The following is a 72,089-nucleotide window of genomic DNA, read 5'->3' as shown; positions in this document are numbered from 1 at the left end:
ACTTAAAATGTTAATGGAAAATGTGTTAAGACATTTAATGAAAATAAAATTTTTCCAAGCTGACCTGGCAGCTTAACCCCAGCCAGGGGCTCTGCCCTTTGGACCCCGCTAGGGGCTGCCGCCCCTAGAACCCCGCTGCCAGGGTGCTGCCCCCGGACCCCCCGTTCGTTGCGGGTTATATAAAGATAGAAATACGATATGAGTAGTAATAGTTAAATTGATACATGTAAATATTATACAGTTAGCCGTGCACAGCTCAAGAAAGGGATTACGATTAACGGTGAACGTAACCGCATTCTGGTGAGTTTCTAGCCCCATTCCTTGTTATGTTTTCGGGGTTGTGTACATACTCGATGTGATTAGTTAATACACTTATCCTAAGTGATAAGTGTATGCCATATATGTATTATGTGAAGTGTATGAATGTTTTCTTGTCGGTACATGAACGACCTTCGGATATTGCATGTACTGATGGGTAATCGTTTGATGATATAAGTATGATTGTATGACAACGAATGATTGATATATGTATGTATGTATGAAACTTACGGTTATGTATGTAGAAAAGTATGTTATAAAGGTATGGAAGAAAGGGTGACCGGACCCTAATAATATCTCGAGGATGAAGGGTGACCGGACCCTAATAATATCCGAGGATGAAGGGAGACCGGACCCTAATAATATCTAAGGATGGAGGGTACCGGACCCTAATAATATCCGAGGTATGTAGGGCGAATGCTCTTTAGAACGTAAGGTTAGTTATGATTGTGTATGATGAATGATGGACAAGTTAAGTATGTAATGCGTACCTCCGGGCACGTATATGTGTATTTAAAGTAAGTGATGTGATTAACTAGAACTCACTCAGCGTAGCTGACTTTTAGTATGCACGCGGGCAAATAGGTTGAGGCAGCTCGCGTGATTGAAGACACATGGCATGGAATCGAAGATACTGGCATCTCGAAGAAGTTTTGTGATGTTTTAAAGACTATGTTTTATTTAATTGACTATGAATGTTTTATAAGACAAGATTTGAAGGTTATGTAACATATTATGGTTAAAGTTTAATGTTCCGCGAATGTTTTAATTAACTCTGATAATAAGAACTGTGTTTATGAGTAAATCCAACACCAAAGTAGGGCTACCGGTAACGGGGCCTTACAAAAATAATGCAAAAGCACTCAATTTTTAAAAAGTAGTCCTAAAGTTTAAACATTTGAATGTTAATTGTTGGGTTAAAAGTAATTTTGAAAAAAATATGGGCCACAAATTCAAAATATCTCGGACATAAAACCGGTTTGCCGGTAAAAACCGGTATGTTAGACAAAAACCGCCGGTACGATGTTCTAGCAAACCTGCAAAAAATACCGGACTCAAAATACCGGCTTGCTGTAAGAAATCCGGTTTAACCGGTTCAACCGGCCGGTTTGAACCGGTTTTTAAAACACTGTGTAAAAGTGACACAAGAATTTTAGCATGGAAAACTTCTCAAAAACTGAGCGTATAAACCACGTGACTACTATAGTCGCTTCAAATCACTATCACTAATAATTGAGCAATAGAGGTATACACAAATCATCATAAACTTGGAACACAATTACTTCAAGTATATGGAACCAAAGACAAACAAGTAAATGAGAATGAAGTATCATCAACAAGAGAATATATCGATATCCGAAACGTCTCTTGTCTTTTATCGGCAGCAGAAGAACACTAAAACACAATTCTTTCGTATGTGTGTGTTTCGGTAGAATGTGAGAGCACCAACCAAACCGAATCAATTTAGACCAATTATACCTTACAATACTCCTAAACCGGTTTCTAAACCGAACCGGTTTGTGTCAAACTAGTTTTGACCATGGTTTGACCAAATTGGTTAGGTTTAAAAATTGGTTTCTAACGTAATGTAGTATAGTGATGTGGTCTAAATTATACATATTATTATATAAATATTTTCAACACTTTTATGTACTTTTGAACTAGATTCTTAATGAATATTATTCTTTTTTGGTTCATATTTAGATTTTAACAATTTCAAGAGACAACATGCTAAAACGAGTAATCGATCTATTTTATGTAATTATAGTATACATCTGATAGATGATTGTTAATCCTTATGGAATTTGAATGGTAAAAGGTTGTGATAATACATCAGAGAACAAAAAAAGGTTTAAAAAATTTCATTAAGTTTCATCACCAAAAAAAAATGAATTTGTGAAACAACTCAACGTTATTATGGAGATAGTAACTAGTTGGATTATAAATTATTATATTTAAAGTTTCATGGCTGATTTATTATATTTAGTGAATTGTTTTAGGCCACAAGATTAAATGGTTTCGGTGACAAGGAAGGCCCACAGTTAATTTGTTTCAAGCAACCCAAATGTGAAGTATTTGTATTTAGTAGTCGGTGGAGAGCACTATAAAAAGAATAAGATTGATTATTATTAGGGGGAGCAGCCAAAGGGGAGACGAAGTAAAAGGTAGGGGGCGCCCCTGCTGTTTTGGTGATTGGATTCAAGCTCCCTAGGAGGTCAAACTAATTCCACGGCCAAGAATTCAACAAGCAGCCTAGCACGTCAAGCAAGCAAGCAAGCACGTCTACATAAGTCACGACAATTAAACAATTAAAAAGAGAATTATTAAGCAGGCAGGCAGGTGAATTAATTTAAGCTACCAGACACACAGCTTAATTAATTTAACCAGGCTAGTAGCTCAATCATATTTATTTCTTTTACGATGAACTGCAATATATATTTTATCTTTGTTTCATTCGTAATTATGATTGGCTAAACTATTAGGCTGCCTGGGTTTGGATGATTACTTTTTAGACTCGTTTTATTTTCGGTTTTGGATTATTTATTGATTGGTTCATGTTTTGGTAAAGTTTTTATTTGTGTCAGGTCCCTCGATTTCAGCTGGATCTTACTTAATTATGTCATAACTCACACAGATTGATGTGTTGACAAGGGAGTTAATGACGGGTTGTTATATTTAGAATGATATCCATTTGTTAAAGGCAGAATCAATAACAAACATACGGTTGCTTAATAAGTATTCAATGATAGATAACACAAACAAGATTCACTCAAAAGATTTCCATTTATATAATATCAATCATACATAGTGGATAATCGATTTAGGGTTTCTTGAAGGTTTATCCGTACTAAGACAGCCGTCACACACAATATTCTCTCTTAATAAATTCCTTTTTCCGTGTGGTGTGTGTGTCTGTTCTTAGGCCTCTCTTCATCCGTAGGCGGCGTGCCCTAAAACATTCTATTTATAGGCCTGCCACCCTAGGACAACTGTCATTCCTTCTAGAAACCCCAAACATACATACATATTCAAATTACATAATCAGAAAATATTCTAAGTGTAAAACAAGTCTTCCGGGTAGGCTCTGGATAAGTAAACTTCTCCGAGTAGACTATGTGCTCTGCCTGCCTTAGACTTGGTAACATAGAAGTGTGCTCGGGATCAGTTTCCGGGTAGACTTTACTTGAAGAGTATTTTACCAAGTAAAATACTCACCGGGTAGACTTCAGTCTTCTTAACTTTGCCCGACAAACCCTTACGAGCAACCTTGTTCTTCGATGGTCCATTCAACTCCTTGCTATACAATAACTTATTAGCAAAGTGTACTCGGCAGTACTGTTCCTTGCTTGATTTGAACCTTGCCCGATGTTACTTAGAGATATTCCATTTATACATCAAGCTTGCTCGGACCATAATTATTAAAGAATACCTTTCCCGGTCTTCCAATCACTTGGCCTTATGGACTTGGTTAGCCAAAAGCTTACTCGGAAGAGAACCTTACTTGACTATGAAGAACAGACTTGCTTGATAAAGTGAACCTTGCTCGGATTTACATAAACTAGTGAACCTTGCCCGACAATGCACTAATTTGCAAACCTTGCTCGGATATCCACTAAAGAAGACTACTTGAAGTAAACCTTGCCCGATAGACAAAATATCGTACCCGGCAAAGAAAAAGCTTGCTCGGAAGTCTAAGGTGTACCCGGATCCATACTTAGCGAATTCTGAGGAGGTTGAGAAGATTCCAATCTTCCATGTACTTCATTTTGGTCAAATCCTTAACTCATCAATCTCCCCCTTAGGTCAGTTTCTTGACCCAACAATCTCCCCCTAGATTGGAACACCTCAGCTGGCCCAAAACATTTATATAGTTACTTACACTTAGTCAAAATACACATCAAATCAAAAGTCAAATTACATATTCAAATAACAAATTACATATTCAAAAACTGTCCGAAGACATTACATAAGAAAGCCTATTCTAGGAGTTTTGTCTTTTCCATTCATTGTAGGCAGCTTGTCTTCTCATTGCTATTACAGATGTAGCTATTTCCCTAAAGATATTGAGAATTTGGTAGTGAATGTGCCCTTCTGGAATCACCAAATCTCTTATATCCATCAAGTCTTCATTATGCAAGTAGGTCAAATCTGCATCTTTCTTGATTATGGCCAGAACTTTTCCATCAGAATTTTTCAATACATAGTGACCGACATTTTCTTTGTATTCTAGTTCAGCAATGATACCATTCCTTTGCACTGTGTAGTTGGGCCATGTCATTCTTCTTTCAAGACTAATGCATGTGTTAATATTTGATAGGGGATTCCTATCTTTGACATTCATCACAAAGTCTCTTTCAGCAATGTCCATTCTCTTCAATTTTTCTGTCCTCTTTGACTTGTGAAGCTGAATCATTCTCCAGCTTCTCTTTTCTTTTAAGAATGGGAACCCTTTGTCAGCTTCTTCATACAAGAATTTTGACAGATCATTCATCTGTCTACCTGCCAATTTGTTTCTGTTCCGATAATCATACAATCTAAGAGTCACCATCCTTTTCAGTTGTCTTCATTGTATTCACGGAAGTCACTCCTAACAACAATCTCTCTCAATTGTCTGCTTTCCATAATCACCTTCAATGACTCAGTAACAGAATCAAAGTACAGTTCTCTTGGTAGATCCACATCAGATTGTGGTCTGGTTCTTTGTTGTGCAGAACTGCTTGATTCACCTCTTCCTCCTTGACCTCTTCCACCTTGTGGAAATCTTCTTGAAATTGGAGGCCTGAAAGGAATAGACTTCCTTAAGTTGAAAAACTTTATGTAGATGGCCTCTACCATTTCAGTTGGAAGATTGGTAAGTTCAACAACATCTACTCCATGTTCTTTAAGTTCTAGTAAAATTTTTGTCATTCCAGGAGTTTTTGCCAACCCAGCAGGGACAAATCTTCCATCTGCATAGTATCTTGGGTTCTCAGCTTCTCTTAAAGCTTTTTCCCATTCAGTCTTTTGAAGATAGAAAAGGTTTTTCAGATCCTCCTTTTCCAAGACATTAAAGTCTGCTTCACTCATTCCTCTTTGATTGATCATTATGTTCCTCAGAATGTTGATCATCTCTTTATTCTCCCAAGGAACAAATGGTTCATCTTCAGGTTCAGGCTTTACTTCTTGAGGAGTAGGGGTTTCAACTGATCTAACTTGTTCTTTTGTCTTCTCCCTCAAGGTTTGAATTCTTCTTTTCTTAGCATGAGGTTCATCAGTTTCTTCAGCCTGTTTGGTAGACCTTTCAGTTTGAGTTCTTTTCAGCTTTTCTTTTCTCTTCAATTTATTATACTGGTCTACCATTGATTCTCTTGACAGATGCTCAACAATTTCAGGCTTCATACTTCTCTCCAGCAGGTATCCACACATTCCTCCAAACTTTTTCTTCAAAGCTTCTGTCTTTTTAAGTTTCTCATTCTCTTTTATACATTTTTCAATGACATTTTCTCTCTCACTGTTGTATAAATCTTGAAGTTGGTCAAAGTTAAAATGAGAGATCTTTTCAGAATAGTTGTGCCTTCTGAGATAATCCCTGAATTTTTGACTCTCTCTGTTTTTCTCTTCCATCTTTTTCTTCAAGGCATCTCTTTCTTTATTAAGTCTTTTCTGCAATTGATCATCATCAAGATCAGCCAATGAGTCAAAACTTATTCCATATTTTCTCAATTTTACAACCAAAGGATGACTCTTCTTAGCCTCTCTCATACTCAACTCAATGTTTGCCCTCTGTTCATCAGTTATCACAACTTGTGGGGACATAACATTAGCAGCTTTGACAGTTTTTCCTTGATTATTCTCAGGGTCATCATCATATCATCTGAATCCTTCAGTTAAATCATTCACTGCATCAATCTTTGGTTCATCAGAAGGTGGATGATCTGGTTCACTTCTGTTTGGCACATTAGGGACACCTTGAACTCTTTCACCTGGTTGCAAGGTTTGTAGTGGGACAACCCTTATAGGACTAGCTTCATCTTCTGGTGTTTCAACAAAATACTTGTTCTTATCATCCCACTTGCCCTCTTAGCAGCTTTTTCATGCTCAGGCTGCTCATATTTCCTCTTTCTCCTCATGTAGGTCTTGGCAAACCTATTGACTTTTTCAGCAAATTCTTCATGAAGTTTAGAAAGTCTTTCTCTTTTCTGGTTAAGTGTTTCATGAAGCTCAGGAACATTCACCCTTTCTGACCAGCTGTCAGTAGGATTCTTCTTCAGATCTTCATTTACTTGCTCAGTCCATTTCTTGGCAGCCATTGAAGCAATGGACTCACCAATTTCTTCTTCAATAATCAGACCAGTATTCAGATTGGTTGGTTCAGCAGTTTCTGATTGTTGACTTTCAGATTGAAACTTGCTAACCACCATAGCCAATGATTTTTCAGCCTCCTCTTGCTTTCTCAGGTTAATCAAGGCTTCAATTACTTCTTGATCAGCCACATCATCAGAAATTTCTTTTGCAAGTTTGGCTTGTTTGATCAAGATCTCCTGTTCTGCAATTTCTTCAGTAGTCATGGACTGGGCTAGAATTTCCCTATCCCTTCTTTCTCTTAAGATGTTCTCTTGTTCTCTCAGAGCATTAGCATCAGCAGTATCATCATCTGTAAACAACACATCTTTTTCTGAATATGCCTCAACAAGCTCTTCTACACTGATTTTTTCCTTACCTTTCTCAATCCTCCTCCTTACATCCTCTTCATCCTCTGACTGTACATGGTCATCAATCTCCTTTTCTAATGCTTCTAGCTCAGGATCATACTCTGCCCTCTTGGAGCTTTCTGGTTGTTCAGTTTGAGTGATGGGCTCCTCAACAACAGTATCTCCTTCATTTAACACTTCAGTTGTCTCAACTCCAATCATGTCAGTTAAAATATCAGTAGCCATATCAGTTGCAGCTACATTCTCTACACTCTTCTCAACATTCTCCTTATCAATTCCTTCTTCATTGTAATTATAATCTTGTTCACCAACATCTGATATGTCACCATCATATTCATCATCATCAATCCTCCTCTCTTTACTACTTTCCTCTCCATCATCATAATCAATCATAATCAACTTCAAACTATCAGCAGTCTCCACAACTGTTGCAGTATCTTTAATATTCACACCTGAGACAGTTGGCATAGATTCATTCTCCCCCTGTTTTGGGGCAGCTGAGGTCTTCTCAACCTCCTGCACCAGGGCTTGAATTCTCATATTAGCTTGTACCAATTTCTCTATCAGCATAACATTTTCATTAGTCACGTCTTCATTTCTTCTTCTCAACTCAGCATTTTCTTTCAACAACGTTAGAAGGTCAGTGTCAGTGGGTGGTGTTGAAGGTGGTGATGTGGTGAAATGTTGAAACTCAGTTTGTTCTGTGATGTGAGTTTAGAAAATGGATGGTGGTGGTGATTGTATATGAGGTGGGCTTGAAATGAATGGATCAGAATGACTTGGGCTAAATGTTGGTGATGTTTGTGGTGTTGGTGGTATAATTGGTTGGTCAAGGTGTGGTGGTGTTGGAATAGGCTGATCTATTTGCTCAAGTTGCTCCCCCTGATCAGGTGCAACAATGTCCATAGCTACCCCAGCTCCTCCATCATCTCCATTCACATCATCATCTTCATCATCAGAGTCTCCATCATCACTCTCATCATCATCAACTCCTTCCTCCTCTGAGCTTAACTCAGGCACTGGCATTATCTCCAAGTCATGGTTTAACAATCATGGCAGAATCTCAAAAGGAACTCCTGAGTCAAATCTATTGGCTACACCTGGATTTCTGATCCTTTTGTAAGTGTCAGGGTTCTGGAGTAGGTGGGTTATGCCAATAGTGGGTAGATCATGCAATTATTGATTAAAAATTATCTGTAGAAACCTTGGATACTGCAAAAATCTATCTACCTCGGCCTTCTTTAAATTTCCCACCATGCCTTCAAATATCATCTTTGAAAATTTAAAAGGCAGATTATATACAATACCAATAGTGGCATTAACTAGATCACGACTCATTAGAGTCCATGACCCCTTCCGTGGAGCAAACCCTTGTATCACATGGTGTATCAAAAATCTGTACAACATAGGGAACATTCCCTTTTGAAATTGCCCCTCATGTACTGTCCCCTGATATCCCATCGTCTGTTCAAAAATTCTCATCAGGTGATCAGTATTAAAGTTTATATGGTCATGATCATCATCGCGCAACTGCAAGCAACGTCTAATCATTATTTCAGTGACTTGTATCTCTTGTCTTGCAACTGTTGCTTCAATTCTCCGACCATTAACATCACCAACTAGTCTTGCAGATCTCCAGAAATCCAATGAATGATTTCTGTAGATAGCAGGACTTTCAGTGAAAGCAAAGCTGACATTTGATCGAGCCATCCATGTTATCATTGGTGCCACTGGCTCGTTGTCAGGTGTGACTTGTAAAAGTGCACACATATTGTGTTTCTTCTCAAAAGCATACTTAGGTTGAATTTCTTCTTCTTCTACCATATCTGAACAATACAATCAAACATATTCAAAATGAAATTAGTCATAAAGTTCAGTACTTTAGATAATTTCAATGTATAAAAATGAAGAAGAAAGTGAGAAATTTCATCAAGAACCTGTTCTTCGACAAATTTATAACCTAAACACATAACAGAGTATTAGTAATCAAATACATAATCAAAGCCCATAATAGTCTAATCGTGTTCGGAAAACACATTAATGTTGCTTACCGAGTCGGAATTAGAGGGCTGATACAAGTTAGGGTTTGGATTGAAGCAAAATGCGATAAGTCGGTTAGGTTTCTTTGCGATTAAGCAGTTTGCAGTGGAAGGAGAGAGAGGGAAAAGTAATGTTGAAAATTTTGCCTAACTCCCTCTTATATACCTTTTGAAAGTGGGTTTTAAATGCTCTTTGTCTTTTTGTGAATTATTAGCTGTCATACAGTAACATTATCCACTTGATATATTAAAAACAATATTTATCTTTTGAGGTAGTAAAACCTTACTCGGAATTATTCTTTTCAAAGTCTACTCGGTATACATCCACTTACAAAGCTTACCCGGTCAAACTTTGCTTGGAAAATTTTCATTTTTGAATATACAAAGTTTGCCCGAATCCTTCTATTTATAAACCTTGCTCGAAAAAGCTAATTAATTTAAAGTTAAGACATAATGAAGAAAGCTTACCCGAAATACTAGATTTCTTTAGAACTTAATCACAAGATAAATAATCAAGTATAAACATCAAATAAACATCCTTACTAGGAATCAATCAAGACACCCATATAGATTTCTCAATTTCAAATTAAAACTTATCTAGCATAAACCCTAATAAGAATCATAATCAATTTTATCATACTAAATAACATATTCAATCAAGCATACTTGAAAACATAGTGTGCCCGAGCAACCATTCAAGAGAATAGTGTGCCCGAACACCTTTCTAATGCATAGTATGCCCGAATAACCTTCATATAGTACAAAGTGTGTCTGGAAAAGGATTTCTAGCAGACAATGTACTCGGAAAGTTAAGTTTTGAAATTACCAAGTATATTGAGGGAACAAAAGTGTACCCGAAATATAAAGTGTGCCCGGAAAACAAAGTTTGCCTGAAAACACTTGTAATTTCAAAGAAATCATAAACACACATATCACAGAGCATGCTCGGAATGAAATTAAAACACATAAACATTTAAGTGTTCTATAGTCTAAAATTTCAAAGAGCTTGCCCGAAAATCCTATGTTAGCACTAAGCTTGCTAGGATAAACACATTCAATCATCAGGTATGCCCTTACTCGAGGGAATTTCAACATGTCAAACCATACCCGAAAATGACAAACTTAAATAATAATATCTAAGTGTGCCTGGAAAGATTAACAAACATTTCCTAACAGCATATTAACATAAATCACAAAGCTTACTCAGTGTACTAACTTAAGTTCACAAAGTTTGCTTGAACTCACAATCAGCATATAAAATGCAAAGCTTGCCCGAAACAAGAATATCTTGTTAAAAACTAGATATACCACATAATCATCTCAAGACTTCAAGCTTGCTCGGGAAATGAGTACAACAGTGTACTCTACCCGGAAAGTGTAAACACTTCAAAGCATGCCCGAAAATCATAAACTTAGTCAAAAATGACTAAGCTTTCCCGGAAAGGTCATAAATTATCAAACCTTACCCGAAGTAACATATTCAAACATATTCATCTGTTTTGTGTCCGGAAAGGTTATAAAACATCAAACCTTACCCGAACTTACATATTCAGCCAATTAAAGGCAAAATGCAACACTTTTTGACTTAAACCACTTGTCAAAATATATTTTTCATTAAAGATCATAGTTTAAGAGCAAATGGTGCATTTAGAGATCAAATTTCAGTTATATTTCTCTTCAAAACAGTTTCTTCCATACTTCATTCTCAGCATTATTATGACAACATAGATAGGTTAACAGCAGGTATAAACTTAGCATGAATTTCATTTCTTTGGTGATATTATTAAGGTTCAATTTAAGCATAATGCATTAATGGTCAACACTGTGCTATGATGCCTCATAGCTCTTCTCAAAGCTTATTTGGCTTTCCCCATATCACCCCAATTTGAATCCAACCTCCTGTATTTGGTCAAAAATTGTTTTTGTATGACAGAAATTATTGGATCTTTTTGTATTTTTTTTTTTGATTTTGAGATTCAAACATATATATAGGTTGAACGTTGGACTTACTGTTAATAACATACCTTTCATTCAAGATGAGACTGATTTTGTCAACATCTTTGTAGTTCTTAGTTGTAACCCTCTTGTTTGATAAAATATTTAAAACACTTATCAACTTTTGGTTGATTTATTCATACTTCCCCTTGTTTTTGATATTTTCTCAAATTTTCTTAAACTTTGTTCTTTGTCATATTTAAAGATGCTTCATTTTTGGTTGACCAAATAACAACAGGCTCGTGTATGACTGGGTAATCACTTTTCTGCCTATCATTCGGAGAGATTTATCTTGAGACATGCAAAGACAACTATGTATCTCCACATAAAGATTAGCATATTCATTATGTTTATATCACCTTAGATTTTACATCATCATGGGAAAGCAACCATACATGTTAATGACTATACTATGGTCCTTTTAGCCTATTAAATCCATATGATTGGCTAAGCAGTCAATGTACTATCATTTCCCATATAAAACAATTTAATATTCAATCACCCCAATATCTCTTTATTGTCAGGTTAATGGCTATCCTGTTTGACCAACAGTGGACAACAGGACCAAACATACATGTGAATATGTGACAATCGTCAATTTCAGGTTAACTCCGTTAACTCAACTCCGTCAATTCAAACTTAAGATCACTGAATCTATAACGCACACTTCATAACATTTAAACTAGGGTTTAAATGACGCTTAACACTCACTACATGTGTAGTCTTTCGGGATTTGCACCGAAACGCAAACGAGTTGACGCAAACGATTGATGAATAAACGAAAAACGTCAAAACAGTAATTATGTGATAACTATGTGTTAGACTTATGTGTTATGTGATAACATGGTTATAAACGTAAACTCAAGATGTAAACAAGTTAGTTTAAGCTAGGAAAAGTAATACTTAGAAGTGGAGGGGCCAAAGTGTAACATAGTATTCTATAAATAATAACAATAAACAAACCCTAACACACTTTTTTCTTTTCTTTTCCTCCTACCCCGATCGGAAACCCACCCTCCATCACCCTTGGCTGCCGTCACCTATACACACACATACAACTAGGATTTCAAGCTTTTGATTGAAGAATTAGGTGCTAGGAAGGTATAATCGATTATCCTATGCATCCTTTATACTTGATTTTGATGTTTGTTGGGTTAATTACAAACCCTAGGTGCCGATTTTGATATGGTGTTGTGTTAATATGATTGTTGATTGATTTGTTGATGATATGATAACTAGAATGAATATTGTTACATGTTAATTGTTGTGTCTTTGATTTGAGTTCAAAACAAAAACCCTAATCATGTATGTAATGTGTAATTGATGTGCATGGATGGTGTTTATGGAGTCTAGAGTGTTATATGAATGCATGATGGTTCATAGATAGTTAATATGTTGAGTTTGGATGCAAACAGTTTCTGGACAGAATGTGTTAGTGATGTTAAATTTACTGTAACGAGGTGTAAAGGTGAAAATTGGTTGAGATTATTGGTACTACAGTAAACTAGGTTGAGTTTAGTTTCTATAGAGTATAAACTTGTAATTTTTGGACAAGTAGAAGTTAACTTTTATGAGTTTACAAAAACGTTGTGCAAAGCTGAGCTGTTAGACCTGCTGTTAGGTTGTTTTGTAAATGTTATATCTCATGAACTACGAGACCAATTGGGTTGGTTCCACTTTTGGAAGTTGACTTATTGAGTTAGGAACCTAACCCAAGTGGTCTTGCATTTATTGGATTTTTCGTTTAACGGGAATTTCAAATAAAATTCTGTTGCGCATGAATTTGACTGTTATGAGTTTGCTGTAATGATTTGATGATTGTGAGAAAACTATGTGGAATAAAAATATAATAAAATATGTTCTGGAAACCTAAGACATATATGCTTCTGTGAAGATTTTTGGTAAATTAATTGAGATGCTATGATCGGTGGAATAGTACAATCTTTCAAGTAGAATTTCTGTCTCGGTGAAACTAGCTGCTGAGTTTTGTGAAAACGCATGAAACATGATACTTGCTATATGATTGTCATAATTTGACCAAATTGCCCTTATGGGGAATAATGGCTAGTTAATTGTCATGATTTGACCAAAATGCCCTTACGGGGAGTAATAGCTAGTGATGTACTTTATGAATACATGACACGTATATGATTGCTTACACATGTAATGTGTCACAAATACACTTGTTAAAGTCACACACGATTCACAAATGAAACACGAAACATGTTATGTGCATAGGTATTATGTGCCGGGTCTAGAGACTCGATAATATTCCGACACTTAGAAAAATCTCTTTGTTGTTTTAGAACGCTAGAGAGAGTTTTTCTGTGACGCGCATCTTGGTGATTTAATTTGGGAATTTCTTCGCAAACAGTGAGTTTCACTTTCCCCTTTTAAACTTTTTTAAACGCTGTTCTCTTGGGGGAGATAACATACTCCAAACGCATTTAAGATTTTGTTAATATAGATTATATATCACTTGTAAAGACTAAGTGGCAAACGCGTAAACTAAAGTCCTTCATAACATCGAACCGGTTAATATTTGGATAATAGCGAGTCACTGTTGAGTAGTACTACTGGGTTTGACAAACCCCACCCAACGCTAAACTCGAATGGATGTCGAGCGGGTGTAATCTTGGCTAAACACATACCATGGTCTGGACGACCTGGTGGCAAGGCAAATTGATAAACAGTCAGCTTCGGTGTCTAACACTTAGTGATACTTGTTTTATAGGCTAGCTACCTATAGATATATAATTGACATAACACTATCTGTAACGCAAAACGCCGTAACGCAAAACGCTGTAACGCAAAACGGTGTAACGCAAAACGTTGTAACGCAAAACGCTGAACGCAAACGCTAAACGCTTTATTTTATTTAAACTTGTGAACTCACCAACCTTGTGTTGACACTTTTAGTATGTTATTCTCAGGTAGCCAAGGCGGGCGCGCGGTTTAGGATCATGCATTGCTTGAAACACTTTTAACTATGCAAACTTATTTTTAAACTATTATCATTGGGTTTTAAGTCGTCCTGCGTGACGTAACATTGTCTGCTATGGTTTTACGCTTCCGCATTTGATTACTCGTAAACGTTTTCATGGTTTTGAAACTTTGTTTTACGGTTTGATTATAACTAATGATTCCGATCCTGTTAGTTCACACCCTCTGACGGTAAAACTCCGTTAGTGGATTTTGAGGGTGTGACAGAATATATGTCCTTTCAAAGTCAGAGCTATTGACATAGTTTTCAGTGAAGGAATAAGAAACAAGTCATAATTACCCCAAATGCATTCAGTTTTCAGGTCAATGGCTATCCTTTGAATCCGTAGAGATTTAAGGACCAAACATACACAAGTGCATGTCCTTCCAACTGGGCAAATGACATAATTTTCAGCAAAAACAACTTCTTGAGACTTCTCTTTAAAAATCCTTTTAAGCTTCTTTTAAAGCTTGAACTGAATAATCTTATCATATCTCTTCACCATTAACAACATGCTCATGTTTTGATCAAAATAGAGTATTTAGGTAAAATTCATTGGAAAATCTTCATTTCATCATTTAATTTTGACATAAAACACATTTTGACACAAACAGTTGTAACATATTCAAATCTTAATCAAACACGAAATCATCAAGACAAGTAGACAGTACTAACAATCAAATTCCAACTTATCTTAATAACATCAGAAGATCAGATAAAGCACATATTCAAGCAATTAAGCAATGATATCAGATAAGCTTACATCAACAAGTAATTCATAACAAGAACACTTATCCTGACATCACAAATTCACATTAACTGATAAACATGCAAACATATAAATCCATTCAATCATGTCAAATTTTTCACACATAATCAGTTAAAGCACATAACAGTTAACATATTTAGTAGCATACTCAAGTAACATAATTAAGCAACATAATCAAGCATATTCACTAAACATTCAATATGTGTAATCTCTAACAACATAATCAGTTAACACAGAGAGACACACAGCTAGGCACACATCCTTAATCAAATTTCATCAGAGTTGATCATTCCCAGGGCTTTCAGAAGAAAGTTAACCTGGTTCTATCAAGTGGTTTGGTGAATAGGTCAGCCAAATTGTCACTTGTATCAACTCTTTGCATTTCAATCAAACCTTTTTCACTGCAATATCTGATGAAGTGATGTCTGATTTCAATGTGCTTAGTTTTAGAATGTTGAACTGGATTCTTAACAGTAAAATATGCAGCAGTATTGTCAATAAGAATAGGGTGTTCAGAAAATTCAAACCATAGTCCAGCAACTGATTTTGAATCCATAGAACTTGTGCACAGCAGGCAGATGCAGCAACATATTCAGCTTCAGCAGTAGAGATTGAGACTGTAGTCTGCTTTTTGCATTGCCATGACACTAGCCTTTCACCCAAAAATTGACATCCTCCTGAGGTTGACTTTCTGCTCATGTTTCAGCCATCATAGTCACTGTCAGTGTAGGCAATTAGATCAAAAGATTGGTTCTTTGGATACCAAATCCCTAAGTCTGGTCTTCCTTTCAAATATCTGAATATTTTTTTAACAGCATTCATGTGGGAGACTTTTGGACTTGATTGGAATCTTGCACACACACACACACATCAAACATGATATCTGGTCTTGTTTCAGTCAGATACATCATAGATCCAATTTTGGCTCTATATTCATGTTCATCTACAGGCTCCCCCTTTTCATCTGCAATCATCTTTTCTTTGGTGTCCATTGGAGTTGAAGCAGTCTTGTACTCATGACAGTTGAACTTGTTCAAGATGTCCTGCACATATTTGTTTTGGTGAATGAAGATCCCTTCAGCTTTCTGTTGAACATGCAATCCAAGAAAGAAGTTCATTTCTCCCATAGAACTCATGCTGTATTTGGACTTCATTACCCCTTCAAACTCCATGCACATTTGTTCATTTGTAGATCCAAAGATGATGTCATCCACATACACTTGTAACAGAAGCAAGTCTGATCCCTTTCTTTTGTAGAAGGTGTCTTGTCAATGGCTCCTCTTTTGAAACCATTTTCAAGAAGATGATTTGACAGCTCATCATACCATGCTCTAGGGTCCTGATGCAATCCATAAAGGGCTTTGTTTAGCTTATACACCCTGTTTGGATACATTGGATCCTCAAAACCTGGAGGTTGAGCTACATACACCTCTTCATCAATCTTTCCATTAAAAAATGCAGACTTAACATCAAGCTGGAACACTCTAATGTTCTTTGAGACAGCATATGCAAGAAAAATCCTGATAGCTTCAAGTCTTGCAATAGGAGCAAAGACTTCCTCAAAGTCTATTCCTTCTTCTTGAAGACATCCCAGTGCTACAAGTCTAGCTTTGTTCTTAATCACCAAACCCCTTTCATCCCTTTTGTTTCTAAAAACCCATTTGGTTCCTATTGCATATCTGTCTATTGGCCTATCAACAAGATCCCACACATGTAGGTCTCTGAACTGTGCCTGTTCCTCTTGCATTGCTTCTACCCAACTATTGTCTTTTAGTGCTTGAGCAATGTTCTTTGGCTCTATTTGGGATAGAAAGTAGGAGTAAAGACAGATGTTTGCAATTTCAGAATGACTTCTTGTAACTCTTTCATACAAATCACCAATGATGTTTTCAGAAGGATGATTCTTTTCCACATAAGGAGTTTGTATAATCATATTTGTAGACAAATTTGTGTCAAGATTTGTTTCATTGAGCTCTGGTTCTTCAATGATCAAATCAGCTTCTGCATCATGAAATTCTGGTGCTTCATCATTATGTTGTCCTGAAGTAGATGCACCATTGTTTTCTAAGTTCAATCTTTGAAATAGATCTTGAAATCTTGTTGTAGATGCAGCTTCTTCTCCACTTGATTGGTTGCTTGTGTCACCCTCATTCTGAACTTGATCATTTTGTGCATCTTGATTGTCTTGATTGTTCTCAGTATGATCATGTTCAACATTGTGATTGTTTTCTTGATCAGGTTCACCAATATCACATGAGAAATTCTTCACAAAAGTATACTCCTTTTCTTTTCTAGCAACCTTTTTCTATAATTCTTCCAAGTCCAATGATTTCTTCTTTTTCTCTTCAATTTCACTGGTCTTGTAGAAAGATTAATCAAAGTATTCAGGATAAATCTTGAAAGACCTTATTAGCTTTTCATGATCAAACAGCCATGATGCACCATCAACTGTATTGAATTGATTCTCATTAAAGATAATATCAGATGATTCTATAACACTCAAGTGGTCTTTCACATAAACTCTGTAAGCCTTTTGTTGTATCCCGTATCATTAACAATCAACAGATCTTAGATTCGAATCTATACTATCAATACGTTTATAGATCTAGCTCATAATTAACCTTGATTTAATGTTATGTATGTGTAATAACGTTAATGTGAAGCTTGAGAGAGAGAGTAAATACTTTAAAACTTTTCTGAATAATGTTATATCTCTCCAAAAGCTCTCCTATACAAGTGAACAGTTGTTCACTATATATAGAAGGCGACCTGGTTCGCTAACATACCCTAGCGAACCAGCTTCCCCTTCGTTACATAATTTAACTTAACGAACCACCCCCTGATTCGTTAACATCCCCTAACGAATCAGGAGGGAATACATAATAATGTCTTAGTTCGCTAACATTCCTAGCGAACTAGACTTAACTTAACGAACTAGTCTTAGTTCGCTAACATCCCTAGCGAACTAGACTTAAACTTAACGAACTAGTTCAAAATAAACATTAAATATTACATTTATCATCAAATAAACATTAACGATAAATACAAAGACTCTAGACGCAAAACCGTGCACTAACAGACACCCCCTCGTCTTGAGCTCTTTGTCTTTAACTTATTTGAAGCGCTTGGACTGCCAGTCTCTACAACTATGAATTCCATGTTCGTGACACACACGAACAACTCGTTGGAATTGCATAGCCAGGTCGTAATCTTCTTGGCATTCAAACAAAATCTGTTTCCTGTGTAGCACGTCGTTGTCAGTCTCTGATAAATTAACCAACCACATCGGGTCAATTATCTTGATGAGTTCGGTCTGCAGTCCTCGACCACAAACAATAACGGCCTCGCCAGTAAGATTGTCATAGTACCAACGATTGAAAGACAGATAAATATCTTGAGGCATTGTCTTCAGAGGAACCTTTTTCATTGTCTTTGGCGGCTTCACTTTCAAGACAAGTTTCTTCCAGCCGGTCCTTGGATCAATCTCGTCAATGCGCTTACGTCTTGGGACCTGGGGCTTGAAGAATTTGAAGCCATGATTGACCTCGAACAGTAAGTGTTGATGAAACCACCCAGCCGTTCGGTGAGTCCCACGATTGATAAATGGACGTCTCACGAGGGTACGTACATCCCAACGCGGTAGAGTTAAAACATCCATTATCCTCTCGTAATACTGGACACCCTTTTCCCACTTGACTATACATACTTTAAGGTCTGAATCATAGAGCCAGGAGACAATATCACCATGTACCTTAGAAACAGTCTTGAAGGTAGTCACCTGATTCGCCTCAATCCAAGCAGCAGCGGTATCTTTTCTTTCTTGATCTACATACCGATAAGCACTGATAATCTTACCCACTTTCTGACGTTTGAACCATCTTTCTATGTCATCATCAGTAACTTCTTTGAGTGAATGAACTGTTCGCTGCACAACCTTTTCTAGTTCATCCTCAGTCTCTTTAATTACATCTTCATGAAATACCGGAGCACCTTGATCAACGTTTGCGTGTTGATACAAGTCCGGGTACTCTTTAGCTGTCACATCCTCCATCTCAATCTCCTCGTTCTCATAAATAAAATCCGTATCCATAAATAACGGATCAACTTCCATTTCATCCTCATTGATCACTTCGACATCGGGCTCAGTCTCTAAAGCAGTCAACTGATCGTCATTCAGCCCAAGCAGAATCGAAATCTGCTCCCGTGTCAAAGATCTAACCACAAACTCACCGACCTCTATCTCATCTCTGTTCACCACACTTCTAACCACTCTTGACCCATCAATAAATATCACCGTGATAGCCTCAATCATTTCAATTGGCTTGGCAGCTGTTGGATCTTGATAGATAATTATCTGCTTGTTCGAATCATCAGCGCCACTAACACCTGCACCAGAGGATGAACCATGCGCTTGTTTAGGCTCACCTCCTGCATCAGATTCGTCAGGATCATCATCGTCATTTTTGAGTTTCTTGAGGGCATCTTCTTTACAAGTTAATTGTAAAATTAACTCTTCTTGTTCCTTTAATTTCACCCCCTGAGACTCAACAATCGTACGTAACGACTTAGTCTCCTTCTGACAGAAAGAAATATAACTCATCATTTTTCGTTGATTCTCCATGAGTCGTTCTTGAATTTGTCGATCAGCTGCCATTTGATTTTCATATAAATGTAGCAGATTTAGTAGCATTTCAGTTTGACGACCTGGTGGCAAGTTGTATACGGATGGATGAACAGGTTGAACAGGTCCGTGAGGCCGAGTAATCCTCATAAAAGATACATCACTAGGCGGAGGTGGAGGAAGAGTAGTTGTTGGCAGAGGAGGAGGTCTCATTGATGTGGTGGAAGATACTGTAGAGAACCCAGCAGGAGGCCTCGGTATCTCGGTCAACGCCATTTGAGGAATAAGACCGAGCCTCTCATGTGACACCATCGTCGTCGTCAAGGTAAGCATCGGAGTGCTTACCAATCAAATAACGAAGGGATGATTCGTTACAGAGTGCGGAAGCGAATTAGGTTAGCGAACCAGAAGCTAGTTCGCTAGAGAATCACCTAGTTCGTTATCCATACATAACGAATTGTATTTTAGCGAATTAAACTCTTTTATTTAATTTTAAATTAAATAAGAAATTGAATAAATTAAATAAATTAAAGAATTAAATAAAGAATTAAATAAATAAATAAATTAAATTATCGAGAAATCCTTTTATCCCGACAACCAGATACGTTAAAAAATGTTTCAGATTTTCGAAACATAACTTAAAAAATTATTTAAGTATTTTGTATAAAGAAGACGAAAATAATTTTGGTATTTTGTAAAAATTTAAAGAATTAAAAATGTATTTACATAAGAATATCCAATCCTTTAAAATAGACCATCTTTTTGTGTCTTTCAATGATTTTATCAAAAGCAGTACATATTTTTGTATTTTTGTTGAGTTTGAGCAGAGAATCATATTGACCAAATTGCCCTTCCATCACAGTTTTATATTTTAGCGATATTATGACTGGCGATAAGTCGGTCATTGGTATTGTTGTCCACATAAATCTAATAACACACATTCAAATATTTTTGTGATATGATTAAAATTGTTCAATTAAAGCACAGAATATCAGAAACTATCAGCCTCTAATCTCGGTTCAAGCTTAATTTGATTTTTGCCAAATCACCCCAACTTGACTTAAACCATTATATTGTTGATCAAAATTTTGATACCAATTGTAGAAATTTTGAGCAATGCATCAAGTTTCCTTTACTGTGAGTGAGTATGCACGAGTCCATCTGTCGGCTTACATACATTGTATCCCCTGGGGTCCGTTTCTTAATGGTATTAAGACGCACGCAAGGGAGGAACAATTGTATGACTAACAGCGAATTTTGATCAAGTCAGTAATTTAAATTGTACGAAGTACAGCGGTGATCAAGTTTAATGACTTTGGGTTTGCTCTAGAAGGCGAGTGAAATGTTCATGCTTATGAATACCCAGATGGTTAAGCCGCATAAAGACTCACAGTGTCCAGAATCTTAACGCTTGTTATTTGCTTTATTTTGTTTTTGGGTGATCAACAAATATAAGGCTTGAGTATGACTGGTTATTACAATTCTGCCATCCTCACCAAGACTTTTGCTAGAGACTAACACCCCTTTCAATTTGGCGTTTCTTTATGTTTATATCACATACTTTACTCTACTGGGTTGTTTTAAGACCTACCAATGCACCAATGCAATTAAGCACACAGTCTTTTACGCTTACTTTTTGCTGAATTTGGGGTCAAGATAGTCAATTCATGTTCTCTTTTTGCTTCAAAAACTCAAAAATTTTGAGGAGCATAAAATAAAGAAGATAAATTTAATCGCCCCAGTTAACTTAAGTTTATAAATAAATGGCTAACCATCAATTCACAAGTGAATCATAGGACCAAGACATGCAAGCATGCTTCACAAACTTAAATAACCGACGTAATTTTCAGCGAGAAAATAATCTAAAAACGTCTGCAAAAATCTTTTTGGTGTTTCTCTGTACAAACTTTAAAAAACACAATATTTTTGTCTTTTTCAATTTTCTTATAAACAAAATAAACTTCACAATCTTTTTGGATTTTCGGATTTTTCTGTACAAAACATAAATCACATTCTTTTTGGTTTTTCAAAATTTTAAAATGTTTTTGGTTTTTCTAAATATTTAAAGGAAAAACATTAAAGAACAGAAATCACAATATTTTTGAATTTTGAAAATTATAATGCTTTTGGATTTTATCTATACAAACGAAAACACACTCTTTTTGTATTTTTCTAGATTTTCACCCCCTAAAACCAAAATAAATTTTAAAAGAAAGATATGACAGAAAATAAAGATAGTCATCCTTGTTTAAGGATATCAGCGAGGATCTTCAATCCGTTTAAATCAAGCAAAAATTTAAAACGCGTTTTGTCAAAAGCTTTAGTAAACAGATCGGCTTTCAGAAAATCAGTTTGTACTTTCTCAAGATCGATTAATTTCTTTTCATAGCAATCCCGTATAAAATGATATCGAATTTCGATATGTTTCGTTTTAGAATGTTGTACGGGATTCTTGGTGATACTAATAGCAGCAGAATTATCAATCAAGATAGGAGTAGTAAGAAACTTCAAACCGTAGTCGCGAAGATGTTGTTGTATCCACAAAACCTGGGAACAGCAACTCGAGGCTGCAACATACTCAGCTTCGGCGGTTGAAGTGGAGACCGTTGTCTGCTTCTTACACTGCCAGGAAACAAGCCGGTTTCCTAAAAATTGACATCCTGCAGTCGTTGATTTGAAATTGATCTTGCATCCTCCATAATCTGAGTCTGAGTAGGCAGTAAAAACGAAAGTATCATCCTTGGGGTACCACAATCCGATGTCTGGATTTCCCCTCAAATACTGAAGCATTCTCTTGACTGCAGCTAGGTGAGTCACTCGTGGACTTGCTTGATACCTAGCACAAAGACAAACAGCAAACATAATATCAGTGCGAGAAGCCGTTAAGTACATTAATGAACCAATCATGGCACGATAAAGGGTCGGATCAACGGAATACTCCAATTCATCCGGTGATAAATTGTGCCCTACTGGAAGAGGAGTAGAAGGGATTTTTCCGGCAGAAATCTTGAATCGGCTCAAGACGTCATTCACATACTTAGTCTGGTGAATAAAAATTCTAGGAGCAGACTGGTGAACCTGCAACCCTAAAAAGAAATTCATCTCTCCCATCGAGCTCATCTCGAACTTTGTTTGCATGGACTTCTCGAACTCCTTACACAATGTGTCGTTTGTAGACCCAAAAATAATATCGTCAACATAAATCTGGACTAGAAGAAGATCATCACCAACAATTTTATGAAATAAAGTGCAGTCAACAGTTCCTCGTTTGAAGCCATTATCAGTCAGATGGTCGGCGAGCGTGCCATACCAAGCTCTCGGGGCTTGATGTAGACCATACAGGGCCTTGTTTAATCGGTAAACACGGTCTGGATAATCAGGATCTTCAAAACAAGGTGGTTGTTGGACAAACACTTCCTCGTGTAATTCACCATTGAGAAAAGCACTTTTAACATCCATTTGATAGACCTTGATATTCATATAAGCTGCATAAGCCAGGAAGATTCGAATCGACTCTAATCTTGCAACTGGAGCATATACCTCTGTGTAATCAATACCCTCTTGCTGATGAAAACCTTGCACCACTAGACGTGCTTTGTTTATGACAATCACCCCTCAATCATCCTTCTTACACTTAAATACCCACTTAGTCGGAATAGCTTTCTTGACTCTAGCAGGTTTGTCTATTAAATCCCAAACACCCAAACGTGTAAACTGCTGTAATTCCTCTTGCATAGCTTCTACCCAAGAAGGATCTTCAAGTGCCTTACGAGCTGTCGTTGGATCAACTTGAGATAGAAAGCAATTGAATTTAGCAATATTCACAATTCCCAAAGAATGTAAGTTAGTGTAAGCACACAATATGTTATTATCACTTGACGAAGCAACTTGATGACGTGTACGAACGCCCACATCAAGTTCTCCAATGATATTTTCCTGTGGATGATATCCATGAATCCGAAGAGTGGGATTCTCAGGAACAATAACATTATCAAATAAGTTAGTGTAATGTTCACCCAACTCGGGAGATGAAACATTATCACTGTCAAGATCAATAACTTGAACTTCAGCTTGATCATCATCAGAAGAAGTAGAAACATTATCAATAGCAACTGGAGAGACAACTTGGGGTTCTTCAGTTGAATCATCTGGTTGAACTTCAACTGCATTAGAACTTGAAGATCTTGGAAAGTTCAAATGATCTTCAAAATAAGCTCGAACCAGATCTTCATCGATGTGTTCAGTCGAAGGAGTAAAAGAATTAAATAAACTATCGTAGTCAAACATTCAGTCTGGACCTTTCCCTTGAAGAGGAGTTGTGTACTTTTGACAGTCCACATGGTACCATTCTTCAACACAGCCAGATGTGAAGTTAAAAACCCTTTTCTTTGGAGATGCATATCCCAAGAAATACCCTTCGATAGTTTTTTCTTTAAATTTACCCGAATCCTTCTTCAACATTGTACACGGACACCCAAATGGTTCCAGGTACTTTAAATTAGGTTTTCTATTATTTAAGATCTCGTAGCTTGTCTTCTTGAGTCGTTTCACTGTTAGAACTCGATTAAGCGTATAACAAGTTGTATTCACTGCCTCATTCCAAAATTGGACAGGAAGCTTTGAATCAGCGAGCATTGTGCGTGCAGCTTCAATCAGAGTTCTATTTTTCCTTTCAGCAACACCATTTTGTTGAGGTACATAAGGTGCACTATATTCTCGGTGAAATCCCTTTTGAATACAAAAGAAATCCAATATAGTGTTTTTGAATTCAGTACCATTATCACTTCATATTCTCCTCACCTTTTGTTTGTACAGTGATTCGATCTTAGTATTAAGGTTTTGTACCAAAACCGGTGTTTGATCTTTTGAACTCATAAATAACACCCATGAATATCTTGAATAATCATCTGTCACTACCAGACAATACCAGTCTCCAGAAATACTCGCACGATTCACTGGACCAAACAAATCCATATGAAGTCGTTCAAGAGGAGTATCAATGGAATTCAATAACTTAGAGGGATGTGTCTTCTTCTTCTGCTTGCCCTTTTTGCATGCAACGCAGTGATCAGATAACTTAAAATTCTTTAACGTGACACCCTCAACTAAGTCATTTGCCATTAAATAATTCATCTTTCTGACATGTATGTGACCCATTCTATGATGCCATAGAATCGAGTCTTTCTCGGTTGCTTTTGAGACAAAACATGTTTCGATCGATGTTGATATCTTAGAACACATATTTAAGACATAAATATCATTTGATCGTGGTGATCGCATGACAACCATGTCCTCGGGAATAACGTAACCCGGTTTCAAGATAAGACACTCTTTGTCAGTAAATATCGTAGTGTACTTTTTATCACAAATCTGCGATACACTCAATAAATTATGATCAACCGTGTCACAATAATTCACTTTCTCAAACGTAATGTGACCATTTGAAACTTCACCTTCTTGTGTGATCATGCCCCCAGAATTCCCAGCAAACGCTACATAACCTCCTTGAATATTTCTTACGTTGGTTAATAGGTTGAGATTCCCAGTGATATGACGAGAACATCCGCTATCCATGATCCATTTTTCACCAGAAATGGTCTTGGATGAACCCTACAAATAAACAAAAGTGATTAGTTCAAAAAGGCAGCCCAGGCCTCAGTCTTGGGCACCTTTTGGTTTTCTCTTTGATCATTAACCTTAACAGATTTCAACTGTTGTTCAGCCACTTGTGAATAAGTTATCGGCTTCCTAGACTTTCATCTTAAGTAAGCTGCCTGAACAATGTTTGAATTCTTGTTTTGACATATAGGTTCAGTTGGAATGAATTTTGGTTTCACTTGAACGTGTGTCTCATTTATATGAAGAACCTTCTGAGGATTCACATCAGAGAACAAAATATGAGTATCATCAGCATACGACACAGGCCGTTTCAGAATCTCCTTGACCAATGGAATTGGTTTAGATTTGTCCTTGATAAAAGGATGAAGATTCTAATAGTTCTGTTGACTACAATTTCTCACAACATGACCTTGTTGACCGCATAAAAAACAAGTTCGCATGTCTACATGATGATGTTTAGAAGAAATTGGAATAAATGATGCAGATGGTTGATGATGACTCACATTTTTAGTCATGCTCTTAGCAAACTCATCAGATAATTCAGATTTCTTCTTTAAATAAAAATCTAAATTAGAACAGTTCGAAAAGCTTTTTAGTGTATCTGTCCCAGTTGACTTCACAAAGTTAATCTTCTTAGCTTGTTTTAAAAATTGTTTTGCCGTAGTCAATGGATCAGATTGAACTGAAGTTTTTGTTTGAGCATACACACGTTCAAGTTCTTGAATTTTTGAAGTTTCATTGACAAAAAAACTCTCAATTAGTTCAGGTTTAATGATACTGATTGGAATGTCTTTTCAATGAACATTGTGTCCATTCCCTTTAACTTAAAAACTCTAGCCGAAGAAGACTTAGAACTAGGAGGATTAATGAAACGCATTAAGTCCTCGTCAGAAATCTTTGGTTTAACTGACTTCTTTGTCCTCACTGGTTTGGTTTTCACAGTTTCTTCCTTGTTCATTTGAGACTTGAATGAACCATACACAGCTTCCTCAAACTCTTGAGGTTCGCAAAGAATATGATTAGAACTAGGAATGTTCTTATTCTTGTGTATTATCTCCGGTTCAAACACATCTTCAATAATCACTTTATCAATGTTTCCAACAAAGACCTTTTTACTTTTCACATGAGGTTTCTGAGGAGCAACTTGGGGTTTGACAATTTCAGGTTTAACCATTTTAGGTTTTTCAGAAATCACAGATTCCTTTTGAATCAAATCTTCTTCTTTTCTTGCAAAAGGATTAATTTTATAATCATTATGAAAAGGTGGTGGAATTTCAACAAAACCAATACCTTTCTTGGAATCTTTTTGTTTCCCAGATACTTCAATAATTTCATTCAACAGAAACGATGAATTTCTAAATTTCCCCAATTTGTTTTTCAACTCAAGAACCTCATTCTCAAGCTCAGTTATCTTAGAATGATGTTTCAAAATTTCCTGAAACTTTTGTTCATTAATGGTCATTTTCACAGATAACTCGGCTTTGAGATCGTGGTTACTTGTCGACAATACTTCAATCTTTTCTCGAGATCTCCTTTGAGATTCAAGAGATTGTCGATAAGTATCCTTAAGAGAAGAAATTTCTCTTATAAGATTATCATTTTGATTTTTCAATGCTTCTAACTTAGATTTGTTAGATTCACAGTCAACACATGATGCTTTAACAAATGAAGTAGTAGAAATAGAATTACTAACCTCATTGATCTTAGCCATGCAAGCAAACATTGATTCAGAAGGCTTGTCGCAAGAGTCGTCAGAATCAGATCCAGAAGCATTATCGGAAGACATCTCACTACCAGCAGCATCTAGACAGTCTTTATGTAACCCAAACATAGCCAAATTTGCTTGAACATCATTGCATAGTAACCGTTGTGACCAATCATTACCATCTGCTAACATTGCTTGTGTTGTAGAAGAAAATGGTTTCTTTTCATCATCACTTCCTTGTGGTGTAGAAGAATTTTGATGTTGACCACGAGAACCAGTGTATTCTTTCTTAGGTTTATCACATTCCTTCGCGAAATGCCCAAATTCTTAACAATTATAACACTTTACTTTTAATTTGTCAAAACCCAACTTCTTGTTTAAAGATGGAAGATCTTTTCCAGTTCTTTGCATGTATCTTTTAACTTTACGAACGAGCATCGCCATGTTCCATTTCAAATCCATGATTTCTAGATCATCTGGATCTATCTGATCATAGTCCTCATCTGTTAAATCACTTGTGGCAATTTTACTACTTACTAAGTTTTCATATGAAGACATAAAAGCCGTCAGAAAAGCAAAGTTTTGCTCAGCTTCCTTCATATTAACACTAGGTGGTGTAGCAAATGGATTGGTACTTGTCGAACTTCCAAAACCACCCGAATTACCAGCAGAGTAAAAACAAACTTTTGGATCATTAAACACTGTTGATTCTTTTTCACTTGCCGCATGAGTAAGAAAAGCAGTGATTGGAGATATTGTTGAACTAAGAGGCATACTTCCACCATAGAAAGCAGGATCTTGATTTTCTTTGGAGATTTTTTGACACTTAAGATCATATTCTCTAGCTTCGATCTTTTGTAGGAATTCAAGTGCCGTCAAGTCTTCATTCAGAAAATAATCATTCTCTTTCAAAACCATTAGAAATGTTGAGTAGGAACTTGGAAGCACACTTTTAATAGTGTCAATTTTATCTCTTTCAGAAATTTCCATTTTCATCTTGTCCATTTCAGCAATTAAATGACTAAATCTAGTAGTCATCTCTTCAACTGTTTCTCCTTTCAATAAATTAAAGTTTCGAAACTGAAACTTGAGCATCACTTTCTTATTTTTAGCAGTGTTTCCCATGCTTCTCATACGCAGATGTTGAAATAAAGACGCACATCTCTTGATACTACCAACTTGATGAAAGATATTTTCTGGTAATGCCATAGTCAAAGTAGAATATGCTTTTATCTCGATTTCTAAAGCTTTCTTCTCTTCTTGTGAGTATTGAGAGACGGCTTTAGGAGTATACCTAATAGTATCATCACCAATCATTGGTGCAACATAAACTTCATCAAGACAATATGAGCAGTCAGGATGAGCAGATCCCAAATGTGCACGAAACCGAGGTTCCCACTTGGCAAAGTCACTGAACTTCATCAATCTCGGACATTTAGAATGTGAACCTATCTCGGTATCAAGTTGCAACATCTGTTGCATCAACATGATTTGAGACGCTAATGCATACATACCAGCCATCTTTGAAAATCGAATCAAATAATGAAATATCTTAACGAATTAGTGAACAGCTATAGCAAACTGTGAACAGTTGTAGCGAACTGTGAACAGTTGTAGCGAATCAATCCTTAATAAAATTAAGACTGATCAGTAACGAAGTATCTTAACGAATGAGATGAGTGTTTTAATGAATCAAAAGCCAACTTAACGAGTCAACTTAACGAATCACAAATAAGATTAATAAATCACCCAAATGACGAAACAGATAACGAATGTGATGAAGGTTTAACGAATCACAAGTCAACTTAGCGAATTGACCAAACGAATTGACCAAGTCAACTTAACGAATTGACCAAGTCAACTTAACGAATTGACCAAACGAATTACAAAGAATTAGTTTAGCGAATCAGATGATAGTCAGTAACGAATCGCCAAAATAAACTTAGCGAATCACTAAGAAGTGCTTAGCGAATTAAGATAACGAATCAGCTACAGTTGATAGCGAATCAACACTATAGCGAATTATACTATAACGAATCAGGTTGTTACAAACGTTTTTAACAAACTCTGACACCTTATGCTACGTGGCAAAGGTTGTTATGACACAAATCCCAAGAAGAACACGTGTCACACGAATCGGTTAATCTAGTTAACGAACTAGATAACACGAATCAATAACTCACAAGAATTGGCTAACAAATAAGATAACGAATTAGCACTGTTGATAACGAATCACAGTGAAACATATAGCGAATCACCATGAAGAAGATAACGAATCACATTCATCTTCAAATCTTCAAATCTTCAAACTCATTTCCAGAAATTATGAAGATTAACCCAGAAACCCAGAAATACCAAATTCGTAATACAACCTCGTTACTCAACCAAATCTCACAAATAACCAATCAAAAGTCTCGTAAACCAATTCCGAATCCAATACACAAAACCTCGTAATCAATTATCCTCGATAACCAATCCAAATTAACCAAAAACCACACCCCTGTTTCGGACTTAAACCGAAATCAAAACCAAACCACACAAATCCAAATCAAACATCAATTCCTCTTAACCAAACCTCTACAATACCTTAATCAACACGAATTCAATCCAATTCGTCCATATTTCAACCAAAATAAACACAAATTGATTCAAGATCAAATAAAACCAAAAACTAACAAAGACGAAATAATTAACACACCAAATCAAGTGTACTGAGCACCAACAGCTTTGATACCACTTGTTGTATCTCGTATCAATAACAATCAACAGATCTTAGATCCGAATCTATACTATCAATACGTTTATAGATCTAGCTCATAATTAACCTTGATTTAATGTTATGTATGTGTAATAACGTTAATGTGAAGCTTGAGAGAGAGTAAATACTTTAAAACTTTTTTGAATAATGTTATATCTCTCCAAAAGCTCTCCTATACAAGTGAACAGTTGTTCACTATATATAGAAGGCGACCTGGTTCGCTAACATACCCTAGCGAACCAGCTTCCCCTTCGTTACATAATTTAACTTAACGAACCACCCCCTGATTCGTTAACATCCCCTAATGAATCAGGAGGGAATACATAATAATGTCTTAGTTCGCTAACATTCCTAGCGAACTAGACTTAACTTAACGAACCAGTCTTAGTTCGCTAACATCCCTAGCGAACTAGACTTAAACTTAACGAACTAGTTCAAAATAAACATTAAATATTACATTTATCATCAAATAAACATTAACGATAAATACAAAGACTCTAGACGCAAAACCGTGCACTAACACCTTTGAGTGTGTAGAATATCCAACAAAGAAACAATCCAGGGACTTTGTTTGAAACTTGTTCAAATAGTCTCTTGTGTTCAGTAGAAAACATTTGCATCCAAAGGGCTTGAAAAACTTAATGTAAGGCTTTCTGTTATGAAATATTTCATATGGAGTTTTGTTATGCCTTTTGTTGACAAGTACCCTGTTCTGAACATAGCAGGCTGTATTTATGGCTTCAGCCCAAAACGTGACACGCAAATTTGCATCAGCTAACATGGTTCTTGCAGCTTCAATCAAGGTTCTATTTCTTCTTTCTGCTACACCATTTTGTTCAGGAGTTCTAGGAGCTGAGAATTGATGTAGTATACCCTTTTCTGCACACAATTCTTGCATAACTCCATTCTTGAACTCAGTGCCATTGTCACTTCTCATCATCTTGACTTTTTTATTCAACTTATTCTCAATCATTTTTACACAACCTTTAATCAACTCTGCAGTCTCATCCTTGGTATTTAAGAAATAAACCCACGTGTATCTTGAATAGTCATCAATGATCACAAGACAATATCTTTTCTTCCCTATACTTGGTACACTTACAGGACCAAAAAGATCCATGTGAAGTAATTCAAGTACTTGATCAATTGAGTTGATGAGCTTTGGCTTATGAGTAGATTTGTGTTGTTTTCCTTTTTGGCATGAACTACAGTGATCTTACAATTTGAATTCTCTTGTGGGTAAGCCTATGACATGCTCACCTTTAACAAGTCAGTTCATGTTCTTCAAGTTCACATGACACAGTTTCCTATGCCACAATTTTGACTCATTTTCAGTGGCTTTGGAAACAAAACATGCACCTCCTCTTGAAATCGCTTCTTTCATATTCAATTCATACAAGTTACCATTTCTTGGTGCCATCATCATAATCATTTCAGGTGGAATCACAAACTTAGGTTTTAGAATGAAACAGTATGAATCATCAAAACTGACTTTGTATCCTTTATCACACATTTGTGATATACTCAGCAGATTGTACTGAAGACCTTCAACATGAAATACATTATCAAATGAGACTTTCCCATTTGTTAAGATTCCTTTTCCAACAATCTTTCCACCATTCTTATCACTCCCAAAAGCTACTGTACCTTCATACTTTTCTTCATAATTGACAAGAGATCTCTTGTCACATGTCATGTGCCTAGAACATCCACTATCCATGTACCATATGTCATTCAGAGGAATGGACTGTTCCTGCACATACAAAGAAAGTTTGATTAGTTGAGTGATGAAGTGCAAGCCTTATCAACTTGCAGCTCATCAGATTCAGTTTCAGACACAGCTTGGGAAGTGAGTGTAGTTGGTTCCGGATCTTCATGAGTGATTTCTAGATTGTCTGAATTGTCTGTTTCATAACCACACTCTCTTGGAGTTTTAACTAGTGATATTGAGTTCTGGTACTCAGCTCAGTCAGTGTCACACTCTTTTATCACATAGTCCTTCTTTTCAGAGTAGTCTCTTACATCAGCAACTATCTCAACCTTAATCTCAGGCTTAGGTTTCCAAAGAAAACCTTGTGGTTCATATCCATACTTTAACAGAAACTTCTCATCGCCAGTGAGTTCTGTTGGTTTCCTTTTAGATACCACACGTCTTTTTGTATTCTCACTGCTTGATGATCTTTGAGAACTATCAGATTTGACAGACTGATTATCCCTTTTTGGGATTGTTCTCAATGGATGAGAGTCCTTCTTAACAGTTTTCACATGCTTCACTGGAGATTTAACCTTGTTAACAGGTTTGATCACATGTTTCTTGACTTTTAGTGAATGCCTTTGGCTCTCTTTTTCTAGAATTTCCTCTGCACAATCCTTTCCCATACCCAAATAGTTTTCATACTTCATTTTATAGGCCACAAAGTCTTGTCCATATTTTGTTTCATCTGGGACATGAAAAGGCTTGAATTTAAGTATTTCATTATAGGAGTCTGTATGATGACCATATTCATCACACTTCTTGCACCAAACCTTTCCTTTGAATACTTCATGTTCTTTTGGTTTCTTGAACCTTTCACTTGGTCTTGGTGAATCAACTCCAATTGTCTTTTTAGATTTTAAACAGTCAAAATCAATTGAGAAGGGAACAAATTCAGCTATCCTTATGTCACTTCTTTCCACTTTCCCTTTAACAAAAACAATTTCTCTTATACTTAAGGGTTCTTCCTCTATGCTTTCCCTTTGTCTTGATTTCCTCTTTTCATATTCCTCCATTGTTTCTACTTCTCCAATGTCAAAGTCTTCAACACTTGAGAAAATAGGGTAAACAGGAATAAAATTTTCACATGCAACTGTTTCAACTTCTTTCAAATTTTTATTCTGTTTAATTCTTTCTAATAGAGCTTTTCTTGGAGGTCTCACTGCATTATAACTTGTTTTTATCCTTCACAGATATCAAACGACACATGTCCTCTCTTGGTTATTTCATTTTGTTTCTTCTTTCTTGATATGACAGGTGGATACTTTGGAAGTTTGTCAATGGATTCTGGTTTCTTGAATCTTCTTCCTCTTTCAGCAGCTTTAATTTCCTCCTCAGTAATTTGATCACTTAAATCACTCAAGTCATCTTGATTCAAGTCAATTGGCTCAAGGTCATCTTCAGAGACTTGAACTCCAATTGACTTTTCTTCTTTCAGTTCTTTCTTCACAACAAACTCTCCTTCTTCACTCACCTTAACATTCTTATACAAATCCACAAGTTCTTCTTTATCTTGAAAGGCATCTTTGAATTGTTGTAGATATGCATTTCTTTTCTCTTTATCAACTTTTGGCATAAAGTTGTTGTTGAATGGTGGTGATACTGCTTTGTATTTGTCTTCTTTCTTGACTTGATTCAGAATTCCACAGATGTTTCCAGTGGATACCAAGTTCTTTAAGAATTCATTTTTAGTTTGCAGTTTTGTGTTCAGTACCTTTTCTTATATAATCATTTTCTTCAACCCATCAATCTCAGTTGTAAATCCTTTCTGAGCTCCGTAACTGTTCATGCAGTCATCTTTCAAACTTTTCATCCTTTCTTCACTTATCAGTTCACTAGCTTTATATGCATTGATGATACTTTATTTCTTAAAACACTCACTTTCCAGCTTGCCTACCTTCGTTTTCAAATCATTGATAAGTTCATTTAAATCAATAGTAGGAGCAGAGTGTACCTAAGAAGTTGATCCAATTTCTTTCTCTATTATGGCCATGAATGCTACATTTGCCCTCTTGATATCATCTGCAATGTCTTCTTCATGATTGCTCCAATCAAAGTTACCTTCATGTTGTGTAGTCACTGCCACATTTCCTTGATTTCTTGGTTGATTTTGGTTGACTGAACATGTGTTGTTTGGAACATTTTGAATTGCTTGAAGGTTTTGATTTTTGTTCATTTGAAAACCTTGATTCTGTTGCATACTTTGATTAAGATTATTCATTTGAGGCTGAAAGTTGTTGAAGTTAGGATTGTAGTTGTGTTGGGATTGAAGTTGTTGTTGAAGTTTTGGTTGTTATTTCTTTGCTGATTTTGCTGGTATTGCTGCTGACCTCTTGGTTATTGATTCTGGAATTGATTCATCTGATAGTTCCTTGGCAGGTTGCATTCTCTTGCAAAATGTCCTGGCTGTTAGCAATTGTAGCAGATTGCCTTTAACTTGTCAAATCCAATCCTTTCATTACGACCAGAAACCAGAGATCTACCAGTTCTATTATACAACCTCTTACTTCTCAATGCTAACATGGCAGCTTGCCACTTCAAATCCATGTCTTCCAAATCATCAGCATCTATCTGCTCAAGATCATCTTGCACTACACTTGTGTGGATTAAATTCTTTGCAAAAAATGCATTATATGACTCAGTGAACAATGAAAGCAAAGCCTGTGTATCACTGCTTTGACCATGTCCACCATCAGTGTGAGGAACATTCCCACTTTCCATAGAGGCAGAATCAGTGTCATCAATCAGCTGCACATTGAATCTTTACGAATTTCCTTGATTACTTGTTCTAACACCAACAAATGATTTTGGAGTATCAGAATTGAGTTCAATAGGTTCTTCAATGATAGGAATCTGCTGTTGATTCTTGGTAGTCAAATTACCCATAGGTGCAATCAATGCATTTGAAACATTGAAGCAGGGTCTTTCCTCCTTAATCATTTCATTTTCTATCATCTCTATTTCTGCAGCTTGAAGAAAACACACTACATCATCTACTTTTAGCTCATTGAAGTTGTGCTTTGTAAGAATGAGCTTGCAGGCAGTATACCATTTCTTTGGCATAGAGTTCAGCAACTTGGTGTTGAGATCAAAATCAGTCATGACATAGTCTGTGGTTCTGAGCTCATTCACAATTCCCAGAAAACTCTCTAGAATTGATTTCAACCTTTCTCCTTCTTTATACTTGAATCTTTCTAACTGTTGCTTCAATCTCTACTTCTTGATGTTCTTGAGTTCAACATTTCCCTCAAACATTTCAAGTATTGCATCATACATTGCCTTGGCATTGGGATGATGTGCAACCTTGGTGAGTATTTCCCAAGACAGACCTAGCTTCAACATAGCTAAAGCCTTGTCATCAACCTTTCTCATTCTTTCTCTTACAGCAGCAGTTGCAGCTGCATTTGCACCTTCTGCAACTTCTCCTTGTGGACCATTCTTGATGGAGTTCCACATATCAACATCATTGTAGCAAACGGCTGCTTCAAACAAAACCTTCCATTTTGTGAAATTTTCCTGTCCATACAATCTAGGAATCTTGTTAGTAGACACCTCTTGTTCCTCGTAACCAGACATTTTTGTGAAAATAAAAGTAATTTCTTAATAAAAATAGAGTTTCAAAAATATTCAGATCTGAGACTCGATTGTTCAGATATGAGGTGTCTGATTCGATAAGAACAAGATATAAATATAAAGATTAAAACTTTAAATAAAACAAGGAAGAGAAAACACCAAATGATTGTAGATCTGGAAGAAAAATGAAGAACAGAGCTGCTGACGTCACAAATCAATGGAACAGTGTCTGCTTACGTAATTCTTCTTCAAATCTTCAATCAGCAACAATCTTTCTAAAATAGCAGTAATCAGCTCTGATACCACTTGTCAGGTCCCTCGATTTCAGCTGGATTTTACTTAATCATGTCATAACTCACACAGATTGATGTGTTGACAAGGGAGTTAATGACGGGTTGCTATATTTAGAAATATATCCGCTTGTTAAAGGCGGAATCAATAACAAACATACGGTTGCTTAATAAGTTTTCAATGATAGATAACAAAAACAAGATTCACTCAAAAGATTTCCATTTATATAATATCAATCATACATAGTGGATAATCGATTTAGGGTTTCTTGAAGGTTTATCCGTACTAAGACAGTCGTCACACACAATATTCTCTCTTTATAAATTCCTTTTTCCGTGTGTTGTGTGTGTCTGTTCTTAGGCCTCTCTTCATCCGTAGGCGGCGTGCCCTAAAACATTCTATTTATAGGCCTGCCACCCTAGGACAGCTGTCATTCCTTCTAGAAACCCCAAACATACATACATATTCAAATTACATAATCAGAAAATATTCTAAGTGTAAAACAAGTCTTCCGGGTAGGCTCTGGATAAGTAAACTTCTCCGAGTAGACTATGTGCTCTGCCTACCTTAGACTTGGTAACATAGAAGTGTGCTCGGGATCAGTTTCCGGGTAGACTTTACTTGAAGAGTATTTTACCAAGTAAAATACTCACCGGGTAGACTTCAGTCTTCTTGACTTTGCCAGACTTTGCCCGACAAACCCTTACGAGCAACCTTGTTCTTCGATGGTCCATTCAACTCCTTGCTATACAATAACTTATTAGCAAAGTGTACTCGGCAATACTGTTCCTTGCTTGATTTGAACCTTGCCCGATGTTACTTAGAGATATTCCATTTATACATCAAGCTTGCTCGAACCATAATTATTAAAGAATACCTTGCCCGGTCTTCCAATCACTTGGCCTCATGGACTTGGTTAGCCAAAAGCTTACTCGGAAGAGAACTTTACTTGACTATGAAGAACAGACTTGCTTGACAAAGTGAACCTTGCTCGGATTTACATAAACTAGTGAACCTTGCCCTGCAATGCACTAATTTGCAAACCTTGCTCGGGTATCCACTAAAGAAGACTACTTGAAGTAAACCTTGCCCGATAGACAAATATCGTACCCGGCTAAGTAAAAGCTTGCTCGGAAGTCTAAGGTGTACCCGGATCCATACTTAGCGAATTCTGAGGATGTTGAGAAGATTCCAATCTTCCATGTACTTCATTTTGGCCAAATCTTTAACTCAACAATCTCCCCCTTAGGTCAGTTTCTTGACCCAACAATTTGGTTGTGATGCATATGCGTATTTGGTATTAATTTATGATTAATTATTGTTCCATATGTGTCTTTGTGAATGTCTTTCATGTATAGATGCATATTAGGTTACTTACTGTGTGTTTGTAACTAGTTTATGGTATATTTTTAACGTATTCCATAGGAGCGGTAATTGAGAGTTTAGATATACCTTATATTCTGTTACTTGAGAGACCGAGAGGTAATTAAGTGTCGTCTGTTTTGGTCTTTTGCGGGTTTGGGTAGTGATTGCACGGGAGTTAGTTACCCTATATTCCTTTAGATTCTTACAGATACGAATTATAACCGAATTCAATAGAATACCCCTTTACGCCTTAGGGTATATTGTGATTATAGAGACCGTGAGGTGATTTAATCTTTGGGTACCTTAGCATAGTTAGGTAAGGTGAGACCAAGAGGTGATCCGAACCATTAAACCGTTGAGCTTTACATGATATTTAAGGTTCTTATGTATTGTTGGTGAGACCGGGAGGTGATCTAGCGTACTTTAGTTATTCCTTAGTGTCATATTTTTAGAACCCGGTTACTGATCATAAGTCCAATTCCGAGACTTGACGAGTTTACTAGTAGAATTCCTTACCTAGGTAGTTGTTTCACCTTATTTGAGCTCCAGTCCGATTTGCTCATGTCTAGTGTCATTTTTAGAGTAAGTATTATTTAGTTTATATTTAATAATTAAAAAAGACAAAAATCATATCGAATTTTTTTATTTAAGTTATTAGTCAGAGTCTAGTTTAGGTGTCACTAATGTCCTTTGGGTTCGATATCCGGACATCATTAGGCTTTACTATAGTCGATAGGTACACTTTTCTGTCTAGTGGTCTAGCATTAGGAGAGTTTAGATTTATAAATTTAAAACTAGAGTGTCTAAGTTAGGTTAGGTTTTTAATAGACCGTTTTGCACATCATATAGTAATGACAAGAATTGGATTAGGGGTGAGCAATAACCGAATCGTTAACCGAAACCGAACCGAAAACCGACGAAACCGAACCGAATTAACCGAAATTAACCGAACCGAACCGAACTCTTCATTTTTTTAATATTTTCAAGCCTTTTTCCCTCTATTTCATGTATTATATGTATTAATAGTTTAATACTATCATTTTCATGTATTTATATCTCCATTTCATGTACTAATATCTCATTTTTCATATGTTTATACCTTCATTTCATGTAATTATGCATTCATTTCATGTATTTAAACATTCATTTCATGTATTTTTAAGCAAAATTTTAGCCCAAGTTTCATATTGGTTATTAACCGAAATTAACCGAACCGAACCGATAACCGATCGGTTAGGTTGGGTTAATGCTAATAACCGAACCGAACCGTGCACATCAATCCATGGATGTTATAAACCCTAAGATTCACAATCAATCAAACTAGTTTACATTTGTTTAACTAATGTTAGGGCTTTTGAAATTTAGATCAAAACGAGTATAATCCATGCATCCAATACCTGAAACACAGATCAATCGGTGACGAACGCCTAACATAGACTGACGGTGATCGGAACATAAATAACAGGCTGTCTTAATTGCAATTGAGTTAGATTTATCGGTTTCGAGGTAAAGAGGAAGGTGCAGCAGGGTTTAATTTGATTATTAAGTGTGCTACATGCTATAACACACAATCCCTAATGACAGTTTCATAAAATAGTCAATTCGTATCGATTTGATCTTTGTTTCCAAATTACAAACGTTGGTTATGTCGCTAGGGTTCAATGAACGATTCCGTATAATCAATTCCAATATTACCTCGAAGTTTAAGGCACAAGATATCTAAACGGGATTCGGGTCTGGGTCAAATATGGTTTTGGATTAAGGAATGGGTCTTGAATTATAATATAATATACATATTTATGCAGATTCACAAGATGGTCCCTCAACAATATAGATTGATAATATAAGGCTTTAAACTATAGTTTAGGGTGAAAAATGTACATATTTGAAAGTTATTTTGATTAAAATAAATAAATATAATAAACAATAATAACAAATTATCATTAACTCGACAAACGTGATGTTTTGTTGGTTAAAAATTTTTCGAGCACGGAAACGGGTCAGGTATTAGTATTTAATATATTATATGAAAACCCGAGTTGTTACATAATGGGTTTATGTTAAGGTCCATTGTGCAAAAGTTGTTAAGTGTTGGATCGACAAAATGTATCTTGTATATATTTGAGTGTTTGGACTTTGTGTGTAAATATTTTTCGGGTTTAAATCTATAACTATTTTCAGAGTTTGGGGTTTGATAGTTTATAATCATTTAAAACTCGAGATGTTTTGAACCTATCGCGAAATAAACTGACCCTAGAACCAAAATATTCTTCATTTCATTCGCTCACTTTTCCTTAAACTCTCTCCACTTTCTCTCTCTACCTTATCCTTTCACCGCCTTTTGTTTTTAAACCCTAGAACAACAAACTGCAAATATGCTACAATTCTTATTATTATCACTTTATAAATAATCAAGATGGACCCTTCTCCTATGGCAATTCATTTTCCTGGGTTGAAATCTTTGTTGATTTCAACCTTGTTCTTCAATAGTTCCTGTCGGTACTGTTCAAGATGAAAGGGGTTCTTATATGTTGTTTGATTATATGGAAGATACGATATTATCATCGCTATCATGATAGATGTTGTCGTTGATTTAATTGAGTTTTTGTGTTAGTCTGTACACCTTTTGGATTTTTGGTCTCTTTCAAACCATTTTGGATCTAATTGGCCCATGAAAAGTGTTTGAACATGAGAAGAGACTACCCAGAAATAATCATCGGGGTCATAAGGACCCAGAGAAAGAAAATATTAATGATTTGGATAAAGTGTGATATATGATTCGAGTTTGATTTGATTCGAATCGAATTCATAAGCAATTTGAATCGAATTCAGTTCGATTCTAATCAAATATGCATACTGAAGATTTCTCTAAGGCAAAAGGAAACGAATCGAAGTTATATTCAATCCACTCGAATCGAATTTGATTCAATTCGAATTGAATTCAAAACCATTTGAATCGAGTTCCAGATTCGATTGGTTTGAAACTCGATTCGATTCGTTTGAATCTCGATTCGATTGGTTGTCACTTGGATAAAATCAAAACTTTGACATATTTAAAAGGATTCGAATTGTTTGTACCTAAAATATAATCGAATGTCTAAAATTTAAATTCAATCTAACTTACTTTGAATCGAATCAAATCGAATCTCCAGATTCGATTAGATTCAATCTAAACTAGATTAGATTCCTTTGAAACCCGATTCGATTCATTTTATACTCGATTCGAATGGTTTACACTTTCAATATTGTCAGCAATCTTTGTTCAACTAGAATCTTTTTCAACAAAATCGATTCGTTTGCCCTTAGCAGTTTTCAAACACATTTAAAATTTGGTTTTATATTGTTTTAAATTTTATTTTTTCTTTTTTACTTTTATTTCAAATTACAATCTTATTTAATGTTTTAGTTTTTTATCAATTTGTTTTTATTTCAAGAGTTTGTGTATATAAATATACATTTGTATGTCTTAACTCAATGATCAATTCTAATGTTTGTGTTATGTTTTAATGTTGCAACACAACATGTATCACCTGTTAGATCTTCCAAGGAAGAAGAGGCACAAGGTGTTCACATCTATGATAAAAGGGCTTCGGGAATGTCAAGATTCTTTTGGCTGCTTCATGTTGCAGCGCTTGATGAAGCTTCATTCCCATTCACAAAAGCCATTCCAGCAAAGTTCATTGGGTCCATAAGTTTGCCCAATTGACCTATCCAGTCTGGCCCATCACAGTGCTCAAAATAAAAGAAAATTGGTAGTCCTGTATAAGCTTAGAAATACCTTAGAAACAAAATAATCGTGAAATAAATGGTGATGGTAAAACCAACATGGTAGTGGGGAGCAACCGGGTGCGCCGCGGCTAATGGCATATCCATTCTGACAAGATTTTGATGCGTGCTCATTGACATGTTATATTGCGGCCCGACAGACCACCCCTATCCACAACTGTCCGCCACAGACCCGGCAAACAGGTTATAAAAAGGGGGCACTGCTGGTGTTCAAATTTCATTCCAAACTCATTCCAAATACTCATATATTATTACCTCGTAACATGTTCTTGACCCCCTTACGATGACCTGACGAGTCTTCGAGCCTTGAAGTTTGTGCCATTAGTTTAGAATCCGATGCTACTATGGAATTTTCAATGTTTCATTCCCTCGAAACTCAACATATATTAGAGGTGTTGTCGTTCGTTCTTAAGCTTATATTCCAAATACCCGTTTTCAGGTTCGAGGTAACTCATCAAAGCATATATCAGTTATAACAAAGGTGGATACCTTCAAACTTTTTTATAACGTGAATACGTTATCTCTTTTCAACAGTCATACTCTAATGGGACAAATCGTTGTTTGTCTCAGAAGAGTCAAAACAAATTTACAAACATCAAAACCTTTAAACAAATTCACTGGAAAGCCGAAAGGTGAAAATATTTAATTGTTTAGCAAACTGGTTGTACTCTGAAGAGAAAGACCGGTTATTTGTCTTAAAGCTGAAAAGACAAAGACATCGTCTATCTTAAAGAGTTTGAACAGATTTATTTTACTCTGAAGAGATAAATATTTTATTTGTCTAAAAGTTGAAAAGAAAAATATATTGTTTATCTTAAAAGGGTCAGAACACGATTATAAAACATTATAACACAAGATAGAAAATAAAAGCACTTAGACTGAGTACACATGTGTCTAGATCCAAACATAATTGACAAGTAGCAGATATGATAAATACGTCAATCTCAAACCATATCTCCAATGGACGCAGATCCCGGAGATACTGTTGACTTGTGTGTGTATGTTAGTGGTACGCCCCAGGGACAAAGCAGGAGCGCTGTTGAGCTGTACAGAAAACTTTACTTGTGTTGTAAAAATATTTCAGATAATATTTTAGAGTCAACGATTCACCAGCATGTCGCTAACGTATTTTTTTCAACCCGTTTTATAAGAAATTAGACAGGTTAGACCAGACAAACAAAACATGATAGAAGATTATGGATATAGTCATTAGATACTATCTTATGGCTCAGATGTTTGCAATCATAAATAATGAAAATTACTTTTTTCTCATACACAATTTATAAATATCAAACTGGTATTTCATACATAACATTTTATAAAAGAATATTTTATTTTAAAGTCTTCCGCTAAAACAAACTCGCAACTTTGATATACTATAACATCCCGAAATTTCTAAAAATGATATTTGATATATTATTTATTTATGATGGAAAAGATTACTTAAGTTAGTATAAGAAATAATAAAATAATAAAGATGGAATGTTAAGTAGGCTTTAGAGATGGAATTAAATATGGACTAAAAAGGAAATATGGGCCTAAGGTCCATAGGCTTAAGGGAGTATAAATACCTCTTAAACCCTAATTCTTTCCATTTCCATCCTACATCATAGCTTACACCATAACAAACACACACTTAAGCCAAACACTCTATACTCTAATATATTCAACGATCCAAGACCAACAGAAGGTCAGAAATTATTTATCTCAGCTGACCCAACCTATTAGAACCCGACACCGCAACCCTGTAATGCCGTATGAGCCGTTTGGATCTGGATCTAGCTTTATTCGGGTGTTAAATCAACCAAAAAAGAGCTTAAGAACCACCTTAGCTCAGATTTAGACACCCCGAAGCTACCTTGGCCATAAACGATCAAACCCCGACCAACCATGGTGGTTAACGGCGGCTGACAGTGCCGGAATCAAAGAAAAACCTCAAAAACGCGTAAAAAGAAAGCTGACCTGGATGTTGAGCCGTATAAGTTTATAAACATATATGTATATCCTTATAAGTATGGGTGCCCGTATAAGTTCATAAACATATATGTTTGAACAGCGTGTAAGTAGGGTTAAACGCATAACTACACTAACGCATAAGTCACTTATGCGTATAACTTATATGCATCGTATAAGTTATACGGCGTATAAGTTATACAGGCGTATAAGTTATACGGATGTATTTAATGTGATTAAAATTATACATGCTAACTTACACGCTAAGAACGACTTATACGAAGGAAGGACTTACACGCCATAAAACTTATGCGGGTGATATATGATTTTCCAAATAAACCAAAGATAAACCGCGTATACGTACGCAAACGATAGATAGGGACTTATACGATTGCTAAGATAAGAATAAGTAAATAATTAATAAGGAAAGGTAACATTTAAATTGAAGATTTGATTTGATTAAATAATTGAACTTTAGCTTAACCCCAGCCAGAGGCTCTAGGCTCTGCCCCTTGGACCCTGCTAAGGGATGCCGCCCCTAGACACCCGCTGGCCCTGGACCCCGTAGCTAGGGATTGCAATAACTTAGAAGTATGGTATAGTTAGAAGTGGTTAATTGATACTATGATTAATACACAGTTAGCCATGCAACTCAAGAAGGGCATAACAGTAAATTCAGAAAGGTATCGCTTATAGGTGAGTTTCTAGCCCCATCTCCTTGTTATGTTTTCGGGGGTTGTGTGCATACTCGATGTGATTAGTTAATACACTTACCCTAAGTGGTAAGTGTATGCTTTATATGATTTATGTGATAGTGATTGTGGTTATGAATGAATTCTTGTCGGTACGTGAACTATCTTCGGATATTGCACGTATCGCCTGGAAATGTGAGTTTTATATAAGATGCATGAATGATACATGAATGATTAAGAGTATGCATGAAAGTATATAATAAAATGTATGCGTAAAGAAGTGTATGGAAAGAATGGACTAGACCCAAAGTAGGGTACTGGGAACGGGGCCTTACATATATTTACAAAACATGTACCAACTATAGGTCACACTTCTAGGCCCGAAGTCGGGGTGTGACACAATCAAACACATTAACAATCTTTACCTCTCTAGTCAGTTGTCTTGGGTTTGTGTATTCCATTGCAAAGTTCCCCATTTCATTACAATTGTAGAATCGGAGCTTGTCTTTGTTGAACCCGATGTTGTTTCTTTGTGAGTCCCGAAAACTGTTCTTCCCATGCTTTTTTATATCCATCATCTCAAGGTCTGTCTTATTGATTTCTAGAAGGTCCCCTTGATATAAAGTTGGAGGCAACTGTTTTCCTTCCATTAACTCTTCATAGCTTGCTTTAAAATATTGGAAAAGAGAGATGTGAGAGTCATCAATCAGAGTAGTTGGGAGGCTAGGACTGGTTGACTTTCTTGAAGACAGGTTGATTCCTTGAGCCTAGAGATCTTGATTGACGACTTGATTAACCATTTCCTGAACCGAGCTTGAGGTTGATGATCCTGAACCTGAACCTGCCAAGGACAACTTGAAGGCCTTGCTCTAATTTGATTGAGTTGTAAGTTGAGTTGTTTTACCCCGTTCACAAGATAAACTGTAGGATGTGACTGATTGAGAAATGTTGAGATGACATTAGAACCTATTGAAATACAAGCATGATTCATAGAATTGACATGGTTGCTCATTCGAATCTTGTTATCCATCTGAAATGATTTTATGGTAGAAGTCAACTCAGTGAGAGTAGTTGTGTTCAAATTTGTGGTTCTCTTAATGGTGGTCACACTACTGTTCCAGGTGTAAGGCTGAGAATTTAATAGCTTCGTGTTGATTTCTGACAATTCATAAATAATACCATCACTTTTCACTCTGGTGATTAATTTCTCAAATTTACTGATGAGAGCTGCAGCCGATTCTCCTTGAATATGATTGAACATTTTCAATTCTCATTTTAATATTTCCTTTCGGCTTTCCCTTATCCAAATTCCCTTCAAACTTTTCAACCTAAGGCATCCCTTATCCAAATTCCTTTACTGATGAGAGCTGCAGCCGATTCTCCTTGAATATGATTGAACATGTTCAATTCTCCTTTTAATATTTCCTTTCGGCTTTCCCTTATCCAAATTCCCTTCAAACTTTTCAACCAAGGCATCCCAATGGCCTTTTGCAGTAGTGCTTTCTCTCAAGGTTTAAGAGATGTTAGTAGAAAAGCATACATTTAGTACACCATACGCCTTTTCATCATCAAGCATTAATTTCTTATCAAGATTAGAGTAACTTTCAAGCATCAAACTTTAACATTTTGGATCGTGTGACGTCTTGATAAACAGATTATCAAACTAAATAGTTTTGAAAAAGCATCAAATTCTGTTAAGAACACTAAGTATAAATGAATTGCACAAAATGATACGATGCGATTAGATTTGTTTCAAGATGCGATTCTTCACAATTATGCAATTGGTTTAGTGAACAATGATGCGATGCGAGTGGTTTCCGGATGTGATGCGACTATGTTCAAATGTGATTGGTTTCTACATATGCAATGTGATTGGTTTCAAGTGCGATTGAATTCACATTGCATTGAAATCTTAGATGCGATGCAATTTGAAATTCAATATGCGATGCGATTTAAGGCATGCGATGCGAATGGAATCTGGAAACTTTGTGTTTCACGTACAGATTCGTTCTCCAACTCCTTTTTTCATTGCTTTAAGCTTAAAACACTTGAAAACACCTGAAAACCCCTTGAACACACTTAAACACACAGTGTTTACATAAGGACCTTTATCCAAACATACAATTTGACACTTTTGAAGATTTAAACATCCAACGAATACTTTGTTACACAAAAACACACCTTTCAAACATTGAAACAAGACCAAAATCCAATATTGTGACCCAAGAGCCTCAACTAGTAGAGCCGAAAGTTCTGATACCAATTGTAGGTCCTATGAATGTGGATTTAACAACGTGTTCTTAAATCAATCTCACTAACAAGCTAGCGGAAATCACCTGTAAAATAACCAAGATCACGGATCTTGTGTAATGTTTGGTTATTACATGAAGTGAAAAGCAAAAAAGATAAGGTAGAGAAAGAGAGTTGGTGAGAATAGGTTTTTGCAAAAAGGTTAGTTTGCATGGACAAGTCTCCACTATTTATAGTGGGAGACTTTCCATGCTTATTTCGAGTCATGGACCAATAATGGGCTTTTGTTACATGGGTCAAGCCCAAACATACATATACAAATACGAAAGCTAACTAAATACATCGTGAACAACCGAACGAATACAAAAGGCTTAACAAAACAATATGGGCTCTACGAATCTCATCGATTAATGCACGAGTTAAATAAAGAAAATATTAATTTAAATATTGAATAGAAAGTAATAAAATTTAGAAAATAAGAAAAAAAATAAACAAACTAATTACTAGATGAAACAAAAAAGCCCCGAGAAAAGTAATCGATGGTAATAACGATTTAATTTTTTTTTAAGAAAAAGAGAAGATAGAAACAAAGTTATTTAGTAAATAGCTATTTTGGACCATGCGATTTCTTTATAGCATTCAACCCAAAATGCAAACTTACAACATATTAACTGATATGGTCTAAAATATGCATATTATTATATAAATATTTCCTACACTTTAAGTATTTTTGAACCAGACTTTTATTGACTATTAAAATATTTTTTACATTAAATATAAAGCCAAAAAGTAACACTTAAATCATATGTTTAGTATATATTATAACAAAAGGAAATGTCAAGTAATTTAACTTTGTGCATCACTGTTGAGTAATCAATTTAATATTGATTTAAATTCATATGACTTTCATTTGATGTTAATACATATAATATATTTTGCATGACAAAGGTTAGTTACGAGGAAAACAGAAAGAAAAGAATAAGAGTTAAGTTGGGCCAGTGTTGATTTATATGGGTTATTCAATGATTAGTAAAACTCACCGGCCCAAGTGAATGAGATTCTTTATGTCGGTTAACACAAGGAATTAATAAAAAGAAAGGAAGCAATAATTAAGAGAGGAGGGTGGGTCAGAACCCTACGGACGACAAGAGGAGGCAGAGAAGGTTTGACCAGGTGCTGCCCCTGTTGACTTAGAGAGAAAGAGAGAGAAGGCCGTTGGTTCGAGTGGAGAACGTTTGGGTTCGACACCTACTCTACCAAACATCATTATTATTGGTTTGAATTTATTATTATCTTTATGAATTCATTATTTGAACCAATTTATTTTCTTTTGTTCATGAGTATGGTTGTTGGCTAAACCCTTAGACTGCCTAAGCTTGTGATGAACCATTGTTTGAAGTTTTATTTTATTTGGAATTTGCTTTTCGTTATGGTTTTATGATTCAGTAAATTATTTGGTTTATTTGATTGATGCGTATGCGTACTTGGTTTTAGTTGTTCTAGTTTTATTATTCCACCAAATTCTTGGTGATTGTTTCATATGATAGGATTTTGTTAGGTCATCTACTGTGTGTTTTTGACTAGTTTATGATTGAATTCGAATAAGATAATAGGAATAATATTATTAGTCAAACGAATAAAAGTGTGCTGCTAACCCAAAAAGCTGTAAGGTGATAGGTTATTGCTAGATCTTTGCTGATTAAGATTGCTAGATTTAGTTCTTCGTAAGGAGTCTGTCTAGATTTGATTAATTAATATTGTCTAGCGAGTCAATTAAGTTTGTCAAATTACCTTTGATTTCCGCGTTGTAAGGTAGGATTTCACTATAAAGGTACTCTTTTATAAATTAATTAGATAACCGTAAGGAAGTTTAATTCATAAAACTGGTGACTCTTAAAACTTGTTAGAAATCCATAGGCGTCTTCTTGAAGTGTCAAGAGTCCTGTTCGGGTTTTCTTTTAAGTGTCTATTTTACGATCCCAGTTTCATAACAAGCATTTTCCGATTAATTGATAACTGAAACTTTGGAGATTCCAGCCTAGGTGGTTTTTCATCGTCATATGATTTAAACTCATAAATATATTCTTTTCGTTTTTACTTGTTTTTTATTAATTAGATTTTAATATTAGTTTAATTAATAGTATTATTAATAAACCCCCCTTAATATATAAAATAAATAGCCGCGTCAGTTAGTAGACTCTAATTTAGCTAGTTACGTAATTTAAAGAGTCTCGTGGGTTCGATATCCGGACTTACTTAGCTGTACTAGAGTCGACCGGTTCACTTGCCGGTTAGTAGTTTTAGTTAAGTTAAGAGTCTAGAAATTCTTACTTAGTGTCTAGATTAGCTTATTTATAGTTAATAAATTTAGACTACTTTTAGCACATCAAGTTTTTGGCGCCGTTGCCGGGGACTCTTGGCGATTGCGTTATTAGCTTTGATTAAACTTGCTTGATATATACGTGCTATTTTCTTTATTTTATTTTTTTCGTTTTTGGTCGTATGAGTCTAAGTAGTTTTCTTTTTTATTTTTGTTTTTTTAGTTCGTTTTGAGTCGTAGGAGTTAGGTTAATATAGTTTAGTATAATTTATTTTAATTAGTTTAGTTTTCTTTAATATTTTTTTTATTATTTTTTGATTTTACTACTGTTTGGTGCTCGTGATCCTTTTCTGTTTAAGTTTACCTTTGCAGTGATCTTCATGGATTGTTACTACGAGGCCAAAGTTTAAGAAAATCCTCATAAATATCAAAGAGGTTTAAGCATATGGGAGTCAGAAATACAGACAATTATGGACCACTTAGATAAAAACAGCTATCAGCCTAAATTCTGCGTGGTGTATGATAGGATGGGGAATATTATCGGTTGTAAAGACTCATCTGGCGCAATGATGGATCACATACCACATCCAGAAGTGATGTTATATGATGTTTTATGTGTCACCCATAGCATTAATCCAAAGGCACCACTTTCAGATATCATGGATGATTTTCGGTCGGGCCTAAAGTATCAAATACAATTTTATGAGCCGACGGTCAAGTTTGAGGATGTTGGGTTGCAGGATAAGACAGAGGATCGTATTCCCTCTTGGGAGGATGATTTTAGGGATGAATTTGGTTGGCTTAGCCGATGTGGATGAGAGTGATTTTAACCCCGAAAGAGATCTTGAGGAGCTTGAAGTTTTGTTATTCGGTGAGCCGGTTAAGAAATTAAATGTCAAAAAGGAATCACAAGAGATATCTGAAGAATTTAAGAATAAAGAACTGCATCTGATTGTGAAAGATCATCCACGTCTACACGGTAAAGCGGATATGTTTTTAGAAATAGTTGTTCGTGGATCGCCACGTAAATCAAGAGCCCCAAGAAGGAAGATATCTGGGATCAGGAATCAAAGTGTGTCGAATTGGTCATATTCTCAAAATTTTAATAATGGGTGGATCGAGCTGAATGCGTATTTTTGGGCCTACATGTGTTTGGAAATTAGTTTTTTCCCAACTGATTTTAAGAGGAGAGTGTTGAGGAGCACCGATGGGAAGAGGGTCAAGGAGAAGCCTCCTGATTGAGGTTTCGGGAGTAAGTCTGGCTGAAGACTTTTAGTAAACTTAGCGCTTCCCGGGAGGCAACCCGGTATTATCTTTTTCTATTATTTTTATTTCAATTTTGTTTTTACTTCTTTGCTCTGCCGATTGTTTCTCTTACTTGCAGGTTGTTCCGGGGTTGCTTATGAGATGGTGGATGGGATATGGTTTTAAACAAGTGTGGGGATGACACTTGCTTCAGGACTGCTGCTATTGTTCGTGAAAGATGACGTATTTGAAGATAGTTTGCTGATTGCGTTTGAATTGGAAGGCGCAGAACACGACTCACGAGGCATATAGTCAATTTACCAGTGGAGTCTGTTCCAATTCATAGTTTATTTTTATTTTTGCATAATTTTATTCGTAATTTCTTTTTTCTCACATTGAGGGCAATGTGAAATTTAAATGTGGGATAGGAAATTGATTTTTCGGCAAAAATAAAAAATTTAAAAAAAAGTTGAAAAATAAAAAGCATAAAAATAATTGAAAAAAAAAGAGTCCCAAGAATTTTTAATTTGAAAATTTTTGCAAATAATGGAAAATGATAGAACAAACGGAAATTGGTTTTTCAAAATACTATTAATATGAGATAAAATAAAAGAAAACGCTCTTAATTTGGGATGTGTCGGTAGGCTCAGCCTTGTAAATGAAAGGTCAATTTGATAAAATGGTTAAAACGAAAATCTTTTGTGGGTAAAGCGTTTTGTCCGTGGAAGAAAAGTAATGAAAGGTCAGGCCATACTCAAGCCTCAATTCTTGGTATGAAAAGTGGAAACATTATAAAATGAGAAAATTTGAATACGTTATGATATGATGCTTGGGTGTTAATGCACGGTTTTGCGTCTAGAGTCTTTGTATTTATCGTTAATGTTTATTTGTTAATTAATGTAATACTTAATGTTTATAATTAACTAGTTCGCTAGGGATGTTAGCGAACTAAGACTAGTTCGTTAAGGTTAAGTCTAGTTCGCTAGGAATGTTAGCGAACTAAGACATTATAATGTATTCCCTCCTAATTCGTTAGGGGATGTTAACGAATCAGGGGGTGGTTCGTTATGTTAAGTTATGTAACGAAGGGCAAACTGGTTCGCTAGGGGATGTTAGCGAACCAGGTCGCCTTCTATATATAGTGAACAACTGTTCACTTGTAAATTAAGTTTTGAGAGATAAGTTTATAGAGAAAAATTTTGAGTAATTGCTCTCTCTCAAGCTTCACCTTAACATTATTGATAATATATACACATACATAACATTAAATCAAGGTTAATTATGAGCTAGATCTTTAATAGTGGTAATTGGATAATCTACAGATCTGAGGTCTGTTTTATTGTTATCGACTGTTAATCCGGGATCCAACAAGTGGTATCAGAGCTGTTGGTGCTCTTTACACTTGATTTGATGTTTTAAGTATTATTGTTATTGTTATCATTATTAAGTTTTTCGGTTTTGTTTGATTTTGAATCAATTTGAGTTTATTTTGGTTGAATTATGTACGGATTGAATGGAATTCGTGTTGGTTAAGGTATGGATAGGTGTGGTTAAGAGGAATTGAGGTTTGAATTGGAATTGAGTGATCTGGTTTTGGTTTTGGTTTAAGTCCGAAACAGGGTGTTTGTTTTTGGTGAATTTGATTTGGTTAAAGTGTTAATCGATTACGAGGATATGTGTATTGGTTTACGAGAATTTTGATTGGTTATTTGTGCAATTTGGTTGAGTAACGAGGTTGTATTACGAATTTGGTATTTCTGGGTTTCTGGGTTAATCTTCATAATTTCTGGAAATTAGTTTGAAGATTTGAAAATGAACTTGATTCGTTATCTTCTTCCTGGTGATTCGCTATATGTTTCTTGGTGATTCGTTATCAACAGTGTTACTTCGCTACCTTGTTCGTTAACCAGTTCGTGTGAGTTATTGATTCGTGTTATCTAGTTCGTTAACTAGATTAACTGATTCGTGTGACACGTGTTCTTCTTGGGATTTGTGTCATAACAACCTTTGCCATGTGGCATAAGGTGTCAGAGTTTGTTACAAACGGTTGTAACAACCTGATTCGCTATAGTGTGATTCGCTAATCCACTGTAGCTGATTCGCTAAGCATTCCTTAGTGATTCGCTAAGTTTATGTTAACGATTCGTTACTGATTATCATCTGATTCGCTAAACTAATCCTTTATAATTCGTTTTGTCAATTCGTTAAGTTGACTTGGTCAATTCGTTTGGTCAATTCGTTAAGTTGACTTGGTCAATCCGTTTGGTCAATTCGTTAAGTTGACTTGGTCAATTCGTTTGGTCAATTCGTTAAGTTGATTTGTGATTCGTTAAACCTTCATCTCATTCGTTATCTGTTTCGCCATTTGGGTGATTCTTTAACCTTATTTATGATTCGTTAAGTTGACTCGTTAAGTTGACTTTTGATTCGCTAAAACACTCTCCTCATTCGTTAAGGTACTTCGTTACTGATCAGTTTTAACTTTGTTAAGACTTGATTCGCTACACTATTCACAGTTCGTTATACCTTTTTCATTGATTCGTTAAACACAGTTCGTAGTTCGCTATAACTGTTCACACCCTTTAAATTTTTAAATTTCTTTTTCAAAAATGGCTGGTATGTATGCATTGGCGTCTCAAAACATGTTGATGCAACAGATGTTGCAACTTGATACCGAGATAGGTTCACATTCTAAATGTCCAAGATTGATGAAGTTCAGTGACTTTGCCAAGTGGGAACCTCGGTTTCGTGTACATTTGGGATCGGTTCATCCTGACTGCTCATATTGTCTTGATGAAGTTTATGTTGCACCAATGATTGGTGATGATACTATTGGATATACTCCTAAAGCTGTTTCTCAATACTCACAAGAAGAGAAGAAAGCTTTAGAAATCGAGATAAAAGCATATTCTACTTTGACTATGGCATTACCAGAAAATATCTTTCATCAAGTTGGTAGTATCAAGAGATGTGCGTCTTTATTTCAACATCTGCGTATGAGAAGCATGGGAAACACAGCTGAGAGTAAGAAAGTGATGCTCAAGTTTCAGTTTCGAAACTTTAATTTATTGAAAGGAGAAACAGTTGAAGAGATGACTACAAGATTTAGTCATTTAATTGCTGAAATGGACAAGATGAAAATAGAAATTTCTGAAAGAGATAAAATTGACACTATTAAAAGTGTGCTTCCAAGTTCCTACTCAACATTTCTAATGGTTTTGAAAGAGAATGATTATTTTCTGAATGAAGACTTGACGGCACTTGAATTTCTACAAACGATCGAAGCTAGAGAATATGATCTTAAGTGTCAAAAATCCTCCAAAGAAAATCAAGATCCAGCTTTCTATGGTGGAAGTATGCCTCTTAGTTCAACAATCTCTCCAATCACTGCTTTTCTTACTCATGCTGCAAGTGAAAAAGAATCAGCTATGTTTAATGATCCAAAAGTTTGTTTCTACTCTGCTGGTAATTCGGGTGGTTCTGGAAGTTCAACTAATACCAATTCATTTGCTACACCACCTAGTGTTAATATGAAGGAAGCTGAGCAAAACTTTGCTTTTCTGACGGCTTTTATGTCTTCATATGAAAACTTTGTGAGTAGTAAAATTGCCACAAGTGATTTAACAGATGAGGACTATGATCAGATAGATCCAGATGATCTAGAAATCATAGATTTGAAATGGAACATGGCTATGATCGTTCGTAAAGTTAAAAGATTCATGCAGAGAACTGGAAAAGATCTTCCAGCTTTAAACAAGAAGTTGGGTTTTGACAAATTAAAAGTAAAGTGTTATAATTGTCAAGAATTTGGGCATTTTGCGAAGGAATGTGACAAACCAAGGAAATAATACACTGGACCTCGTGGTCAAAGTCAAAATGCTTCTACACCACGAGGAAGTGATGCTGAAAAGAAACCATCTTCATCTACAACACAAGCAATGTTAGCAGATGGAACTTATTGGTCACAACGGCTACTATGCAATGATGTTCAAGCAAATTTGGCTATGTTACATAAAGATTGTCAAGATACTACTGGTTGTGAGATGTCTTCCGATAATGATTCTGGATCTGATTCTGACGACTCTTGCGACAAGCCTTCTGAATCAATGTTTGCTTGCATGGCTAAGATCAATGAGGTTAGTAATTCTATTTCTACTACTTCATTTGTTAAAGCATCATGTGTTGACTGTGAATCTAACAAATCTAAGTTAGAAGCATTGAAAAATCAAAATGATAATCTTATAAGAGAAATTGCTTCTCTTAAGGATACTTATCGACAATCTCTTGAATCTCAAAGGAGATCTCGAGAAAAGATTGAAGTATTGTCGACAAGTAACCACGATCTCAAAGCCGAGTTATCTGTGAAAATGACCATTAATGACCAAAAGTTTCAGGAAATCTTGAAACATCGTTCTAAGATAACTGAGCTTGAGAATGAGGTTCTTGAATTGAAGAACAAATTGGGAAAATTTAGGAATTCATCTTTTCTGTTGAATGAAATTATTGAAGTATCTGGAAAACAAAAAGATTCTAAGAAAGGTATTGGTTTTGTTGAAATTCCACCACCTTTTCATAATGATTATAAAATTAATCCTTTTGCAAGAAAAGAAGAGGATTTGATTCAAAAAGAATCTGTGACTTCTGAAACACCTAAATTGGTTAAACCTGAAATTGACAAATCCCAAGTTGCTCCTCAAAAACCTCATGTGGAAAGTAAAAAGGTCTTTGTTGAAAATGTTGACAAAGTGATTATTGAATATGTGTTTGAACCTGAGATAATACACAAGAATAAGAACATTCCTAGTTCTAATCATATTCTTTGCGAACCTCAAGAGTTTGAGGAAGCTGTGTATGGTTCATTCAAATCTCAAATGAACAAGGAAGAAACTATGAAAACCAAACCAGTGAGGACAAAGAAGTCAGTTAAACCAAAGATTTCTGACGAGGACTTAATGTGTTTCATTTATCCTCCGAGTTCTAAGTCTTCATCGGCTAGAGTTTTTAAGTTAAAGGGAATGGACACAATGTTCACTGAAAAAGACATTCCAATTAGTATCATTAAACCTGAACTAATTGAAAGTGTGTTTTACAATGAAACTTCCAAAGTTCGTGAACTTGAACGTATGTATGCTCAAGCGAAAACATCAGTTTCATTTGATCCATTGACTAAGGCAAAACAATTTTTAAAACAAGATAAGAAGATTAACTTTGTAAAGTCAACTGGAACAGATACACTAAAAAGCTTTTCGAACTGTTCTAATTTAGATTTTTATTTAAAGAAGAAATCTGAATTATCTGATGAGTTTGCTAAGAGCATGACTAAAAATGTGAGTCATCATCAATCATCTGCATCATTTATTCCAATTTCTTCTAAACATCATCATGTAGACATGCGAACTTGTTTTTTATGCGGTCAACAAGGTCATGTTGTGAGGAATTGTAGTCAGCAAAACTTTCAGAATCTTCAACCTTTTATCAAGGACAAATCTAAGCCAATTCCATTGGTCAAGGAGATTCTGAAACGGCATGTGTCGTATACTGATGATACTCATATTTTGTTTTCTAATGAGAATCCTCGGAAGGTTTTTCATATCAATGAGACACATGGTCAAGTGAAACCAAAATTCATTCCAACTGAACCTATATGTCAAAACAAGAATTCAAACATTGTTCAAGCAGCGTACTTAAGACGAAAGTCTAAGAAGCCAGTAACTTATTCACAAGTGGCTGAACAACAATTGAAATCTGTTAAGGTTAATGTTCAAAGAGAAAACCAAAAGGTGCCCAAGACTGAGGCCTGGGCTGCCTTTTTGAACTAATCACTTTTGTTTGTGTGTAGGGTTCATCCAAGACCATTTCTGGTGAAAACTGGATCATGGATAGCGAATGTTCTCGTAATATCATTGGGAATCTCAACCTATTAACCAACGTAAGAAATATTCAAGGGGGTTATGTAGCGTTTGCTGGGAATTCTGGGGGCATGATCACACAAGAGGGTGAAGTTTCAAATGGTCACATTATGTTTGAGAAAGTGAATTATTGCGACAAGGTTGATCATAACTTATTGAGTGTATCGCAGATTTGTGATAAAAAGTACACTACGATATTTACTAACAAAGAGTGTCTTATTTTGAAACCAGGTTATGTTATTCCCGAGGACATAGTTGTCAAGCGATCACCACGATCAAATGATATTTATGTCTTAAATATGAGTTCTAAGGTGTCCACATCGATCGAAACATGTTTTGTCTCTAAAGAAACCGAGAAAGACTCGATTCTATGGCATCGTAGAATGGGTCACATACATGTCAGAAAGATGAATTATTTAATGGCAAATGACTTAGTTGAGGGTGTCTCGTTAAGGAATTTTAAGTTATCTGATCACTGCGTTGCATGCAAAAAGGGCAAGCAGAAGAAGAAGACACATCCCTCTAAGTTATTGAATTCCATTGATACTCCTCTTGAACGACTTCATATGGATTTGCTTGGTCCAGTGAATCGTGCGAGTATTTCTGGAGACTGGTATTGTCTTGTAGTGACAGATGATTATTCAAGATATTCATGGGTGTTATTTATGAGTTCAAAAGATCAAACACCAGTTTTGGTACAAAACCTTATTACTAAGATCGAATCACTGTATAACAAAAGGTGAGGAGAATCCAAAGTGATAATGGTACTGAATTCAAAAACACTATTTTGGATTTCTTTTGTATTCAAAAGGGAATTCACCGAGAATATAGTGCACCTTATGTACCTCAACAAAATGGTGTTGCTGAAAGGAAAAATAGAACTCTGATTGAAACTGCACGTACAATGCTCGCTGATTCAAAGCTTCCTGTTCAATTTTGGAATGAGGCAGTGAATACAGCTTGTTATACGCTTAATCGAGTTCTAACAGTGAAACGACTCAAGAAAACAAGCTACGAGATCTTAAATAATAGAAAACCTAATTTAAAGTACCTGGAACCATTTGGGTGTCCGTGTACAATGTTGAAGAAGGATTCGGGTAAATTTGAATAAAAAGCTATCGAAGGGTATTTCTTGGGATATGCATCTCCAAAGAAAAGGGTTTTTAACTTCACATCTGGCTGTGTTGAAGAATGGTACCATGTGGACTGTCAAAAGTACACAACTCCTCTTCAAGGGAAAGGTCCAGACTGAATGTTTGACTACGATAGTTTATTTAATTCTTTTACTCCTTCGACTGAACACATCGATGAAGATCTGGTTCGAGCATATTTTGAAGATCATTTGAACTTTCCAAGATCTTCAAGTTCTAATGCAGTTGAAGTTCAACCAGATGATTCAACTGAAGAACCCCAAGTTGTCTCTCCAGTTGCTATTGATAATGTTTCTACTTCTTCTGATGATGATCAAGCTGAAGTTCAAGTTATTGATCTTGACAGTGATAATGTTTCATCTCCCGAGTTGGGTGAACATTACACTAACTTATTTGATAATGTTATTGTTCCTGAGAATCCCACTCTTCGGATTCATGGATATCATCCACAGGAAAATATCATTGGAGAACTTGATGTGGGCGTTCGTACACGTCATCAAGTTGCTTCGTCAAGTGATAATAACATATTGTGTGCTTACACTAACTTACATTCTTTGGGAATTGTGAATATTGCTAAATTCAATTGCTTTCTATCTCAAGTTGATCCAACGACAGCTCGTAAGGCACTTGAAGATCCTTCTTGGGTAGAAGCTATGCAAGAGGAATTACAGCAGTTTACACGTTTGGGTGTTTGGGATTTAATAGACAAACCTGCTAGAGTCAAGAAAGCTATTCCGACTAAGTGGGTATTTAAGTGTAAGAAGGATGATTGAGGGGTGATTGTCATAAACAAAGCACGTCTAGTGGTGCAAGGTTTTCATCAGCAAGAGGGTATTGATTACACAGAGGTATATGCTCCAGTTGCAAGATTAGAGTCGATTCGAATCTTCCTGGCTTATGCAGCTTATAAGAATATCAAGGTCTATCAAATGGATGTTAAAAGTGCTTTTCTCAATGGTGAATTACACGAGGAAGTGTTTGTCCAACAACCACCTGGTTTTGAAGATCCTGATTATCCGGACCGTGTTTACCGATTAAACAAGGCCCTGTATGGTCTACATCAAGCCCCGAGAGCTTGGTATGGCACGCTCGCCGACCATCTGACTGATAATGGCTTCAAACGAGGAACTGTTGACTGCACTTTATATCATAAAACTGTTGGTGACGATCTTCTTCTAGTCCAGATTTATGTTGACGATATTATTTTTGGATCTACAAACGACACATTGTGCAAGGAGTTCGAGAAGTCCATGCAAACAAAGTTCGAAATGAGCTCGATGGGAGAGATGAATTTCTTTTTAGGGCTGCAGGTTTACCAGTCTGCTCATGGAATTTTTATTCACCAGACTAAATATGTGAACGACGTCTTGAGCCGATTCAAGATTTCTGCCGGAAAAATCCCTTCAACTCCTCTTCCAGTAGGGCACAATTTATCACCGGATAAATTGGAGGATACCGTTGATCCGACCCTTTATCGTGCTATGATTGGTTCTCTAATGTATTTAACTGCTTCTCGACCCGATATAATGTTTGCTGTTTGTATGTGTGCTAGGTACCAAGCTAGTCTATGAGTGACTCACCTAGCTGCAGTCAAGAGAATTCTTCAGTATTTGAGGGGAAATCTAGACATCGGGTTGTGGTACCCCAAGGATGGTACTTTCGTTTTTACTGCCTACTCAGACTCAGATTATGGAGGATGCAATATCAACTTCAAATCAACGACTGCAGGATGTCAATTTTTAGGAAACCGGCTTGTTTCCTGGCAGTGTAAGAAGCAGACAACGGTCTCCACTTCAACCGCCGAAGCTGAGTATGTTGCAGCCTTGAGTTGCTGTTCCCAGGTTTTGTGGATACAACAACATCTTCGCGACTACGGTTTGAAGTTTCTTACTACTCCTATTTTGATTGATAATTCTGCTGCTATTAGTATCACCAAGAATCCCGTACAACATTCTAAAACGAAACATATCGAAATTCGATATCATTTTATACGGGATTGCTATGAAAAGAAATTCATCGATCTTGAGAAAGTACATACTGATTTTCAGAAAGCCGATCTGTTTACTAAAGCTTTTGACAAAACGCGTTTTAAATTTTTGCTTGATTTAAACGGATTGAAGACCCTCGCTGATATCCTTAAACAAGGATGACTATTTTTATTTTCTGTCATATTTTACTTTTAAAATTCATTTTGGTTTTAGGGGGTGAAAATCTAGAAAATACAAAAAGAGTGTGTTTTCGTTTGTATAGATAAAATCCAAAAACATTTAAAAATCTCAAAATTAAAAAAAAAAATTGTGATTTCTGTTCTTTAATGTTTTTCTTTAAATATTTAGAAAAACCAACAACATTTTAAAATTTTGAAAAACCAAAAAGAATGTGATTTATGTTTTGTACAGAAAATCAGAAAATCCAAAAAGATTGTGAAGTTTATTTTGTTTATAAGAAATTTGAAAAAGACAAAAATATTGTGTTTTTAAAGTTTGTACAGAGAAAAACCAAAAAGATTTTTGCAGACGTTTTTAGATTATTTTCTCGCTAAAAATTACGTCGGTTATTTAAGTTTGTGAAGCATGCTTGCATGTCTTGGTCCTATGATTCACTTGTGAATTGATGGTTAGCCATTTATTTATAAACTTAAGTTAACTGGGGCGATTAAATTATCTTTTCTTTATTTTATGTTCCTCAAAATTTTGAGTTTTTGAATCAAAAAGAAAACATGATAGTACATTGATTATCTTGACCCCAAATTCAGCAAAAAGTAAGCTTAAAAGACTGTGTGCTTAATTGCATTGGTGCATTGGTAGGTCTTAAAACAACCCAGTAGAGTAATTTATGTGATATAAACATAAAGAAACGCCAAATTGAAAGGGGTGTTAGTCTCTAGCAAAGGTCTCGGTGAGGATGGCAGAAATGTAATAACCAGTCATACTCAAGCCTTATATTTGTTGATCACCCAAAAATCAAATAAAGCAAATAACAAGCATTAAGATTCTGGACACTGTGAGTCTTTATGCGGCTTAACCATCTGGGTATTCATAAGCATGAATATTTCACTCGCCTTCTAGAGCAAACCCAAAGTCATTAAACTTAATCACCGCTGTACTTCGTACAATTTAAATTACTGACTTGATCAAAATTCGCTATTAGTCATACAATTGTTCCTCCCTTGCGTGCGTCTTAATACCATTAAAAAACGGACCCCAGGGGATACAATGTATGTAAGCCGACAGATGGACTCGTGCATACTCACTCACAGTAAAGGAAACTTGATGCATTGCTCAAAATTTCTACAATTGGTATCAAAATTTTGATCAACAATATAATGGTTTAAGTCAAGTTTGGGTGATTTCGCAAAAATCAAATTAAGCTTGAACCGAGATTAGAGGCTGATAGTTTCTGATATTCTGTGCTTTAATTGAACAATTTTAATCATATCACAAAAATACTTGAATGTGTGTTATTAGATTTATGTGGACAACAATACCAATGACCGACTTATCGCCAGTCATAATATCGCTGAAATATAAAACTGTGATGGAAGGGCAATTTGGTCAATATGATTCTCTGCTCAATCTCAACAAAAATACAAAAATATGTACTGCTTTTGATAAAATCATTGAAAAACACAAAAAGATTGTCTATTTTTTAGCGGACTGGATATTTTTTTAAGATACATTCTTTAAATTTTTGCAAAATACCAAAAATATTTTCATCTTCTTTGTACAAAATACTTAAATAATTTTAAGTTATGTTTCGGAAATCTGAAACATTCTTAACGTATTTGGTTGTCGGGATAAAAGGGTTTCTCGATAACCTAATTTACTTATTTATTTAATTCTTTAATTAATTCATTAATTTATTCATTTAATTGTTTAATTTAAAATTAAATAAAAGAGTTTATTTCGCTAAAATCCAATTCGTTATTTATGGATAACGTACTAGATGATTCTTTAGCGAACTAGCTTCTGGTTCGCTAACCTAATTCGCTTCCGCACTCCGTAACGAATCATCCCTTCGTTATGCATATTTAACGAATCATGACACGAATCATGTCTTGGTTCGCTACCTTTAATTTAACGAAGCAAGTAGCGATTCGCCAACATAAGGTAACAAATTGAGTTAGCGAATGGGCTAATTCGTTAACTTTAAATTACACGAATCGTCTGATTCGTACAAGTTGTACCTAGGGTTATGTGCACTATTATATAAGACAAGAAAACGAACAGTCTTCCACTATTCGCCTTCTTTCTTCATTTTTAAGAAACCTGTTCAAATTCTCTCTGAAATTTTGACTTTCTTGTTTGAATATTTCAAGGACATATTTGAGTTTCTAAGGTATAGCTGATTATGGCGATATCATTTTCGTCAAAAATGGCTATGTGTTGATAGTTAAATTATGAAATTTTAGGAGTTTAAGGGTTTCTGATATTTTAAAACCCATTTGTGTATAATTTATGTTAATTCATATATGTTTTTGATGTCATTATGATCGGAATCATATTCCGATACCCTTGGTGGGCTTCAATCATGAATTGATTGTTGTTTGCCGGGTTAATTATTGTTTTGTGACATTGGTGTTTACTGTGGGTTTGTCTAACCTATGTACTTAGAGATTTTGAGTCTTAATCTCATTCATCTTCGATTACGATTGTAATTCCGAGTACAACGAGCTCATTAGCGTGATGATTCGACGATAGTTATGGCCTAATTGTTCTTGGGTTCATTTTGTTGACTATCCGTGTTCATCCTAATTTTGACCATTGACCGTGTGAAGTCAAAGAAAAAGTCTTATTTATGACCATTCGTTAGTCTTAGCGAATTGGAACTGTTTCGTGTCCAATTCGTTAAGATTTTACACGAACTAGCTTAGCGAATAAGAGGTTACACGAATCAAATTTGGATTCGTTTTAAATATAACGAACTGGAATTTAGTTCGTTAAAATTAAATAGTGATTCGCTAGTTTTAGTTCGTTAAAGTATTTACTTGATAGCGAATCGCCTGATTCGTTATCTTAGTGTAACGAATCAGTGTGATTCCTAACGAATGACATTTAAAAAAAATTAATCTAAATTAATTTCAATATTCATTTATTTTAATTTATAGGATTTAAATCGTCTAAAATACGTAAATAGCTTAATTACACATATTTTTGATTATATATTCTGATATCTATTCTCATATTTGGTTTTATTTATACAGTAAAACATGGCTGATCAAGAACAACAAAATCAACCGCCACAGGAACAACCTCCACAAGGACAACCACAACAACAAGATCAACAAGCTGAAATGATCTTATTGCCGTTCCATAAGAAGCACAACATTTGTGCTTATGTTGATCAAGATGTGACTGATTTGAGAACGTTTGGAGCTATGTTGACTTTCTTACGACGTTCAAAGATACGCTATGCAATTACTGCTAAACCTAAAGTGTATCTTAGTATAATCAGGCAGTTTTGGAACACGGCGGAATATGTTGAGGAAAATAATTGGATTCGAGCTACAATTAATCAGATCCCTATTACGATTGATGTTGAGGTCATTCGTCGGGTACTTCAATTTGACGATAATGATGATAACCCGAGTGAATTTGATAGGACATTGGTTAGGGGTTTATTCACACGCTTGAATTATGGAGGTGATATTCGTAAGTCTATGTTAAACAAGAATGGGTTGTGTCCACCATACAAGTATCTGCTACATGTTTTACTTCATTGTATGAGTGGACGCCGCGGTGGTTTTGATGAGTGTAGACTAAGTTTGCAATCGGCATTTGTTGCTCTAATCCTGAACAAGCCCTTCAACTATTCAGAACTCATCTTTGATCATCTGAAAGAGCAAGTTCAGCAAACTCTACCGTCAAAGAAGTCCTTGATGTACCCTCGCTTTTTACAACTAATTATTCAAGATTTGATACCGAATTTGGTGAATGATCGATCGTTGGTGAACGATGTTCTTGATGATGTATGTCCTCCTAATGAGCGCTGGATCCATGATGATTCGGATTCCGAGCGTGAAGGGGGAGAAGGTGGGAACAATGATGGTGGAGATGATGATGGTGACAATGATGATGGTGATGGTAGAGCTGGTGAACGAGCTCTTAAAGAACAACAAGATGCTGCTCTAGCTGCCACCATGAAAGCTCAGCTAGAAAGAAAACGAAAGGGGAAAGCTGTAGCTACTGGTGAACCATCAAAGAAGCCTCGTGTGTCTGCTGGGGCTGGGGTAATTATTGGAACTCCACCACCACGTCAATCAACTACTCAAAGCTCGGTGGTGTCGCTAACTACTAGCACTCTGATGCTTACCTTGACGACGACGATGGTGTCACATGAGAGGCTCGGTCTAATCCCTCAAATGACGTTGACCGAGATACCGAAGCCTCCTGCTGTGATGTCTACAGTATCTTCCACCACATCAATGAGACCTCCTCCTCCGCCAACAACTACTCTTCCTCCACCTCCGCCTAGTGATGTCTCTTTCATGAGGATTACTCGGCCTCAAAGACCTGTTCAACCTGTTCATCCATCCGTATACAACTTGCCACCAGGTCGTCAAACTGAAATGTTGTTAAATCTACTACATCTATATGAAAATCAAATGGCAGCTGACCGTCAAACTCAAGAACGACTCATGGAGAATCAACGACGAATGATGAGTTATATTTCTTTTTTTCAAAAAGAGACTAAGTCGTTGCGTACGATTGTTGAGTCTCAGGGGGTGAAATTAAAAGAACAAGAAGAGTTGATTTTACAATTAACTTATAAAGAAGATGCCCTCAAGAAACTTAAGAATGACGATGATGATCCTGACAAGTCTGATGCAGGAGGTGAGCCTAAACAATTGCATGGTTCATCCTCTGGTGCAGATGTTAGTGGCGGTGATGATTCGAACAAGCAGATAATTATTTATCAAGATCCAACAGCTGCCAAGCCAATTGAAATGATGGCAGCTAACACAGTGATTTTTGTTGATGGATCAGGGGTGGTTCGTAGTGTGGTAAACAGGGATGAGATAGAGGTCGGTGAGTTTATTGTTAGATCTTTGACACGGGAGCAGATTTCGATTCTGCTTGGGCTGAATGACGATCAGTTGACTGCTTTAGAGACTGAGCCCGATGTCGAAGTGATCAATGAAGAAGAAATGGAAGTTGATCAGTTATTTATGGATACGGATTTTATTTATGAGAACGAGGAGATTGAGATAGAGGATGTGACAGCTGAAGAGTACCCGGACTTGTATCAACACGCAAACGTTGATCAAGGTGCTCCGGTATTTCACGAAGATGTAATTAAAGAGACTGAGGATGAACTAGAAAAGGTTGTGCAGCGAACAGTTTCTTCACTCAAAGAAGTGACTGATGATGACATAGAAAGATGGTTCAAACGTCAGAAAGTGGGTAAGATTATCAGTGCTTATCGGTATGTAGATCAAGAAAGAAAAGATACCGCTGCTGCTTGGATTGAGGCGAATCAGGTGACCACCTTCAAGACTGTTTCTAAGGTACATGGTGATATTGTCTCCTGGCTCTATGATTCAGACCTTAAAGTATGTATAGTCAAGTGGGAAAAGGGTGTCCAGTATTACGAGAGGATAATGGATGTTTTAACTCTACCGCGTTGGGATGTACGTACCCTCGCGAGACGTCCATTTATCAATCGTGGGAGTCACCGAACGGCTGAGTGGTTTCATCAACACTTACTGTTCGAGGTCAATCATGGCTTCAAATTCTTCAAGCCCCAGGTTCCAAGACGTAAGCGCATTGACAAGATTGATCCAAGGACCGGCTGGAAGAAACTTGTCTTGAAAGTGAAGCAGCCAAAGACAATGAAAAAGGTTCCTGTGAAGACAATGCCTCAAGATATTTATCTGTCTTTCAACCGTTGGTACTATGACAATCGTACTGGCGAGGCCGTTATTGTTCGTGGTCGAGGACTACAGACCGAGCTCATCAAGATAATCGACCCGATGTGGTTGGTTTATTTATCAGAGACAGACAACGACGTGCTATACAGGAAGCAGATTTTGTTTGAACGCCAAGAAGATTACGATCTGGCTATGCAATTCCAACGAGTCGTTCGTGTGTGTCACGAACATGGAATTCATAGTTGCAGATACTAGCAGTCCAAGCGCTTCAAATAAGTTAAACACAAAGAGCTCAAGACGAGGGGGTGTCTGTTAGTGCACGGTTTTGCGTCTAGAGTCTTTGTATTTATCGTTAATGTTTATTTGTTAATTAATGTAATACTTAATGTTTATAATTAACTAGTTCGTTAAGATTAAGTCTAGTTCGCTAGGGATGTTAGCGAACTAAGACTGGTTCATTAAGGTTAAGTCTAGTTCGCTAGGAATGTTAGCAAACTAAGACATTATAATGTATTCCCTCCTGATTCGTTAGGGGATGTTAACGAATCAGGGGGTGGTTCGTTATGTTAAGTTATGTAACAAAGGGAAAACTGGTTCGCTAGGGGATGTTAGCGAACCAAGTCGCCTTCTATATATAGTGAACAACTGTTCACTTGTAAATTAAGTTTTGAGAGATAAGTTTATAGAGAAAAATTTTGAGTAATTGCTCTCTCTCAAGCTTCACTTTAACATTATTAATAATATATACACATACATAACATTAAATCAAGGTTAATTATGAGCTAGATCTTTAATAGTGGTAATTGGATAATCTACAGATCTGAGATCTGTTTTATTGTTATCGACTGTTAATCCGGGATCCAACATTGGGTAGGTTTAACGTTAGAGTATGCTGTGTAGCCTGTGATATAAACTTAAACTGCTAGTTTTAGTGTTTTACACATCATTAGCGTATGGTTTTATAACCTTAAATCTTGTATTGATGGGATGCCCCAGGTCCGGAGACCATGGGTCTGTATGCCGACTATTCATCTGGGTATTCACGATTCCAAATGGGGTTGTGAATATTTAAAATAAAAGCTAAAAAAAGAAAAAACCCGCAGTTTTCTGCCACTTAAGTCTTTAAACATGATCACAAAAAGTACAAATGCATTACAGACTTGATCATCCACGCTGTTAGTCATGTGGGGTCCCCTTGCTCGTGTCTCATTACCATTAAGAAACGGACCACAAGGGACACGCCACATGTAAGCCCTACAGATGAAATTTCGCATACTCACCTATGTTAATGGTTCGGTGTATTGCTTGATAACGGGAGTATGTCATGTTGTGGGGAACACTAGCTATTAATTAATTATACCTTAATCGTATCTAATGGCTGCTTGGTGGACTTGATGCTTAAGCTTAGGTGGATAAACAATACCCTTGATCGTCTTAACTATTCATATAAAAAAATAGAGCAACAGAAAGTTTTAAATCTGCTAATTTTGAGGTTTAAGTCAAGTTGGGGTGGTCTGGTCCGGTAAAAGCTGAAAATAAGCGGGTCTTAATTGTGTAAACCACCGAGTACTATTATTGTCGGATCTTATTTGTCCTGGTAAAGACTAAGACATGGGTTTAAGTGGACAACAATATCGGTGATCGTGGTTTTTGTGTTTTTCTGAGCTTTAAAAATTAACCTATATGTTTGTAAGACTGTATTTTCCGATTATGATTCCATTGCAAATCGCTTTTTCAGGGACGAAAAAAGGTTAAGTGTGAGGATATTTGATGTGGTCTAAAATATACATATTATTATATAAATATTTCCTACACTTTAAGTATTTTTGAACCAGACTTTTATTGACTATTAAAATATTTTTACATTAAATATAAAGCCAAAAAGTGACACTTAAATCATATGTTTAATGTCAAGTAATTTAACTTTGTGCATCACTGTTGAGTAATCAATTTAATACTGATTTAAATTCATATGACTTTCATATGATGCTAATACGTATAGTATATTTTGTATGACAAAGGTTAGTTACGAGGAAAACAGAAAGAAAAGAATAAGAGTTAAGTTGGGCCAGTGTTGATTTATATGGGTTATTCAATGATTAGTAAAACCCATCGGCCCAAGTGAATGAGATTCTTTATGTCGGTTAACACAAGGAATTAATAAAAAGAAAGGAAGCAATAATTAAGAGAGGAGGGTGGGTCAGAACCCTACGGACGACAAGAGGAGGCAGAGAAGGTTTGACCAGGGGGCTGCCCCTGTTGACTTAGAGAGAAAGAGAGAGAAGGCAGTTGGTTCGAGCGGAGAACATTTGGGTTCGACACCTACTCTACCAAACATCATTATTATTGGTTTGAATTTATTATTATCTTTATGAATTCATTATTTAAACCAATTTATTTTCTTTTGTTCATGAGTATGGTTGTTGGCTAAACCCTTAAACTGCCTAGGTTTGTGATGAACCATTGTTTGAAGTTTTATTTTATTTGGAATTTGCCTTTCGTTGTGGTTTTATGATTCAGTAAATTATTTGGTTTATTTGATTGATGCGTATGCGTATTTGGTTTTAGTTGTTCTAGTTTTATTATTCCACAAAATTCTTGGTGATTGTTTCATATGATAGGATTTTGTTAGGTCATCTACTGTGTGTTTTTGACTAGTTTATGATTGAATTCGAATAAGATAATAGGAATAATATTATTAGTCAAACGAATAAAAGTGTGCTGCTAACCCAAAAAGCTGTAAGGTGATAGGTTATTGCTAGATCTTTGCTGATTAAAATTGCTAGATTTAGTTCTTCGTAAGGAGTCCGTCTAGATTTGATTAATTAATATTGTCTAGAGAGTCAATTAAGTTTGTCAAATTACCTTTGATTTCCGCGCTGTAAGGTAGGATTTCACTATAAAGGTACTATTTCATAAATTAATTAGATAACCGTAAGGAAGTTTAATTCATAAAACTGGTGACTTTTAAAACTTGTTAGAAATCCATAGGCGTCTTCTTGAAGTGTCAAGGGTCCTATTCGGGTTTTCTTTTAAGTGTCTATTTTACGATCCCAGTTTCATAACAAGCATTTTCCGATTAATTGATAACTGAAACTTTGGAGATTCCAGCCTAGGTGGTTTTTCATCGTCATCTGATTTAAACTCATAAAAATATTCTTTTCGTTTTTACTTGTTTTTTATTAATTAGATTTTAATATTAGTTTAATTAATAGTATTATTAATAAACCCCCCTTAATATATAAAATAAATAGCCACGTCAGTTAGTAGAGTCTAATTTAGCTAGTTACGTAATTTAAAGAGTCTCGTGGGTTCGATATCCGGACTTACTTAGTTGTACTAGAGTCGACCGGTTCATTTGCCGGTTAGTAGTTTTAGTTAAGTTAAGAGTCTAAAATTATTACTTAGTGTCTAGATTAGCTTATTTATAGTTAATAAATTTAGACTACTTTTAGCACATCATTAACCCATGTCATTTGATTTTGGCTGCGATTTTGGCTAATGAGAAAACGGAAATCAATCATCAAGAGCTCATTCCTTATATGCTTTTATTTTGAGCTAAGTGAGCTATAGAAAATAAAGCATAATCACCAAATAGCAATTTCTTTAAAAACAAACTTTTAATTATTTTGTACCATCATATTTTATGATATTTTGTTAATTGAATCGAATTGTATCTTGTTATATTAATTATAATATACTATAATACATATATAGTAGATATTATTATATTTATACAAAATAATAATAATATTACTTTTTATTATGTATCATATTATATTATATTATACGGAAAAAGTTAAACTACAAATGAAGAGAAAAAAATGATAAATGTGAGAACGATTTGTGGCTAAAAAACCCATAAAAAATAAGAATAGTAATAATAAAATCATAACTCAAATAAATAAAAATTTAGAAAAGTAAAATAACTAAAATGTCTCCACATCAATCTTGCTAAAAAACGAAAAGACACAATGAAAAGAAAAAAAAGACACAATAGCATTAATAAACAGAAAATACAATAATAAATAAAAAAAGACACAATATATTGCAAAATATAACACAGTGCCGAGTAGAATACAACACAATACTGAGTAATATAACACAATAATAAGAAAAAAAAATACACAATCAATGACGAAAAAGAACACAATGATAAATAAAAAGAAAAAATAATATTTTTTTCTCAACATTGTGTGTGATTAGTTTAGAATGTTTGATTTTTTCTCAACATGAGAAACGGTTTTGTTTTTTTATTTTTAATTTTGATTTACTAATTTTTATTAATTTTTAATTACTTTTTAAATGATTTTATTTGTGGTCACAAATATGATCTTCTTAATTTTCTTCCCCTTTATATAACAGTTTGACCATATTAAATAGTCATAACTATATTATATCATATTATATTGTATCATATTACACAAAATTAATTGCTTTGTGTTAAAACAAATATAATAATAAATCATAAGATAATAAAACATTCATTACATTTTATTTTTATTTGAACTATTAATTAAACATACTTAATTACATTTTTCTGATATCATTGTATTTTAATATATATATATATATGAGTGACATTAGAGAGAACTCCTTTTAAAAAGATAACTATAAAACTACTAAATAATTCATTTTTTTAAAATCATATTTCGCGATTATTTTTCTTTTCTTCTTAATAAGATGATATTGTTCCTATAAAAAAACTGTCGATGTAGTGCATATATGCATTAATGTGTATTGCATATATAAAATAGTGTTTTATTGCATATAATACATCACAAATACATTATATAATACACACTATTAAATATATGCAAATAGAACACTAATAATTGAATGCAAAACACACTATCGCATATATATGTAATACAATACTAATGCATATATACACTATATCGATTTTTTTTATTTTTGTATATAATATAACACTATTGCAAATATACAATACGATCAACTTTATATATGCTATTCAACATTATTTCAAATATCAAAATGCACACTATTACAAATATGCATTATATATATATATGAAATCCTTTCATAATCAAACCCTAAATATATATTATTAACTTATTTACAATAAATAAAATTAAATTCAAAAAAATATAACTATTATTAATGAAAAATGTAAACAATTCCCCGGGATAAAACCTAGTTAATAAATAAGTATCATAATATTAATTTTTGTTGATTATCATTCAATATTTTAATTTTCTGTGTTACTTTGATATGCCATCCTATGCATAGCCGTCGTGCGGCTCAAAAAAAACCCTAGATATACTTTACACCCACCCAACTCGATCAACTGAAAGACAACACGGCCGCTTTCTCCATGTTAAGATAAATCATTCATGAGTCCATGAACGGGTTTGATTCTGTGTAACATTAGTTCAAGGTAAGATGTTTGTTTCGGTATTCTGGTTTCTTCCGATCTGGAAAGATTTTAGATTGTTTATGTGTCCATCTGAATGTTTAGCTAGACAACAAAAGGATCCGGCAACGTGCTAAACCTCTGTTTGGATTTATAATATTGTTTTTAGTGTTTATTTGATGCTAATATAGTGGTGTTTTCTTAATACTTGAGAGTCTTGTTTCTGTAGAGAACAAGCTACTCGTATAATATCTGATTTTCTCAATAGGATTCTTATACGTAATATATAAACTAGGCACTGCACATTGTTTGCTTATAATGTGTATTCACTATGTTTACAAACCAACGATGATGTGAAGGTGTAGATCAGGCACTTATTTAACCTTTTTTTTTATTTGCATTATATGTACAATTTTCATAAGAGTGTGCTTGAAATTTTAACAGTGTTTTATATCTCCATGTTATCATCTTATAATAGGTATTAGAATCATGCTAGTAGTGTTTGGATTGGTTAAAGGAATGTTGTATTAAATCGCTAATATAGCAGGGAATGCTTATGTTTGGTCCTGTAATGTTTTTCTGTGCAAGCAAAATGATATCTAACACTGGCATGTAGAAGATAAATTTACTAATTAACTCTAGCTGTGATTCAATTACTTTAAATAAACAATTAGATTGGGGATACAGATGCACGATCATCGATCTTTATTAATACCGAAAACTGATCATTAATCCTTGTCAGCCAAGGAAAGCACATGTAACCTTTGAGAAAGTTTATAAGATGCAGTTATAGCATGTTGAAGTGGAGTAAGTAGTGTTTTTCCTAAATTTCCTTATTGTTTCATCCAGTTAGCTAATCTGTCTAAATCCGATTAATATATCGCAATATCTTCTTTATCTAAATATCATAAATGATCCCACACGTTTCATTTTTTTGGTCACGAAACCCAATTGTTAATTCGAGTTAAGTTTTACCTATATACTGAATTGGGGTTTTATAATCATAAATGCAATTCTTTCTTGGTTGGTAAATTTATAGTGATTTAATAGAAAGCATAAAGATTAATGTGCTATTTATCTTTCCGTGAGTATGGTATATTTAGTATTATAATCAATCCGGTGACGAAAGTTTCATTTTTTTTATGCAGATTCTTCTTGCTGAAGTGTTTTTGTGTCAAAGGTACCGTATGAAAGATTATTTTGGGAATGCTCATCATATTCAAGGACAGATTATTTGTGGCTACCCACAAATATTGCAGTCGTTGATTTGGATGCACAGGTAGATCAATGCTTGGTTGTTGTTTACATGTAAATTGAATCATGGTTATTGTAAGTAAATTGATTACTAAAAGGATGTTTATTTATTGCTCTCAGTTGCTTGCACGAGCTGTGTAAGGAACACTTTATCTATGAAGATTATACTGGGGATTTCCATATTAAAGCACTGGTAAGTAACACTAAATCCATGGGCCTAAAGAGGGATGTTTTCAGATTGTAGTATTCAACTTCTGAATCGTTTTGTATGCGCAAATACAGGTAGTCAAAAGATCGACATGCACTAATAACGCTGTGCGTGAAAAGAAGCATCTTGCAGGATACGCTTGCATTTTCTTGAGGTTCGTTCTCTACTTCCTACATTAAGTGAATGAATCATTCTTCGTATATTTCTAAACAAAGATACTCCACCCAATTCCTGTTTATCTAAAACCTTGGTTTTAAAAGGCATGTTGCAAGGCGCGCTTGACGCGACATCTCATGCACATCAATCTTGGTTAAAATTGGCCAGTCTCGTCAAAGTTACAGTGTGTTAATGGCTGTAAATTTAAAAAAACAGATGAATTTATTATGAATGGTGTACTTTATAAAAGGTTGATGTGTAAAAGAGACAAGGTAGATGCAACATCTGATTGTGTGATTTTAATTTGCTTCACATATAGCAAAGCCTTGCTACATGAACCTCTTGCCTCTTGCTTTGGACATTTATGCCAAGCCTAAGTCACTGACCATGCGTTTTCTGTTTTCGTGACAGATGGCAAACTGAAATATATATTGGGGTTTGTCAAGCAGCTATAGATTGCATAGCCCACCTACTGACTTACCATGCACCTCTATGCAACAGGGCGTACTATCTGATGCCTATTCATCCATCAACGCCCCGTATATTACTATCCCTGGTAAACTTCTCTATCACATCTCCTGTCTTTATTTAGTTTTGGCCAGAAACATTAAATGGGATTTCTTATATTTTTCAAAACATAAAAACTATTGTATCTACCCCAAACACAAGTTTTAATGCCTAACGATTTTTAGAGAATGATTTGGGCGTGTGTTATTTTGCAAGATTTTGGGGGATATGAAATTGTCTCATGCCATTAGTGCATTAATTATGATTCAGATATTGTTTCGTTGAATTAATGATCTGACTCTTGTTAAAAATGATTTAGACTTGTGGGGTAAACACAACCAGAACCAGCAGTGTTTTTTAATTGACATGTATTATGATTTCAGATATGGTTTCATTGCATTAACGATCTAATTCTTATGTAAAAAATGATTTAGACGTGTGGGGTAAACACAACGAAAATCAGCATAGTCCTCACAACCACGGTTATCGTTGTTTTGACCCCGCAACAGACAAAATATATATTGTTAGACATGTGCGTTTCAATGAAACAGTCTTCCCTTTTCAGGTTCTGTTTCCCCACCATCCCCATCACCCGCTACCTCTAGTTCTCTATATGTATCCATCTTTCCTGACCCCATTCCACATACCACTCCAGATCCTATAAACATTAATTCATCTCCTAGCACTACTACCGTTAACCCACCATCACCACAACCCTCCACTGCCTCACACTCCACATTCTCACCTCTCCTCAAGCCTCGCCTTCCACGGCCCCAAATTCCTCAACTTCCCAACAAAATATTCCTACTCCACCTCCACCCCCTCCACGGTGTCGTCCAGCTAACCTACGCCAAAACCTTAAACGCACTACTCGCTATAACCCTCTGCCTACACAACTACTTCTTCCTCACCATCCATTGAACCTACCTCGTT

This window comes from Bidens hawaiensis, unplaced genomic scaffold (assembly GCF_021521415.1).
Source record: "Bidens hawaiensis isolate Kalapana, Puna unplaced genomic scaffold, B.hawaiensis_p1.1 tig00006805_1, whole genome shotgun sequence".
In the NCBI taxonomy this organism is placed as follows: domain Eukaryota; kingdom Viridiplantae; phylum Streptophyta; class Magnoliopsida; order Asterales; family Asteraceae; genus Bidens; species Bidens hawaiensis.
The sequence above is the reverse complement of the archived record's forward strand: the minus strand, read 5'-3'. Positions refer to the sequence as shown.